Raw genomic sequence first — 72,089 nt, 5'->3', positions numbered from 1 at the left:
AGCCTGGAATGCCTGCGCCGTGCGCTTGCCCTGAATTATGGTGTGTACACCCTTCTGCGCAGAAGTAAGTACCTGGCCAAGCTACTTTTGAGTTCATGAGTATGTACTTAATACTTCCCTAATATTTGTTTCTAACAGGAGCCACCCTGGAACCTGAGGGCGCTTCATTTGTAGAGACCTAAAAGGATCAAGAGAAAAAAAGAGAAAGGTGAGTGCTGATGCTTACCCAGAGGTGTCCTGAAGGAATAATAAGCATATGTTCTCGTGTGTGTGTGTGTGTGTGTGTGTGTGTGTGTGTGTGTATGTGTGTGTTACTGGGGATGAAACCCAGGGGCTTTCTACCTCCAGAATACCCTCCCAGACCTATTTTATATTTTATTTGGAAACAGGGTCTCACTAAGTTGCCGAGAGTCTCACTAAGTAGCTGAGGCTGACTTTGAACCTGTGCGATCCTCCTGTCTCAGCCTCCCAAGCACAGGGATTACAAGCGTGCGCCACCACGCCCAGCTTACACATATGTTCTCTTACTGCCTTTATCCCTCAATTTTTAACAGTTATTGCTTCTTGGTCCTGAAATCTTATTCATTCTCAAACAACTAACTTAATGTTAGTTAGGGTCCCTAAATATTAATAAATAAAAGCCAGGAAAATGTTGGACTGAAGCTATGTGTATTTAATATTCATTTCATTGTTGAAATTCACCATTAATTATTTACTAAGGTTTCTGATATGTGTAATATTTCTTTTACATACTATTTCATTATATACACCTCAATTAGTGTGAAAACTAGAAAATATAGAATAATATACAGGAAAAAATAAAAATCATTTTAATCTTACTTACCTAAGAAATTTACCTTACTTACCTGCTGAAATTTTTATTACAATTTTCCAAAAATGTATTTTCCAAATGTCTTTAGGTATGTGTTTTCCAAAAAAGGAAACTGGGTGTGGTGGTGCTTCCCTGTGACTCCAGTACTTGGGAGGCTGAGACAGGAAGATTACAGGTTCCAGGCCAGCCTCAGCAACTTAGCAAAATCCTATTTCAAAATAAAAAATAAAAAGAACTGGGGTGTAGGTCAGAGGTAGACTGCCCCTGGTTTTAACGCCCAGTTCCAAAACAGCACAGGATAACCCAAGGAATCATTCTGTAAATACAATATGTAATCTCTCTCTGCATATAGACATATATGTATATATACACACATGCAACCATTATTTTGATTATTCTGTATGTCTTTAGATTTGATTCCCATAAATTATGTTACAATTATAACAAATGTGTGAATACCATTTAGTAATGATATGCCACTGAAATCCTGCTGTGAGAAAATTCAGGAAGTATGGTAATTTTAATTGCTGTGATTGTACTACATTGTGGATGCCATAATCAATGTTGATCCATAAATTAGGTGCAGACCAATGGTTGAGTCATTAGTAACTGACTCACAAGAGAAACCACGGAGCTGGGCACACGCTTGTAATCCCGGTACTTGGGAGGCTGAGACAGGAGGATTTCAAGACCAGCCTCAGCAACTTAGTGAGGCCCTCCACAATTTAGTGAGACCCTGTTTCAATTTATCTTTTAAATAAAATAGGGCTAGGGGTGTATCTTGGAGGTAAAATGCCCCTGGGTTCAACCCCCAGCACCAAAACACCCGCAAGCAAAAAATAAATACATCATGGGTCCTCATTTTAGAATAAGTGTTTCCACTTCTGAGAAGTGATTCAGTTATACTAATCTTATTCAGGTGAGTGAGGAGCTGCTGTGAGTTTGGATCCCTGGTGAGCTAACTTCTTTTTTTTTAAATTGGTGCATTATAGTCTTACATCATAATGTGGATCATATTGACAATGGCATGTATTCACATAGTACTTGGTACCCCCCCTCATTTCCCTCCCTCCCAAAGCCGAGTGTCCAGGTTAACAATGTTATATTCACATGTATACACATAGCCTCAGATAGCATTTCCATTAATAAACCTCCCCTACCCTTTCTCTCTGGCTCCACTGAAGATCTCCTCCATTATCTGGAGTCCCCCTAAGTATCCCAAATACTCCCTAACTCGAGCATATTAGGGAAAACATATGTCTCTTCTCATTCTGTGCTTGGCTAATCTCACTTAACATAATGTTCTTCAGGTCTTTCCATCTTCTTGTGAATGACGTGATTTTGTTCTTTATTGCTGAGTAGATTTCCATTGTGTACATTTCATATAATTTTGCAATCCATTCATCTGTTAATGGAGACCCTAGGTTGGTTCCATATTTTGGCTATTGTGAATTGTGCTGCTATGAACATGAGTATGCCTATGTTACTGTAGTTCTCTGATTTCAATTCCTTTGGGAAGATGCCCAGCGGTGGGAAAGGAGTGACTTTTCATGAGACTGCCTCCTTTCCTGTTCCTCCTTCGAAGGGAACTGCTGCCCTCTAGAGTAAAGTTAGGGCTCCTTTTGGCCACGGAAGTGCTTCTCTTCTTAATGGATGCATTTTCTTCTTTTCCTGTTCTTACAGGATTCCTCTGTTGTTTTGGTTTACCTAAGCATTTTCTAATTTCTTTTATCTGGCTGTGATTGTTGTCCCTGAAGACTCACAGTTATCCAGGAGGGTTTAGGACCCCAAAAGGGATTCCATCTTTTCTGAAACCTTCAGTTCCCGAAGAGCTGGGTAGAAACACCACAAATGACAGAGAATAGGAGCCATCCCTAGAAGAAGCCTTTGGAATGTATAGTGTAACTCACCCACTGGAGGAAAGTAGAAAATAAAGTGTCTTAACAACAATGGGCATTCTATAACTGGATTCAAAAGACCACTAAGATTCTTTTTTTTTTTTTCCTTTTAGAAAATATTTTATTTTTAGAGAAGTTTAGGCTCACAGTCAAATTGAGAAAAAGTTACAAAGATTTCCCACATACTACCACCCAACATATGCAGGGGTATATTGGCTACCATAGATGAACCCACACCGACACTCCATAACCAACCAAAGCCTGTCTCTACATTAGGATTCGCTCTTGGTGTTTCACATTTTACATGCTTGGATGAATAGAGGGACCACAGATGTTTTTAGGGCACTTAAAATATAATACTATAGCCAAGCATGGTGGCCCACGTTTGTAATCCCAATACTTGGGAGGCTGAGACAGGAGGATCACAGGTTGGCAGCCAGCCCTAGCTACCTAGTGAGGCCCTCCACAACTTACTGATATCATGTTTCAAAATAAAGAATAAAAAATAGGACTAGAGGTTTAGCTCAGAGGTAGAATGCCCCTGGGTTCAATCCCCAGTACCACAAAAAAATGAAAATATGATACTATAAAATATGATACTATAATGATAGTATTTTGCCATTTTGTCTTTTTGCCAAGCATCCTTTGTTTAGATGAGGATATGGAAGCTTACAATAAGACCACTAAGATTCTACGTGAATCGAAGAAAAACATCTTAAAGATTTTCAAGAAGCCAGGCATAGAGGCACATACCTGTAATCCCAATACTTGGGAGGCCAAGACAGGAGGATCGCAGATTTGAGGGCAGCCTTGGCAACATAGTGAGACTCTCAATAACCTAGAAAGACCTTGTTTCAAAACAAAATTTAAGAAATATTGTAGGATGTAGCTCAGAGGTAGATTGTCCCTGAGTTCAATCTCCAGTACCACAAAACAAACAGACAAACAAAACTGCACAGGCAAGAGAGAGAGAAGAGATTAGAAAGATTTTTCAAGAACATCAAGAACAAAGGAGCATTTCACCAGAATAGAAACTCTCTCACAGCTGAGAGAAGGCAAACACTCTTGCTGCCCCCTGTATGTAGGTGTCCAGCACCAAAATTACATTCTGTAACTTACAGAAATGTAGGAAGTAGGTTAAAGTTGGTCTGCAGAAGACTGAAGCTTATAAGAGGGTTTTAACTAGAAAGAAATTACTTCTATGTGGAAAAGTTTAAGGTTGTGTGTGTGTGTGTGTGTGTGTGTGTGTGTGTGTGTGTGTGGTGGTTCTGGGGGTGGAATACAGGGGCTTTTCTACCTCCAGGCTATACTCCCAGACCTATTTTATACTTTATTTGGAAACAGGGTCTCACTAAGTTGCGAGAGCCTCACTAAGTAGCTGAGGCTGGCTTCGAACCTGTGCGATCCTCTTGTCTCAGCCTCCCAAGCACGGGGATTACAAGCGTGCGCCACCACATGCAGCCCTCCCAGACCTATTTTATACTTTACTTTTGGAAACAGGGTCTCACTAAGTTGCTGACAGCCTCATTAAGCAGCTGAGGCCAGCTTTGAACACGTGCAGTCCTCTTATCTTAGCCTCCTAAACTCTGGGATTATAAGTGTGTGCCACCATGCCCAGCTGAAAAGTGAAAAGTTTAAGTTTTTTTTTTTTTTTTTTTTTTTTTTTTTTTTTTTTTCGGGTCTGGGGATGGAACCCAGAGGCATTTGACCTCCAAGCTACATCCTCTGCCCAATTTTTTTTATTCTTTATTTTGAAACAGGGTCCCAGTGAGTTGCGGAGTGCCTCACTGAGTAGCTGAGGCTGTCCGTGAACCTCAATCCTCCTGTCTCAGCCTCCCAAATGCTTGGATTACAAGCATGCGCCACCACACCCGGCTCCAAAACTATATTTGAAGCCCAGAGTGGTGGCTATGCTTGTAATCCCAGAGTTTGGGAGGCTGAGACAGGAGGATCGCGGTTTGTGGCCAACCTCAGCTACTTAATGAGACCCTTCACAACTTAGTGAGAACTTGTTTCAAAATAAAGAATAAAAAGCTAGGTATGGTGGTGCATGTTTGTAATCCCAGAGTTTGGGAGGCTGAGATAGGAGGATCGCACAGGTTCGAATCCAGCCTCAGCTACTTAGTGAGGCTCTCAGCAATTTAGTGAGGCCCTGTTTCCAAATAAAGTATTAAAATAGATCTAGAAGTACAGTCCGGAGGTAGAAAAGCCCCTGGATTCCAATCCCAGTACCACCAAAAAAAAAAAAAAAAAAAAAAAAGAATCAAGAACAGGGCTGGAAGTATAGCTCAGAGGTAGAATGTCGCTATAATCCTCCTGTCTCAGCCTCCCAAATACTGGGATTATAGGCATGTGCCACCAAGCCCAGCTGGGAATTTGCCTTTCTAACAAGTTCCCAGATAATGCATCCTCAGTACCCCCCAAAATAAACACTATATTTGACCAAAATAAAATTTAAAAAATATAAATTATTGCATGCTTGTAATTCCAATACTTGGGAGGCTGAGACAGGAAGATCACAGGTTCCAGGCCAATCTCAGCAATTTAGCAAGGATCTCAGCAACTTGATGAAATCTGGGGGTGTAGCTCAGAGGTAGAATATCCCTGGGTTCAACCCTTAGTAACACACACACACACACACACACACACACACCACTGGTTATACATCATTGATTTTGTATTTTTATTTTAACTTTTTGTCACAAATATTTTTGCAAATGCTCAAAATACCAGCTTGTTCTCTGGGAAAAAAAATGTGTTTTTTTTCCTCCAGTGCTGAGGATTGAACCCCAGAGTCTCACACATGCTAGGCAAATGCCATACCACGTACTATAGTCCCTGTCCTTTTTATCTTTTTTCATTTTGAGACAGGCTCCCCTAAATTGCCCAGGCTGGCCTTGAACATATGATCCTCCCCCCAAAATTGCTGAATTACAAGCATTTGCCACCATGCCTGGTTTCTGGTCATTTTTTGTCATATATGTGTACACTAAGGCAGACTGAGAGGCTTTATATTAGAACAAGTGGCCTGTTATGGGATTATGGGTTTGGTTTAAGGAACCCCTTAACTGATGGCCTAAGGGGGGAGTTTATCTGTCTTATTACTTGATCACAAAGTTCTGATAATCAAAAAATCTGAGTTATTCACTTAATGAAAATAAGGTGATTCCATTCCTAAGTCTATCATCAAAAGCAGTGGTTCTGAGCTGGGCGTGGTGGCGCACACTTGTAATCCCAGCATTTGAGAGGCTGAGACCAGAACATCGTGGTTCATGGACAGCTTCAGGTACTTAGTGAGGCCCTCCACAACTCAGTGAGACCCTGTTTCAAAATAAAGAGTAAAAATTGGGCAGGGGGTGTAGTTCAAAAGTCAAATGCCTCTGGGTTCCATCCCCAGACCCACACACAAAAAAAGAAAAAACAGTGGTTCTGAATGTGTGATCCTTAGATGAGAAGCCCAAAGCATTATTCTGCAAACTTGTTAGAAATGCAAATTCCCAATGAGCATGATGACACATGCCGATAATCCCAGTATTTGGGAGGTTGCAACAAGAGGATTGTAGGTTCCAGGACAGTTTCAGCAAATAGACTGTCATCAACCTACCAAAACCCTATTTCAAAATAAAGATAAAATAAAGTAGGGGCTGGGGGTGTAGCTTGGAGGAAGAGTGCCCTGGGTTCCATCCTCAGTACTGAAAAAAAAAAAAAGGAAATAAAAATAAAATAAGGCTGGGGTAGAGCTCAGAGGAAGAATGCCTCTGGTTTCGATCCCTAGTATCAAACAGTAGTAGTAGTAGTAGTAGTAGTAGTCATAATAATAATAATAATAATAATAATAATAATAATGATAATAATAATACTACAAATGCAAATTTTCAAGAATCTATGTTTTATCAAAAGTGGGTGATTCTGAAACCTGTTGTGATGACTAATGGGAGGTAGGAAGGAAGAGCAAGGAAGGGCTGGAGGCAGCTCAGTGGTAGACAATTTGCCCAGCATGTGCAAGGCCCTGGGTTTGACCCCAGCACCAATAGAGAAAAAAAACTCCTCAGTGGGATAATCAGCCTGCACATCTGCTGACTGGAAGGCCTTGTTTCAGAGCTTACTTGTTTCTTTAAAAAATTACACGGTAAACCGGGCATGGTGGTGCATACCTATAATTCCAGTACTTGGGAGGTTGAAATCGGAGGATCAGAGGTCAGCCTCAGCAAGTAGTGAGATTCCCATCAACCTATGGAGATTCTGTTTCAAAATAAAATAGGGTCGGGGGTGTAGCTCAGTGGTAGAATGTCCCTGGGTTCAATCGCCAGTACTACTACACACACACACACACACACACACACACACACACACACACACACAAATTAGGTGGTAGTTGTACACGGTAGCACATGCCTGTAATTTCAGTACTTGGGAAGCTGGGACAGGAGGATCGCAAGTTTCAGGCTAGATTCAGTAATTTAGTGAGACTCTCAGCAACTTAGGGAGACCCTGTTTCAAGGTAAAAGGGCTGGGTGTGTAGCTCAGTGGTAGTGCTTCCCTGAGTTCAACCCTCAGAGCCTCCCCACACACACAAATTAAATCCTTTGTTTCCCCCAAGCACCAGCTTGCCTTTGTGATGCATCAAGGTTTAGCCTCTGCACTTATGACCTTGAACTGGCTCCAAAGACAACAAACAATTAACATAGACCTACTACACTGACTTCTGCCAGAAACCAATTTGACAACTGTCTAGTTGGGAAATAATTACAGTATAAACAATCTTTTCTTTGCATGGTTCCAATATGCTCAAATTTCAGTTACCATGGTTGACTTAAATAAGAGCAGCTCCCCTCCCCCACGACATGATGCAAATGTCACTTACTATAGTCGATTTATCTAAGCACTTACAGAAAGGACAAGCTTCCCTGTCCTCAGATCACTACAGATAGAACCTGTGTGACATGATCAGTGACCAATGACAGCAGGTCTTTCTAAGTTGCTGCTTAGGCTGCACATTTGTTATTCAGTCCATGCACAGCCTAGCAAGAGATGTGGCTGTCTCTTTGTCAACCAGTAATGAACCCACATGACACTTTGTAAAATGGTCAGTCAAAAGAGGGAATGGGCCAGTGGAGATTAAAGTGCAGCAAAGAAAGGAAAAATAATACTGCTAGAAATAGACTAGTAATTAGAAGATTGTCCAACTGGGGGAAGGTTGATATTGCAGTCTTTCTTTTTCTTTCTTTCTTTCTTTCTTTCTTTCTTTCTTTCTTTCTTTCTTTCTTTCTTTCTTTTTATTTTGTGTGTGTGTGTGGTACTGGGGATGGAACCAGGGACATTCGGCCTTCGAGCTACATCCCGTACCCTATTTTTTATTCTTTGTTTTGAAACAGGGTCTGAGTTACAAAGGCCTCACTAAGTAGCTGAGGCTGTCGATGAACCACGCTCCTCCTGTCTCAGCCTCCTGAATGCTGGGATTACATGCGTGCGCCACCACGCCTGGCTGATGAGCAGCCAGGGTATTTTGTGCAGGCAGATTTGTCAACAGAAATGAGGAATGTGATTATGATACACAGGATGAAGTTGTCCTGGAGGAAGTAATACCTTCAGAAATTTCACATTAAAGGAAACCTTCAGCACCAAAAGCTAAAAACTAAAGAAACCCTCTGAGATAATTCATGACATTGAAAGCCACAAAAGATAAAATCCTATAGGCAAAAATAAGTTATCAAATTATAGTACCCTAGCAGAGTGCAGAGGCACATGCCTCTAATCCCAGTACTTGGGAGGCTGAGAAAGGAGGATCACTGTTCAAAAAAAAAAAAAAATTAAAAAGGAATGGGGGTGTAGTTCAAAGATAGAATGCCCCTGATTTCAATCCTTAGTACCAATATATATATAATAAATTATACTACCCCAAGAGCTGGATCCTATGTAAATGGATGGTCTGGCTTAGGAAATTGGGGATTGAAGAAGTTGTATATGAAGTTGGAAATAGGGTAGATTAGAGATTGTTGTGTCTCTGTAAGTTTCCATTATCCTCTAAAGTTTGATTCTTATTGGTTGTCATTGTGTGTGTGTGTGTGTGTGTGTGTGTGTGTGTGTGTGTGTGTGATACTGAGGATGGAATCCAGGGACAATTCTACCTCCAGACCTATTTTTTATTCTTTTTTTTGAAACAAGGTTTCACTAAGTTGCAGAGGGTCTCACTAAGTAGCTGAGGCAGAACCTCAAGCCTCCTGCCTCAGCCTCCCAAGTACCAGGATTACATAAAGTAAAGCTCTGACAAATAAGAGTGTATAGTCAGCCGGGCGAGGTGGCTCTCATTTGTAATCCCAGCATTTAAGAAATGAGATTGGAGGACTGCAGTTCATGGACAGCCTCAGCTACTCAGTGAGGCCCTCTGAAACTTAGTGAGAGCCTGTTTCAAAATAAAGAATACAAAATAGGGCAGGGGGTGTATCTTGGAGGTCAAATGCCCCTGGCTCCATCCCCAGCCCCCCCCCCAAAAAAAGGATCTATAGTCTTAGCTGCTGGGAAGCTGAGGCAGGAGGAGCATTTGAGCCCACAGGCTCAAGACCAGCCTGGGCAACATAGCAGGACCTTGTCTCTAAACAAAACAAAAGAAATAGCTAGTCTGGTAATAATATTTAAATTATTGTCCTTTTCCTTGAAAGATACAAATACTTGTGATTTTTCTGAATTTAGCCAGTAAGGAATTGTTCATATTTATGGTAGTTTTTAAAAAGGGAAAAGAGAAGAGAAAGTGGGAGAACAGAGAAGGGGGAACAAAGACTAAGGAGAGAAGAGGAGGAGTTCTGTTCTCCACCTACCCTCACTTTCACATTTTTCTTTTTTGTACAGTGTTATATTCTTTTCTTAGAGATCAAATTCATCTACATCTTAGTCATTTCGTTTTATTTTTTTACTTTTATTGATGCTTTTTTTTTTTTTTTTGGTGGTACTGGGGTTCCTGGAAACCCTTCTACCTCCAGTCTACACTCCCAGACACCTATTTTTTATATTTTTATTTGTAAACAGGTCTCTTAAGCCAGCACGGCTGGCTTCGAGCCTGCGCGATCCTCCTGTCGCCGCCTCCCAAGCGCGGGGATGACACGCGTGGCCACCACGCCGGCTATTGATGCATTTTAATTGTACATGACAGTGAGATTCATAATAACATATTCATAAATGCTGTCTTAGTGATTTTAAATGTTCTTGTTTCATGTTCTCTTTCAGGTACACTTTCTATTATCTGAAGCTTATCATCACTAAATCCTACTGTATGTATTTGGTACTGACTCTCATGAACAGTGGATTGTTTTTAGAAGCAAGCCCTGTTTGTTTTGGGTTTTTTTTTTTTTTTTTTTTTGAAGTACTGGGGATGGAACTCAGAAGCAGTCTACCTCTGAGCTATTTTTTTTTTTAAACAGGGGCTCACTAAGTTGCAAATGGCCTCACCAAGTTGCCAAGACTGTCCTCAAAACTGCAATCCTCCTGTCAGCCTCCCAAGTAATGAGATTACAACCATGCACCACCATGCCCAGCCTAGGCCTGTTTTTGTTTGTTGTTGTTGTTGTTGTTATTTATTTTTTTTTTCTGAGAGAATCCTTGTGCACTGGGTAAGAGAGAACCCCAAATTAAAGTTAGGCAGGAAGCCAGGCGTGGTGGCGCACGCTTATAATCCCAGCAATCGGGAGGCTGAGACTGGAGGAGGATCGCAGTTTGCGGACAGCTTCAGCTACTTAGTGAGGCCCTTTGCAACTCAATGTGACCCGGTTTCAAAATAAAAATAGGGCAGGGGGTGTAGCTCGGAGGTCAAATGCCCCTGGGTTCTATCTCCAGACCCGCAAAAAAAAAAAAAAAAAAAAAAAAAATTAGGCAGGAAAAACAGGAAGCTTCCCACAGAGGAGCCTAGAAGAATCTTCTGACTTGCCTTCTTTGGGCATGTTCTTTAACAGGGAGCATTTCTTTTGTTTCTGTAGGGATTTTGCTGACTGACTTCATCATGGTCCACCTGTCTAAGAATCAGGCTTTGAGGAGCATCCAGACTGAAATCTATCAAAAGCATCCTTTTAATTTATTTGCATGGCCAGCAAAAAGACACAGGAGAACCGGGTGTGGTGCACATGATTATAATCCTAATACTTGGGAGGCTGAGACAGGAGGATGACAGGTTCGAAGCCAGCCTCAGCTACTTAGTGAGGCCCTCTGCAATGTAGTGAGACCCTATTTCAAAATAAAAAATAAAATCGGGCTGAGGGTTTAGCTCAGAGGTAAAATGCCACTGTGTTCAATCCCCAGGGACACACACACACACACACACACATACACACACACACACACACACACACACACAAGACACAGGGGTCTGAGAATTTAACTGACTTATAAAAGACATGAAGGTATATAAAGATGTCATTAAGCCAGGAGTGGTGGCGCAGGCTTGTAATCTCAGCATTCAGGAGGCTAAGACAGGAGGATCGCGGTTTGTGGCCAGCCTCAGCTACTTAGTGAGGTCCTTTGCAACTCAGTGAGACCCTGTCTCAAAATAAAGAATAACAAAAAATAGGGCTGGGGTATAGCTCAGAGGTAGGATGCCCCAGTACCTAAAAAAAAAAAAAAAAAAAAAAAAAAGTCACTAAATTGAGACTATTATAAATTTGTTTGACAAGTTAAGCGAACAAATTCCATTTTCTACTGCAAACATGTTTTGAAAGAAACAGCAAAAATTTTATTTGTTGCAACAGTAGAGAGACTAAACGTGAATGAATAGGCCAAGGAAAACATGTTACGTATCCGTGGACATCTCAGGAAAAGTTTTGGTATTTTTTTTATTACATATAACAAGAGACAGAGACTTATTTACAATTAAATAAGACTTTATCAGAATTTTCTAACTACAATTATGACACATAGTCCAAGGAATATAATAACCCATTCCTACCTTTTAAAGATCCATTATGAGCCAGGCACGGTGGTGCATGCCTGTAATCCCAGTACTTGGGAAACCGAAACAGAAGGATCACAGATTCAAGATCAGCCTTAGTAACTTAATGAGACTCTCAACAACCTAGCAAGACCCTGTTTCAAAAAACAAACAATAACAAAAAGTTTAAAAAGGGCTGGGGGATGTAACTTAGAGGTAGAATGCTCCTGGTTTCAATAGCCAATGTCAAATAATAATAAAGATTTGTTGTACTGACTAAACCTTAGTTCAAATAGTGTCCCAGAAAAAAGATACTAGCTCCCTATCTGTCTGCTCTAGAGAGCCGCTGGTGGCTGGGCTCAGCCTGGCCATGTGCCCTCTCCTTTTACTTTACATTCTACATTAAGCTTCAGGAGCAGCAGGCCGAAAAGCCTGGGGTCAAGCATTTTGTTTGGGGGATTTAGGAGCCGGACCTTTAGAATAGTAATATCCCAATGAAGTACTAGGTATTATTTATGTACGAATGAGCATCTTTTTAAAAAACAATAATGAGCTTTCAGAAATATCTATTTTATAACTGCATGACTTAACCTGGTGACAAAAGCAGTCATTAAAAGTCTACCTTTTGCTGGGCATGTTGAAGCATGCTTGTAATCCCAGCATTTGGGAGGCTGAGACAAGAGGATCGCAGTTTGTGGACAACCTCAGCTACTTAGTGAGACCCTTTGCAACTCAGTGGAAACCCTATTTCAAAATAAAGAATAAAAAATAGAGCTGGAGGTGTAGCTTAGAGGTAGAATGTCCCTGGGTTCCATTCCCAGTAACACACACACACACACACACACACACACACACACACACACACACATCTACCTTTAATACTGTCACGCTTGGGAGGCTGTCTAGGAGGATCACAGGTTCACAGCCAGCCTCAACTATTTAGTGAGGCCATCTGCAACTTAGTGAGACCATGTTTCAAAATAAAAAATAAAAAAATAGGGTTGGAGTGTAGTTCGAAGGTAGAATACCCCTGGGTTCTATCCCCAGCATGAAAAAAAAAAAAAGTATACCTTTTCAAAAAAAAAAAAAAAAAAAAAAAGACTTTTCTCCATCAGTTTCATCTTTCTTCCTGATATCACCAAACTGTTGCATATTCTTGTCCCCTAACTTCTTAGTACACTGTAGAGGACAATGACTAGCCAAATACTTTGAAAATATGAAGTACTTGACATTATGGGTATCTTTTTTTTTTTTTTTTTTTTTTGGTGGTACTGGGGTTCCTGGAAGCCCTTCTACCTCTGGGCTACACTCCCAGACCTATTTTGTATACATTTTTAAAAATTTATTTGGAAACAGGGTCTCTTAAGCCAGTGCACGTGGCTGGCTTCAAACCTGCGTGATCCTCCTGTCTCTGCCTCCCAAGCGCGGGGATTACAAGCGTGCGCCACCACGCCCGGCTACATTATAGGTATCTAACAACCAAAACTTAATTGACATTGTAACTTACAGTTTTATTTAGATAAAGGCTAAATCCATTTTGGGGTTGTTTTTGGTACTAGGGATGGAACTCAGAAGCATTCTCCCTCCAAGTTATACCCCCAGCCCAATTTTATTTTTTATTTGGAAATAGTCTAAGTTGCAAAGGGCCTTGCTAGGTAGCCAAGGCTGGCTTCAAACCTGTGATCCTTATGTCTTGGCCTCCCAAATACTGGGATTATTCCCGGCCTCTAAATTCAAATTTTTAAAGTTTCTTTCTAAAAGGATTATAAAAGAAAAATGGTGGCACACATTTGTAATCCCAGCATTTGGGAGGCCGAGACAGGAGGATCGTGGTTCACAGATAGCCTCAACTACTTGGTGAAGCCATTTGCAACTCAGTGAGACTCTGTTTCAAAATAAAGAATAAAAAAAATAGGGCTGGGTCTGTAGCTCAGAGATAGAATACTCCTGTGTTCCACCCCCAGTACCTCAAAAAATTAAAAAAAATAAATGCAAGTTGTGGCCCATAGTTAGAATAATTTGCTAAGAAAAATTAGGTAGCTGAACAGTGGCACATACCTATAATCTCAGTACTTGGGAGGCTCAGACAGGAGGATCACAGTTCACAGCTAGCCTCAGCAATTTAGTGAGGCCCTCCACAACTTAGTGAAACCCTATTTCAAAATAAAAAAATAAGAGACAGGAGGATCGAAGGTTCAAGGCCAGCCTCAATAACTTAGTGAGACCATGTTTCAAAATAAAAAATAAATAAATTGGGCTAGAGATGTAGCTTGGGGGCAGAATGCCCCTGCTCCTCCAGCCAGTTTTTTTTTTTATTTTTTGTTTTCAAACAGGGTCTTGGTAGGTTGCTGAGTTACACTAAGATAATGAGGCTGGTCTTGAACCTGCAATCCTCCTGCCTCAGCTTCCCAAGCGCAGGAATTACAGGCGTGCTTCACCGTGTCCAGCTAGAATTGATTCTTTTTATTTTATTTAAACATTTTGTGGCATTGGGTGCCAAGACATCCTGCTGCCTCGGCATCTATGTGTTGAAGACCCCACTCCACATAGGCAATCTGGCAAGAACGCCCCGAGAAAGAGGTATCGTCTCTGGCAAAAAAATATCCCCCACTTTTAGATATCCTTCATAACTATTATTCTCTTGGTATTCTTTTAACTCTCTACACGAATTGCTCTGATGATGTGAGATCAGAAATTGAGTCCGTGGAAATAAACGTCCTTGGCTTTGCTCAATAGTAAGGAAAAAACTGGCCAGAACTCAGATGCTGTGATAAGCATTCCAGCTGCAGCAATTACAAAGGGTCTCTGACCCTCACTATCACTAACTTAGGTTAAGCTATTAACTCAGGTAAGGTAGTTCAGTTTAAGGAAACTTTGTTTACCCTTAAGATCCTGCCTAGAGACAGAAGAGATAAAAACCTTGTGTGTGACCTTAAAGCAATTTAGTTGATAAACAACTTAGTTGCCCAAATACAATAGACTCAAGGAAAAAGATTGGTGACTTTTACGCCCAGTGTAAATATTCCTGAAGACAGAGAGGCTGACCGCATGGTTAATGAATATGACTAAATAAAGGACAGACGTTCTAAATATATATGTATGAAGGAAAGGAAATACCGTAAGAGTAAGAAAAGCATTTTTGCATGAAGAAGAGCTTATCATAAGAAAGTCCCAACTGGGAAAGGAAGGAATTAGAAAGTTAGAAGCAGGTTGCAGAGGGTTTGTGACAGAGAAATGGATTATTAAAGATGAGTAGGCTTTTAATAGGCTTATTGTCTAAAGAAGAGTGTTCAGCAGTTAAGGACAATTAAAACCAAGAACTTTGTGGTGTTGTTTGTGGTATTTTGTCTGCAAAACTGTGTTGTGAGTATGCTTAAGCTTTCAGATTAAGAAGATAAGATGCCAACACCTGGAAAAACTCTATCACATCCACCTGAATCACCACATCTCCTCACACTTGCTATATGAACTGAGCCCAAAAGATGGAAAGTTCCAGGAAAGTTAAAGAAGATTCCCCGAGAAACCGCCAAGCCTTGGGCATGCCTGTTTGGAACTGCTTATCTGCAAAACCTGAGGAAGAATCCGAAGGGAGTTAATCTCTCGAAGATCAACAGCCAGCTGAAGGACTAGTTTTATTACCTTTGTTTACATGTCATTCATTATCATTTCACAGTGATTGCATTCACCCCCCTTTTCTCTTATTATTAACCTTACTGGTGAAGGGTATAAATTTCTTGGAGTTTTTGTAATAAAGTGTCATTGGCTCAAGAATCCTTTGTCCACCTCAGATTTCTTTCCCAAGTGTCGTACCCAAAAACTTAGGGAATTCATAGAGGGAAAGGAATCGCTGCAGACAGTTTCTGCAGGACATCACCTGCCTTTTGCCCCATCTTTCTGAGGATTTGACCGGGAGCTGACAATAACGACCCAACTGAGATTAGTCGGCAACAATTGGGGATTGAACCCAGGGGACTTCTACCTCCAAGGAACACCCCCAACCCTATTTTATTTTTGAAACAGGGTCTCACTAAGTTGCTGAGGCTGTCCTTGAACCTGAGATCCTCCTGTCTCAGCCTCCCAAGTACCGAGATTACAGGCGAGTGCAGCCACCTGGCTTAGACTGGATCCTTTCCTTTTCAGATCCCCTCACCCCCGTCCTTCTTGCCGCCTTCACACTGGGGATTAAAACTTGGGATGCTCTATCACTGAGCTACATCATCAGCCCTCTTTTCATTTTATTTTGAGAGAGGGTAAAAAATTGCTCAGGATAGTCAGGCGTGGTGGTGCATGTTTGTAATTCCAGTACTTGGGAGCCTGCGACTGGAGGATCACAGGCTCGCAGCCAGTCTCAGCTACTTAGTGAGGACTTCTGCAATTTAGTGAGACCCTGTTTTAAAATAAAGAATAATAATAGGGCTGGGGGTATAGCTCAGAGGTAGAATACCTCTGGGTTCAATCCCCAGAACCTCAAAATAATATTTTAAAAAAATAGGGCTTGAATAGCCGGGGGTGGTGGCGCATGCTTGTAATCCCTGTGCTTGGGAGGCAGAGGCAGGAGGATCGAGGCCAGCCGCGCTGGCTTAAGAGACCCTGTTTCAAAAATACAGAAAATAGGTCTGGGAGTGTACCCAGAGGTAGAAGGGCTTCCAGGAACCCCAGTACCGCCAAAATAAATAAATAAATAAATAAAAAATAAAATAAAATAAAAGTAAAAAATAGGACTTGAGGTATGTATCAGAGGTAAAATGCCCCTGGGTTCAATCCCTAGTTCGGCAAAAATAATAAAAAATAAAAGAATAAAATAGAGCTCGAGATGTAGCTTGGAGGTAGAATCCCCCTGGTTCCATCCCCAGAAAAGAGAAAGAAAATAGAAAAGAAAGAAAAGTAGGTAGATAGCTGGTACTCAGGTATAGAAAGTCATGAAGCCTGAATTAGTAGAGAATGAATGGGTTTGTACCAAGGAAATAAGGTCTACAGGTGCTGCATCACCTCTGTGTCTATTGCGCTCCAGCCCTGGATGAAGGCCTGGATCTAAGGAGCAGCATCACCCAGCCCATGATCCAGGCTTAGCTTCAAATTTGGTAAACTCACCGGGCGTGGTGGCGCATACTTGTAATCCCAGCATTCAGGAGGTTGAGACCAGAGGATCATGGTTTCCAGAAGCCCCAGCTACTTAGGCCCTCTGCAACTTAGTGAGACCCTGTTTCAAAATCAAGAATAAAAAATAGGGCTGAGGGTGTAGCTCGAATGCCCCTGGGTTCCATCCCCAGACCTCGAAAAAAAAAAAATTTGGTGTAAGTTCACCATAAAAATTCACCACATCTACAGAAGTAACGATAACAAAGCAACAGAAGAAGGAGTAAGAAGGAGCTGTTCTGCAACACTGTGCTTCACTCCCTAATGTACTAGGATTACAAGAAATGTTATCTTATTTTATTTTATTGATCCTGGGTATTGAACTCAGGGGTATTCTATCTCTGAGCTATGCCCCCAGCCCTTTTTATTTTGAAATAGGGTCTCAAAGAAGTTGTTGAGTGTCTCACTAAGTTGCCAAAGTTGGCCTAGAACCTGCAATCCTGCTTTCTCAGCCTTCCAAGTACTGGGATTACAGACCTGCGCTCTGTCATTGAAAAATATATGGAATGTGCTAACCAGAAAAGGAACTTCTCTTGTTCTTCCTCCCTGTACTCAGGTATGCCCAAGCTCTGCACCCAGCCCTGGACTCCTTGCCTACTTCCAGCTCTCTGTGCAGGTGCAATCAGCAGGAAAAGTTGGACGTTACGGCTTCCAGGGAGCCAGGCCCTGGGCTGCCCTTCATCTAGCACAGCCAGACCTCAGTGACTGTCAGCTGGCCTTTATTTAAACACCACACATGCTATGGTTGTGAGACCCCCCCTCTGCATACCCAGTCCCAGGCCAATAAGACCTACCAGACATCGAGAAAAAGAAAGGGGAGTATAACAGAGAGAGAGAGAGAGAGAGAGAGAGAGAGAGAGAGAGAGGAAGGAGAGATGGAGAGAGGAAGAGGAGTGCACAAGCAATAGTTTTTAATTTTGAAGATAAGTATAATTTATCATTTTTCTTATTTTTTATTTGTTTCAAGTGTGTTCATAATTGCTCATAAAAGTGTGTGTGTGTGTGTGTGTGTGTGTGTGTGTGTGTGTGTGTGTGGTCATGGCTGCTTTACAATTTGATCAGATAATTCTAATGTTCCTGTCATCTCTGTACTGGCCTATATTGTATATTGTCTTTTTCATCCAGGTTGAGATCTTCATGATTATTAGTATAAGCGATTTGCTATTAAATCCTGGATACTCTTATACTGTTATGTGACTCTAATCTTTTTAATTTTAGTATATTGCATTTTTTAAACAGTAAACTAAGAATCACATGTTAGGGCAGGTCTTCTTTATTTTTTTCTCACTGGGGATGGAACCCAGGGGCATTCTACCTCTGAGCTACCCTCCCAACCCTATTTTTATTCTTTTTTTATTTTATTTTTGTAGTACCAGGTACTGAACCCAGAGACATTATACCTACTAACCACACCCCCAGCCCATTTTTTTTATTCTTTATTTTAAAACAGGGTCTTGCTAAGTTTCAGAGAGCCTCACTAAGTAGCTAAGGTTAGAGCAAACCTGCGACCTTTGGTCTCAGCCTCCCAAGTACTGGGATTACAAGGGTGTGCCACCACGCTCAGCTACAAATCTTCATTCTAATAGATTATTTGTGGGGTTATTGGGGGAGGTACTGGGGATTGAACCCATAGGCATTCTATCACCAGACTACACCTACAGCCCAATTTTATATCGTATTTGAAAAAAGAGTCTCACTAGGTTGCTGAGAACCTTGCTAAACTGCTGAGGCTGGTGGTGAAACTGTGATCCTCCTGTCTCAATCTCCAAAGTACTGGAATTACAAGCAGGAGCCACCACACCTGGCTACTAATAGATTATTTGACTAGGACATTTAAAAATACTTTTTAGCAGGCCGTGGTGGCGCACGCTTGTAATCCTAGCATTTGGGAGGCTGAGACTGTAGGATAGAGGTTTGCAGACAGCCCCAGCTACTTAGTGAGGCCCTTTGCAACCTAGTGAGACCTGGTTTCAAAATAAAGAAGAAAAAAATAGGGTTGGGGATGTAGCTCAGAGGAAGACCCCTGGGTTCCATCCCCAGTAACACACACACACACACACACACACACACACACACACACACACACACACACACCTTTTATAAATCAGAGGTGGTGGCATAAGGTTGAAATCTCAGTACTTGAGAGATTGAGACAGGATAACAGGTTCCCCGCCAGCCTCAGCAACTGAGGTCCTCTGCAACTTAGTGAGACTATATATATATCTGAGGGTGTAGCTCAGAGGTAGATATCCCTGGGTTCAATCCCCAGTAAAACACACACACACACACACACACACACACACGCCAAGTACTGAGATTACAGGCTTTTTTTCTTTAAAATTTTCCCAGCATTTAATTCTTTTGAACATCTGTTCAAAAGTGGAATTAGTGTTTCATATGGTAGTTTTCTGTATAATATTTTGAGGAACTGCTATACCGTTTTCTACAGTGGCTATACCATTTTACACTCCCACCAACAATTGTTATTTTTTGTGTCCCCCCCCCCCCCGCCGTGCTGGGCAATGAACAAATGCTTCACAAGTGTTAGGTAAGTGCTTTACTACTGAGCTACATGCCCAGGTCCTTAAGATTTTTTTTCTAATAGCCTTCCTAAAGGGTGTGAAGTGGTACCTGATAATGCTTTTGATTTGCATTTCTCTAGTGATTAGCGATGCTGAGTATCTTTTCAAGCACTTACTAGGTCTTAAATCTGTTTCAGCTGGCCCTCTAACAAGGCTCTGACTTGCCCTTCACTTTGGGGGAGTTGCTCCTTGTTACTGCAGCTGGGGCTGTGGCCACATTGCCACTGAACGATGGCTCAAGTGCAGATTTCCCACCAGGCCTCCTCTGACCCCACCTCAGAGACATGGGAGGGAGCACCTTTTTTTTTTTTACTGCCAGCTGGCTTGTAATTATAGTCAGGCTTGCCTGCGGTCTCCTGCGACGATGTGGAGGTTGGTAGTTACAGTGGGGATGACAGGACACTTCATTACATCTTCCCAAAGGTGGAATCTGGGCCCCTGTTGGCCTTGGTGCTGTGGCTGTGGGCAGGAGGACCCACAGTGACTCTTTCCTAGCTGTTCAGATACAGACAGTGGACTTTTGACTTTTTTTGGATTTTTTCTTATCTGACCCTGTTAGCTTTTCTGGTTGCTAGCTTCTCCAGTTTCCATTCGGGATACGTAAAACAAGAAAAATCTCAAGGAGCTCTGCACCATTTCAGTCTCAAAAGTTCCTAGCCAGTCTGTCTTCTTTTTTCCACCTCTCAATACCTTTTTGTGTTTTCTTCATATATAGCATCCGATATCTTCAGGGATACTTAAGAGGGGTACTAGGAAAAAAATACGTCTGCTCTATTTCCTGGAAGCAGAAATGGGTGGCATTATTTTTAATGGCTAAGTAATATGCATGCTTACAAGTTGTTAATAAATGTCCTTTTGATATTTAGGTTGTTTCTTTGCTATTAAAATAATGAGGACCCGGGTATAGTTGTACATGCCCAGGACTCAGGAGGCTAAGGCAAGAGGATCAACTGAGTGTAGTTCAAGACTAGCCTAGGAAACATAGCAAGACCTGTCTCAAAACAACTAAATAAATAAATAAAATAAGTAAAATAAAATAAAAGAATGAGGAAAGGAATGGCCTTGTTAATTGTGGGGATGTTGGGGTACAGGGGCTGGATTCTCAAGTTAGAATATGCATAGTTTAAGATTCCTAACAGCATGGTGGCGTATGCCTACAGGCGTATCCCAGTACATGGAAGGCTGAGACAGAAGGATTCCTGGTCATAGGCCAGTCTCAGCAACTTAGTGAGATTCACAGCAACCTAGTGAGACTCGTTTCAAAACAAAAATTACAAAAATGGGGCTGGGGGTGTAGCTTGGAGATAGAATGCCTCTGGGTTTAATCCCAGTACTAAAAAGAAAGATTCCTAACTGGAATTGTTGGGTCAAGTGTTATTTGCAGAAACTGGGCTTGGTGGCACATGCTTGTAATCCCAGCACTGGGGAGGCTGAGACAGGAGGAATGTGGTTCGCGGACAGCCTCATCTACTTAGTGAGGCCCTTTGCAACTCCGTGAGACCCTGTTTCAAAATCAAGAATAAAAATAGGGCTGAGGGTGTAGCTCAGAGGCAGTTACATCCCCGGTACTTAAAAAAAAATGTGCATTTTAATTCTTCATATTGTCAAAATATCCTCTAAAATATTACATTAATTAAAACTCCCACCATAGATGAGAAGCATATCTGTTTTCCCACTGAGTCTTGACAAATTTTCTACTCTTTGACCATCTGTTTGACAAGTGTTCTCTTAAGTTGTTTGGATGTGTTTATTTTGCTTTCTCAGTTTGATTCCAGCTGAGAATTCTTTTATCTTGATGCCTGCAAGGACCCAGCACTATGCTATACACCTTAATGGTTGCTTGTTGATAGTCCTAGCAGTTCAAATAAAAGATTAGAAGTGACAATACAGATCTCTAACAAAGTTTCATGACTACAAATAAAACACAAAATTCTAAAAGGCTTACAGAAAGTCTTCTTTTTTTTTTTTTAAATGTCTATAGATTAACCAAATCACAGGAAATGGAAAATCTAAAATGTGCCTCTCCGTGAGATGGATTTAGGAACACCTTACGACCTATTTGTAGTATACTTGCCAAAAAACAGACATGGGATTTAATAATGAGGGAGCCATCAGAAAAATTCAAAGTGTGGGACATTCTTTTTTTTTTGGGGGGGGGGGTCTGGGAATGGAACCCAGGAGCATTCAACCTCCGAGCTATATCCCCTGCCCTATTTTTTATTCTTTAATTTGAAACAGGGCCTCACTAAGTTGCAGAGGGCCTCACTCAGTAGCTGAGGCTGTCCGCGAACCGTCAGTCTCAGCCTTCCAAATGCTGGCATTACAAGCGTGTGCCACCACGCCCGGATTGTATAATATTTATTAATTAACTAATTTATTTATTGTGGTACTGAGAATTGAATCCAGGGGCAATATGCCATTGAGCTACAACCCTAGACCTTATTATTTTGTATTTTGAGACGGTCTTATTAAGTTAACCAGCCTGCCCTTGAACTTGTGATTCTCCTGTCTCAGCCTCCCTAGTACTTAGGCTACAGGTGTGAACCACCATGCCCAGGAGCAGTGTACTTTTACTTCGGTCATTCTCTATAATGGTAGAAAAACATATGTATCTTGGTCACAATAGAGTTTAATAAATCTTGGAAATATGGTTCCAAGTCAGTTTATAAGGAGTTCAGTAGTCCCTTCCAAGGTTCTTTTCAGTTTTTATCTTTTTTCAACTCTATTATCTTTACTTATTTTCATGCAAATGATTTTTGAAAGTTATTGTGAAGAATGTGGCAAGGAGTGCTTTCTTACAAATTGCTTAAAGGGACACTGCCCATAGGTAAGCAGAATCTATCCTCTAATTTCCTCCAGCAACTGAAGAGTAAAATATAGGTGAGTGGCAGCACTAATCACCATTCCAGCTTCAGGTCATTCTTCTAAAACTCTTAAATTACAGATATAGGGACAGGAGGCATTATACAGTGTGCTTACTCAATAATAAAGAACACTAAAAAGTAATAATTAGATGCTGGCCACCAACCCAGCTCCTCCTGTCTCAGCCTCCCAAGTACGGAGATTACAAGTGTGCGCCACCATGTTCAGCTCAAAACACGTATCTTAATAAAATTTTATGTATCAATAAATTATCAAAGCTGGATGTGGTGGCACAGGTTTGTAATGCCTGTACCTGGGAGGCTGAGACAGGAGGATGACAGTTTGAAGGCCAGCCTCAGCAACTTATTGAGGCCCTCTGCAACTTAGTGAGTCTGTTTCAAAAAAATTAAAAAGAAAATAGGGCTGGAGGGGTAGCTCAGAGGTAGACTCTTCAGTACCATATAAATAATAAATAATATCAAGATGCTGTTTATTTATTTATTTATTTATTTATTTATTTTTTGCGGGTCTGGGGATGGAACCCAAGGGCATTCGACCTCCGAGCTACACCCCCTGTCCTATTTTTTATTCTTTACTTTGAAACTGGGTCACACCGAGTTGCAGAGGGCCTCACTAAGTAGCTGAGGCTGTCTGCGAACCACGATCCTCAGGTCTCAGCCTCCGGAATGCTGGGATTACAAGTGTGCGCCATCAATTCCGACTCAAGATGCTGTTTTAAATGTGCAGCTATTACTTAAAATCAACTGATGAACTTAACATAATGAAAGATGCACACAAATGCCTCCTGATTTATTTGGAAACAGGGTCTCACTAAGTTGCTGAGAGCCTCACTAAGTAGCTGAGGCTGGCTTCGAACCTGTGCGATCCTCCTGTCTCAGCCTCCCAAGTGCGGGGATTACAAGCGTGAGACACCACACCTGGCATTATTTATCTTAAATTCATTTATTTATTTATTTATTTATTTATTTATTTATTTTTTATGGTACTAGTGATGGAACCCAGGGGCTTTCTACCTCTGGGCTACACTCCTAGACCTATTTTATATTTTATTTGGAAACAGGGTCTCACTAAGTTGCCGAGAGCCTCACTAAGTAGCTGAGGCTGGCTTCGAACCTGTGCGATCCTCCTGTTACCGCCTCCCAAGCGCGGGGATTACAAGCGTGCGCCTCCACACCCGGCTTTCAGGTTTATATTTTATTTTAAAACAGGATCTCACTACATTGCTGAGGGTCTAAGTTGCTGAGGCTGGCTTCAAACTTGGTATCTTCCTGTCTCAGCGTTCCAAGTTCTGAGACTACAGGTGTGGCCCCATATCCAGCCATAATAGGGTTTTCTGACCACTGTCATTCTCCAGAAATGTCTGGCATCACCTCAAATGTGATGGGATGGATGAGGGGCAATATCACTAACCTAAGGACTAGGTCCATTTTGCCATCTTGGTATTAATTTTTGTCACAATTCCTGGCACAATAACAATTTTCAAGTAAATGATTTTTGCATAAAAGTGATATTTAGAGCCAACTATATCCATAATATTAAAAATTAAGAGTCAATTTGTCTGGTAGGCAGACTAACTTAGTCTTCTGAATTGATAAGAAAAGATTTTTTTTTGAATAGTCATAGTGATATATATATATATATATATATATATATTTTTTTTTTTTTTTTGCGGTACCAGGGAATGGAATCCAGGGGCATTGTACCTCTGCTCTACACCCTCAGCCCTATATTTTAGTCTTTTCATTTCTGAAACAGGGTCTCACTGAGTTGCAAAGGGCCTTGCTAAAGTAGCTGAGGCTGTCTGTGAACTACAGATCCTCTAATCTCTACCTCCCCCAATGCTGGGATACAAGAGTGTGCCACCATGCCCGGCCCATATCTTAGAGTAGGACTGTGTTTTAAAATTCAACGATTGAATTTATTTTTGTTTTTAGGAAAAGGTCTGTGTGTGGCTAACTGAAAAGCTTTGAGATTTAGGAATCCATGAAGTTTAAGAAGCAAATGTGGTATTGCTTTGAATTGCAACAAATCAACATTTCATTCCAATACACAGTTAAAACTCAAAAAAAAGGCCAAAACAAAATCTAGCTCCTTCCAAAGTGGCATAAAGCTGTATCTGGAGCCAGACATGGTGGGTGGTACACATCTGTAATACCAGTATTTAGGAGGCTGAGACCCTAGGAGAACATGTTCACCGCCAGCCTCAGCAATTTAGGGAATCCCTTTGCAACTTAATGAGACCTGAGACCGTTTCAAAATTTAAAAAATAGGTATAGGAGTGGTGGCACATGCCTGTAATCCCAGTACTTGGGAGGCTGAGGCAGAATGGTAGGTTCAAACCAGCCTCGGTGAGTTAGTGAGAGTGTCAGCAATTGAGACCCTGTTTCAAAATAAAAAATATAATAATAGGGCTGTGGGTGTAACTAGGAGGCAGCATGCCCTTGGGTTCAATATGTCATGGGCACTCATTTAACTTTTTAAAAATTTCTTTCTTTTTTGTGGTTCTGGGGATGAACCCAGGGGCCTTCTACCTCCATGCTACACCCTCAGACTTTTTTTTTTTTTTTTTTAATTTGGAACCAGGTTCTAGCTAGGTTACTGAGAGCCTCCCTAAAATTGCTGAGGCTAGCTTCAAATCTGCGATCTTTCTGATCCAGCCTTCCAAGTACAGGGATTACAAGAGCGCACCACCACGCCCAGCGTTATTTAACATTTAAATCCCTGCGTTAAAAGGAAAGCTATTTGGTCCTTAGTATCTATTCATTTGCAAAAGTTGACAAGGATTTTATCGCACCTATTAAGTTAAAATCATTAGCATTATTTTGAAGAGAGCGAGGGAAGACCAAAGGCAACAAGAGGGTAATAAACAGAGACATCCGTAAATGACACTCCAACATTTTCTCTCGCTCCGCAAAATGTACCCGCAAGCCATATTTTCTGGGACCCGCTGGGTGGCCGACATCTTCCCCAGCAGGGGTTTCACACTTTCAAGACGTGAATGGATGTGAACGGTGGGGCTAAAAGCCAGGCGGCTCCTTACTACCCTGAAATACAATCGCGGCGGGCGGAGGCGGAGGCGGAGGCGGAGGCGGAGTCAGGCGGCCCCTCCGCGGCCCGCGCCGCGCCCCGCGCCTCCTCCCGGCGCCGAGCCGCTCCCGGGCGCCTCTGCGCCGGGGACGGGAAACCCCGTAGGACAGGGCGGGCGTGACGCGAGCACCGCTGCCGCTGCAATATTCTTCCGCCCCAGAGAAAAGAGTCCCGGCCACGCTCGGGTTCCTGGGATTTTCTGCGACCCAGTAATTTCGGAAAATTGCGGAAAGGGTTTTTTCCTTATCCACTTGCTTAGGGTATTACCTGAGGTAAGGACCCTGGGATTACTATTTTGTGGCTGAACGGAGGGCGACCAGAAAATCCCTCCGCGAGAAACGGGTTCCGGCCACGAGCCTATAAAAAACGGGTGGCGCGGTGCGGCTGTCTTTTCAGTCGGGCGCTGAGCGGTTCTGCGGATCATGTCTGGTGGCTCTGCGGATTATAACAGGTATGGCGCCCTTTTGGGTAAGGTTCAGTAGTGAAGGTCACGCGGCGCCGGGGGCGGGCGTGGGTGGCTTGGGGCGTAGGCACCCCAGGCACAACTGCATTTATTTGGGATATTCTGCCGTTTGTCCTTCGAGAAGCTTCCATGATGGGTAGGGCCCGGGGCTGCGGGGAGACAGGGCGATGGCCCCGAAAGGGAGTGATTAAAGGGTCTTTACTCCCATAGACATTTTCAAGGCCTGGCCGCCTCTCTTTGTGCCGCACAAGGGAAACATTTAAAGCCTTGGCGCAGCCCGCACTAGGGACAGTAACCGCGTCCGAAGCCTTATTTGCGGCCAACGGACCGAGTCGGGGTCGCAGGCCTCGGCGGGCGGGGAGCGTGGCCGCTGCCCTCGCCGCGGACACCAGGGCCGGCGGCCGGCACCGCGAGCCAACGGCTCGGTCCTCGCCAGGCCCTTTCGCCCGCGTCAATCACCTCGGCTTGCGCAGAGTTAGGGGCGGAGCTCGGCGCGTGGAGCTCTCGCGAGACGCTCCGCTGCAGAAACGCGAGCTCTAGGCGCTCGGGCATGCGAGGAAGGGGCTGCGTGATCATGGGGCGTCCACAACTTCGTCTGGGGAAGGCGTCCGTAGGTACTTATTGTACCCAGCGGAACCCGCCTCTGTTCTTACGGGGAGTACACGTGTGGGCTTGGTAATGTTATGAAGAGGGCTGTAAAAGCCACCTCACTTTGAGGTGGCGTGGGAGAGGGATATCTCCTAACTTCGTTGTTCTTGTTGGCAGAGAACATGGCGGCCCAGAGGGAATGGACCCCGATGGTGTCATCGAGGTAAGAAACGGGTGTGGGTTTTGAAGGCTTGGAGAGAGAGAAGTGTTTGCATCTTCCTTAACTGTTACTTTTAATTTACAGAGCAACTGGAATGAGATTGTTGATAACTTTGATGATATGAATTTAAAGGAATCTCTTCTTCGGGGCATCTATGCTTATGGTTTTGAGAAGCCTTCAGCTATTCAGCAGAGAGCTATTATCCCTTGTATTAAAGGTAAAAGAAAGCATTGACACTTAAAATGAAATCATTGTTCTAGGTAAAAAACGGTAAAAGGGAAAGTGACCTGGGGGACTACTAGCACCTACTTGTATTCCTTAAAGTGAAATGATGGCAATCATCTTTCGGGACTGACCTGAAATGAAGAGAATACTCATGCTGATCACTTGAATATATGTCATAAATATGTTCCAACTGGGATACATGGTGTGAAGTAGAGGTTGACAATTTGATGTGGGATCGGTAAATATGTATCCTACTTTTTTTAGGGTATGATGTGATTGCTCAAGCTCAGTCAGGTACTGGCAAGACAGCCACATTTGCTATTTCCATCCTGCAACAGTTGGAGATTGAGTTCAAGGAGACCCAAGCACTAGTATTGGCCCCCACCAGAGAACTGGCTCAACAGGTATTGATAGTGTAGTTCAAAAAAACTGCTTGCGTGTTGCATAGGTTTCAGGTTTCACAACTGTGGAGAATTTAAAACTTAGTGTAAATTGGTCCCATCAGAGCCCTCTGTCCATGCATGCAGGGAGTTCTTAGTTAAGCAGGATCTGGGTGTATAGGTATGGTTTGTAGGGCATTATACCAACAGATTGAGAGTACAAGTTTCTCTTCAGGGTGGACTAGATCTGCACCCATTTTTAAAGTGAATGCAGTTGTGCAACATGAAAACTGCAGTGACATGTTATTTAACTGTCTCAGTAGTTTGTGATGCATCTGTTGCATGCTATGTTTTCAAAGCTCACTGCTATATTGGCTTTGAAGTAATCCTTTATAATAAAGCTGTAGGCTTTATTAATGTCAAGATTATAAGGCACAGTGCCCTATGGGAAAAACTATCAATATTTGCCTTAGAATTCCAAAACTTGCTTCTTCACTCTATACCTTTCTACACAGTGAAGAATAACCTAGGGAATGTAATTTAATTGCCTAGCTAAAAAGTAAAAGTGGGGCAACAGGGATCCCGAGTATAACAAGGCAGAAGACACTAAGAGAGTTTTGTATTGAAGCAGTTAGGCCAGTATGCATTTTAAGCTGGGAAATAGTTTTGTGCTATGCATGCATACAAGCTTTTGGCAGACCAGATTTTTGCCATTATGCTTTGGAAGTTAGACATAGAACTCATTCTATAGGACAATAACCAGATTTTGACTTTTTAGATCCAAAAGGTGATTCTGGCACTTGGAGACTATATGGGAGCAACTTGTCATGCCTGCATTGGTGGAACAAATGTTCGGAATGAAATGCAAAAACTGCAGGCTGAAGCACCACATATTGTTGTTGGTACACCAGGGAGAGTGTTTGATATGTTAAACAGAAGATATCTCTGTAAGTATTGTCCCTTGAGTACGAATTCTTAACTATCAGAATAAAAACCTCGCATAACTTAAAGATGATACAATATGGCCTCTTATTAACAGCTCCAAAATGGATCAAAATGTTTGTTTTGGATGAAGCAGATGAAATGTTGAGCCGAGGATTTAAGGATCAAATCTATGAGATTTTCCAAAAATTAAATACAAGTATTCAGGTAAGCTTTAACTGATTTAATTAAGCAGGCATAGTTACAATAGAACTGAAGTGTTTTATTGTCGTTCCCCCTGCTTAAAGTATTTGATACATTACTATCTCTGTCTAGTTCATACCATAATGAGACAGAGACGCTTGGTCTCAAACATTTTCCCTTGAGCATTAAAAGTTGTGCTTCCTACTGAGTGACACCATATTTTTGTTTTAGGTTGTGTTGCTTTCTGCCACAATGCCAACTGATGTGTTGGAGGTGACCAAAAAATTCATGAGAGATCCAATTCGAATTCTGGTGAAAAAGGAAGAATTGACCCTTGAAGGAATCAAGCAGTTCTACATTAATGTTGAAAGAGAGGTAATTAGTCTTAATTGCTAAAACATGAAAAAATGGCAGCCAGCTTTTTTAACCTTCTTGTATAAGCACTGTGCTAAAATTGCAGAAACTTGGATTCTATTCTGGTTTTTGTAATAATGATAGCAGAGTACACACAAGAAGAAAAGTAACTGCACTAGATCTTAAGGACTGGGGTGGACCTCTTTCTTAATGTCCAGTGTCCTGTGTCATCAGATTTGGTGCAATATGTCTTTAGAAAAGTTTCATGAGATTACTAATGAAAAGTTGAGAACCAGATTTGACTATTAATTCTGGATTGCTCTCTGAATTGTTCTAGGAATGGAAGTTGGACACACTTTGTGACTTGTATGAGACACTGACCATTACACAGGCTGTTATCTTTCTCAATACAAGGCGCAAGGTGGACTGGCTTACTGAGAAAATGCATGCCAGGGACTTTACAGTTTCTGCTCTGGTAAGAGTTTGTAATTAAGATGGGTAATAATTAAGATGGGTATCAATTCAAGCAGGATTCAGACTACAATATAGCTGTTAAGTGCTGTGTTGTCGTTCCCCCTGCACAAAATAAGGATGTTTCTTCACTATCTCTGTCTGCTATATTCCTGTGGCAGCCAGGGACGCTTGGTCTCATACATGCTGTTAAAATTAAATGTGGACCCCACCTGGTGATTCTTGAACTAAGATTTTTTTCATTTGCAGCATGGTGACATGGACCAGAAGGAGAGAGATGTTATCATGAGGGAATTCCGGTCAGGGTCAAGCCGTGTTTTGATCACTACTGACTTGTTGGTAAGACTTCACTTTTTAAATAATCTTACCAAAAGCTATTTTTTTAAGGGAAAGGTTTCTTTAATAACCTTTTACCAAACTGGACTCTTTGGGAGAGTAAAAGACCACGCTCCACAGTGGGCTATACCCCTAGTATAGTTCATTACTATTTTGTGGCCTACATTACATAGGTGTGTAGTTTGTTTTTTTAAGGTTCTGAAACATGCACCATTGTATTCTAGGCTCGTGGGATTGATGTGCAACAAGTGTCTTTGGTTATAAACTATGATCTACCTACCAATCGTGAAAATTATATTCACAGGTAAGAAAACAGTTAAACTAGTTAATTGTTGGTGAAAATCATGCATTGCTTTTACCATGATTTGTATGAAAGGTAATGTCAAATCAGGGAATAGATGATGAAGTAACAAGATGTAATTAGTAACTTAGATATATCTAAAATTACACTTTTGGGAAGACTGGTCAGGACAAAGTGGGAAAACTTGGCAAATGTTGGGCCAGCCCAGATTACACATACAGATAAGGTTGCTTTTAGATCTGTTGGTCTTAGCTTATGTTTGAGCTTTTTTAGTGATGCTCTTGTGTCTGCTTTGTCTTGGTGATTCTTCTATAGTTGGGATTTTTCTTGGTGTCGCCTGGTAGCAATTTTTTGAGTGGTCCCTGGTTTAGTTATAGTGGCTTTATCCCTAAATAAATTGAATTGTGCTTTTTTATATGATGTAAAAAAAGACTTTTTAAAAAATACAGGAGTCGATAGCAGCAGTTGATGACGAGATGGCGCTCAGAAACGGCGTTGACGTAATTTAGGACGTGGAATCATAAGCGAAACAGCACACTGTTTGAATAAAGAGCGAGTCGGTATTTATATTTGTTTTTCTTTTGTCATGATTATTTGATATTTTAAGTTGCTCCAGCCAAGGCTTTTTGTATTTTAGCATTTCTGTTAGGGAGCATTTAGGTGGTTTGTATTGTCTGGTTTCTGTAGGAAGGTAGAGCTGATTTTGGATGTAACACGTTTCTAGTAATTTTGAGTACAACGTGTGAAAATGAGCAAAAAGCAGTGATAAGTTTGGGTTACCATACCAAATTAGTTTTCCCACTGGAAAAAGTTGTTTTAGAAAATAGTTAACCTTGCAGCATTTGTATTTACAGTTTCAGTTCCAGAAGTGCGTCGAAATGGATTACATAACTGTTCTCTTTGTTTTATTCCTGGTGTTTTACATCTGTCCCAGGCTGACAACTGCTCTTGGCTGGCCCACTTTGGTATGGGCTTTAATTTCACTACCCCAAACACAGTACTGTCATCTGCTTTATAGTAATGCTCAAGATGCCTGATAAAATCTTTTTGCAGCCAGACAAGCCTTGAATCCTTTTGGCACTAACTGCAAAGGAAGATTTTCTTCTCTAGATATTGATTTAGCAGCTAGTGCTCCAATTAGAAGCGCGAACTATAACCTTGATAAGTAAACAGCAGCTGATGGTTAACAAGTGGATCCTCATGTTCAGTAGTTCATGAAAAGTATGTAGAGCAATTAACATTCTGATTGCTGGTTTCTTTTTCTTACACAGAATTGGCAGAGGGGGTCGATTTGGGAGGAAAGGTGTGGCTATAAACTTTGTTACTGAAGAAGACAAGAGGATTCTTCGTGACATTGAGACTTTCTACAATACTACAGTGGAGGAAATGCCCATGAATGTGGCTGACCTTATTTAATTCCTGGGATGCGATAGATTTGAATGCAGTGCTCGCTGTTGCTGAATAGGCGATCACAACGTGCATTGTGTGCTTCTTTGGGAGTATTTGAATCTTGTCTCAATGCTCATAACGGATCAGAAATACAGATTTTGATAGCAAAGCGACATTAGTCGTGAGCTCTTGTGAGGAAAGTCATTGGCTTTATCCTCTTTAGAGTTAGACTGTTGGGGTGGGTATAAAAGATGGGGTCTGTAAAATCTTTCTTTCTTAGAAATTTATTTCCTAGTTCTGTAGAAATGGTTGTATTAGATGTTCTCTATCATTTAATAATATACTTGTGGACTAAAAGATATAAGTGCTGTATAAAATCAGCCAATTATGTTAAACTAGCATATCTGCCTTTATTGTGTTTGTCATTAGCCTAAGTAGAAAGGCCTTTAAAATGATTTTTTAGAAAGCATTTGAATGCATTTTGTTTGGTATTTATTCAATAAAGTATTTAATTAGTGCTAAGTGTGAACTGGACCCTGTTGCTAAACCCCAGCAAGCAATCATCTTAGATAGGGTTAAACCCCCAGTAAAATTGCCATATTGCACATGTCTTAATGAAGTTTGAATGTTCAATAAATTGTATATTCACTTTAAAGGTGCTTTGGGTCACTTTATTTTCACTGATAAGACAGCCTGTATTTACAAAAACCAATATTCACTTAACAATTCTGAGTTAATTGCTGCATTAGAGTCGCACAAAGACTGATTAATTGCAGGTGTTCATCAGCGCCATCTGCTAAGCATTTATCAACTTCCTGCAAAACAAAAAGATATTTTAAAAATTATTTAATGATTCCAGGCTTACCCTAAAAATTTGATTCCTTCAAGTGCCTACTTACAGCAAGTTTTTCTGTAATAATGGATTTCTGTTTATCAGAAAGGTTATCATTTTCTACAACTGCATCATGAAGTTGATTTACAAGCTGAGTTGCTGCATGACCTTCATCTGTTAGGTCCTATAAGCAAAAGTATTGTGGCATGGTCAATTATTTCCTCCCCTCCCCCATGCTCAGTAAACTGACTTTACCTTTACCACAGCTTCCAATTTGTCAAAAGATCCACTCTGACATGCAGCAAATATTCCATCGATTGTCTCTGCTGGTATTACCTAAAAAAGATGTTTGGGCATTTTACTATATGGAAAAGGACAAGGTAGCCATTACTGTCTGGAAGCAATTAACTCTAATCAGCTAAATGATCTTTTGCCAAAAAATCAAGTAAAATAACAGCATACTTGGTTTAGATTATATCTCAGACAGTAAATATACAGATATTAAACCACTGAGTCACATCCATTCCTAGTCATTTAGTTTTATTAAGGATGGGGTATTCAACTTCTGAGCTATACTCCCTGAACATTTTTGAGATTTTGTTTTGAATATTATCAGTAAAATAAGACAGTCTTAGAAATATGTGGAAGCTAGGGAGGGAATAGGAAACAAAAGGGACTCCAAACAGGGACTGGAAAAAGGCTTGAAGGGAACAGGTTCAAATGTTCATATAGCATGTATGGGAAGGAAGAAATGGAGTAGGATGTGTAGAAAACTGTCAAATGATAAAAATATTTTTAATCTTGCCACAATGTATAATTACAATGCACCAATATGAGTATAAAAATGAAAAGTCTTGCCAAGATGCCTATAATCAACTACTTAGTCCCTTTGCAACTCAGATCTGTTTCAAAGAAAGGAATTAAAAAAATAGGGGTGGGGATGTGACAATGCCCCTGGGTTCCATCCCAGGTACCATGGGGTAGGGGGAGGGAATGTGTTTTATGTAACAATGTATTTTGTGGTACTGGGGATGGAACCCAGGAGCTTATACCTCTGAGCTGTCCTATTTTATTTTTTATTTGGAAATGGGTCTCATCTCACTAAACTCCTGAGGCTGGTCTCAAACCTGATTCTCCTGTCTTAGCCTCCTGTGTACTGAGGTTATAAGCATGTGTTACCATGCCTGTTTTTTTTTTTTTTTTTTTTTTTTGACATTGGATATTGAGCTCAAGAGGCGTTCTACCTGAGCTATACCCCCAGACCTTTTAATTTTTTGTTTTGAAACGGTCTCACTAGGTTCTGAGTATCACTACTTTGCTGAGGCTGTGCTTGAATCTGGGATCCTCCTGTCTCAGCCTTTCAATTACTGGGATTATAGGTATGAACCACGATGCCCTGCTTGATTTTTAACTGCCACAAATATGCCATTTTCTTCTTAGCCTGTAAGACTTAATTGTATTTATTTTTGTGATACTGGGGATTGAACCCAGAGGCATTCTACAGAACTCTGAGCTATACCCCTAGCCCCCCCCCCCCCTTTTTATTCTTAATTTTGAGACAGGGTCTCACTAAATAGCTGAGGCGGGTGCAAACCTGCAAACTCTGGTCTCAGCCTCCCAAGTACTGGGAGCCTGTAACAACTTAAGAGTGCCATTTTCTTTCCTGAGATGTCGATTATGTACTTGTGAAGTCAGTGTCATGTCCCTGAAGCACTTTACTCCCAGTTTATTCACTGAGTGCTACTAGTAAAGTACTTTGTACATAAGAAGCACTCTCTATTTGTTACATGGAAGTTTTCTAAAAGCCAACTTAAAAATTTCCGAGTATCTAGTGCTCTTACCCCAGCGATGTCTGTGATCATTTTTTCCATGATTTCCTTTCCACCTGTCAATCGAGTAGCACTTTGAAGAAATGTAATGGCTTTCCTTAAGTCTCCTTCTGACACTTTAACAAGATAAGCTATTCCCTGAAGAGAGAAGAGTTTTTTCAGCCAATAGCCAGCTAAAGCTTTTAAACTTAAGTGAAAATATACTGCTTTAGCCTAGAAATCATGAAATAAAGTTATATCTGTTTTGAGTGAATATTAGTCCTATAGTGGTGAAATTCATGAAGGTAGTATCTGTCTAGTAGAAAAAGAGGTCTCTTGCCTCTGAAAGAAATTTCAAATATTATCCCATTTTTATGGCTCACAAGCAAATTTCAAATTATGGTTCAGTTCTCATGAATAAAGATTCGATATTTTCTACCAACTGAAGTGGGAACTATTAGGAGACTAAACACTTGTCATGTAGAGATTTGTTGTAGAATTTGCCTTATCTCTATGACCTCCATTTTGGGTCTTGGAAAGAAACTTAAAAACTTGAAAAAGTAACAACAGTTAAAACTTGTAATTTATAGATATTCCAACTGTTCCACACTTAATTTTCCCTGAAAAACATCAGGACTGAAGCAGTATGTTTAACTCTTTCCAAATCACTTCATGTGTGTTCATGAAAACAATTAGTAATTACCTCATTGCTAATTTTGACATTTTCCTTCTCAGCAATGTCTAGTAATCGCTGCTGTTGAATTTTATCTGAAAGAGGCTTGAAGCGGAATTTTGAACATCTAGAGGTCAGGGGTTCAATTATCCTATAAAAGATTGGTAAAAAAAAACGATGCTGGTGTCAAATAAATTTCCTAGAAAACTCATTATCAAGAACAAACAGATTTAATGGAGAAAGCCTGCTTTAAAAAAATATTTTTTCTTCCCCTAAATAGAGCTATCAAAATAAGGCTGCCTCACAACAGTTAGTTAAATATTTCAAAATAGCTAGGAAAGCAGATTTAAATGTTGTCAATACAAATAAAATCATATCTGAGGTGATAGATGTACCAATTACCCTGATCATTACACACTTGTATACATATCACATGGTTTCCTAAAGGAATGTAAATTACTATGTGTTAGGTTTTTTCAAAAGGCTGCCTAGTGTCTGTATTTGAGGCAATATACATACCTACTGACATAGTTACAGATGAGACAGAAGCGGGTGGTTTTAGACTCTTTCTCCATGGTACGTCTTAAAGCTGCCTGAGCAGCTGAGGTCATAGAATCGGCTTCATCCAGAATTACAATCTTAAAAGGAGGACATGGTTTGCCACTAATGAAAAATACATTGGTGTTGAACATTAATACATACTGCTTTTAATAGCTTTGCTTAGATATAATTTTGGTAGTCTCCTCCACTTATTCATAAGGGGCTACGTTCCAGGAACCCCAGTGGATGTCTGAAACCAGAGTACTGAACTCAGTAAGTACTGTTTTTTCCTATACATATTATGTGAAATTTAATTTATAAATTAGTATAAGAGATTAGCAATACTAAATAAAATCAAACAATTATAATAAACTGCAAGCATCACTACTCTTATTTGGGGGCTAAGTAAAACAAGAGTTACTTGAACACAAAATGGTGACACTGCAATAGTCCATCTGATAATAGATGGCTATTAAGTTACTAATGGGTGGATTGCATACATAGTACGGACATGCCCACAAAGGGATGATCTATATTTTTGGTAGGAGAAAGAGATTTCATCATGCTACTCAATGGTGTGCAATTTAAAACTTAACAAGTTACTCCTGCAATTTTCCACTTAATATTTCAGACCACAGTTCACCATATGCAACTGAAACCATGGAAAGTGAAATAGCAGGTAAGAAGGTACTACCAAATTCAAGAACTGTGTAACCTCTAAGCGTGGTTGCACATGCTTGTAATCCCAGCACTCGGGAGGCGGAGACTGGAGGATTGTAGTTCACAGGCAGCCTCAGCTACTTAGGCCCTTTGCAACTCAGTGAGACACAGTTTCAACAATAGTTATTTTCTGCCTTTTTGTTTTAACCATGTCATAAGGTGTTCCGTAGTATCTCATCATGGTTTATCATTTTCCTAATGTCTAATGACATTGATGAACATATTTTCCTGGGCTTTTAGGACACTTGTATGATTTTTCTTTTTTCTTTTTTCTTTTTTTTTCAGGTACCGGAGATGGAACCCGGGGCATTCTCCCTCGGAGCCACACCCCCAGCCCTTTTTTTTATTGTTTATTTTGAAACAGGGTCTCATTGATTTGCAAAGGGCCTCACTAAATAGCTGAAGCTGTCTGTGAACCTCGATCCTCCTGTCTCAGCCTCCCAAATGCTGGGATTACTTGCATGGGCCACCATTCCTGGTTCTATTTTTTATTTTTAAGAAATGTTTAGCTGGACGTGGTGGTGCATGCTTGTAATCCCAGCACTTGGGAGGCTAAGACAGGAAGGAGGATCGCATTGGTTCAAAGGCAACCTCAGCTACTTAGGCTCTCAGCAACTCAGTGAGACCTTGTTTCCAAATAAAATATAAAATAGGTCTGGTAGTATAGCCCAGAGGTAGAAAAGCCCCTGGGTTACACCCCCAGCTCTACACACACACACACACACAAACACACACACAGTTTATTCAGATCCTTTGCCCATTTTTTATTTGGGTTACTACTGAATTTTAAGAGATATATATATATATATATATATTCCAAATATATGCTTTACAAATGTTTTCTCCCCATTTTGTGGGATTTTATTTTATGTACATTAAATTTTGGTAATCTTTAAAATTTTCTCCTTGTGGCAAAGGCATTGACAAAATTGGATGAAAACTATATCAAGAAAATATTTCACATAAGAAGAAGCTAGTTGCTATAGAGGTTGTGAGTGCATTATCAATTTGAGGTGGTTATCCAAAATTAGTCATTCGCATTCTACAAATTTTACAGTGTGCTCTGCTATAAAATTTAAAAGTATATCCAGGTGCCAAAAATTTAATCTTGGTACTCTGTCACTTAAGGAGTATAAATAGTTAACTAAAGCCCTGTTTTCCTCAGGCATGGAAGTCCCATTTTAACTATTAATACCTCTTTTCACTCTAAAACTATCCCAGTCTGGACAAGAATTTATGGAGTAACCCAAACTATGAATACACATAAAAGTATAAAATATTTGATGGAAAGAGAAAGTAACTTTGTTAACACAACTGCAAAAATCAAAATACTTATTAGTGTAACACACCATCAAGCTATCAATTAGGAAATACCCAGATAAAACATCACCAAAAACCTTTGACAACTAAACAACTTAAAATTCCTTATAATAACAGGTCATGTCTGGGCTTAAATTTAGATAAATATATAATCTAACACAAAAAAAGGGGTTGAAAATTTGGCAGAAACATGTATTATCATAGTCCATTTTGTGTGCGAAAATAGAAGACCCGAGACTCGGTTATTACAAAGTAAACATATTTTTCACAGTTCTAGATGCTAGAAAGTACACAACTAAGCCTGTTTAACTGGTGAGGGCCTTGTCACAATATGGTAGAACACAGGGTGAGTGTGCTACCTTGCAGGACTACACCTCCAGCCCTATTTTCTTTTCTTTTTTTTTGGGGGGGGGTGGTCTGGGGATGGAACCCAGGGGCATTCGACCTCCGAGCTACACCCCCCTGCCCTATTTTTTATTATTTATTTTGAAACCGGGTCTCACTGAGGTGCAAAGGGCCTCACTAAGTAGCTGAGGCTGTCTGTGAACTGAGATCCTCTGGTCTCAGCCTCCCAAATGCTGGGATTACAAATGTGCGCTACCACATCCGGCTTATTTTCTATTTTGAAACAGGGCCTCACTAGGTTGCGGAGGCTGGCTTCGAACCTGCAATTCTTCTGTCTCAGCCTCCTAAGTACTAGGATTACTGGCATGTGCCACCATACCCAGCTCTGTTGTCCTCTCTTTATGAAGCTACTTTGCCACCATGGGGTCCTATTTTCATGTTCTCTTCTAACCCTAATTAGCTTCCCAAAGGCTGTACCTTGAAATACTATTAACATATGAGATTGGGGGTTACATTTCCAACACATACACTTTGGAGGGGAACTTAGGTAAACCCAAGCCTATGTTTATTTTTTGTGGTATTAGGGGCTGAACCCAGAGGCTATTCTACCTCTAAGCTACACCCCCAGCCCTATTTTATTTGCATTTTAAAACAGAGTCTCACTACTTGTTAAGACTGTCCTTAAACCTGTGATCCTCCTGTCTCAGCCTCCCAAGCACTGGGATTACAAGCATGCACTACTATGCCTGGCCCTGGAGCTTATGTTCAAAACAAATATAATGGAGAAAGGAGGGCAAGTTTACTTACTCTGAACGACTTCCTGACACAGTTAATTGAGCAAAATTTTTCACTTTTTCTCGAACTACTTGTATTCCACGCTCATCGGATGCATTTAACTCAAGAACTCTTAATCGAAACAGTTCAGGCCTATTTTAAAATGAAACAAATACAAAACATCACAGTGCATATAAGTAACCCAGACAAATCATACTTAATCATTTGAAAAATAGAATATATAATTTATTTATTTTGTGTGTATGAAATAGAAATACTGGGGATTGAACCCAGGAGCATTCTACTTCTTAGCTATATCCCCAGCCCTATTTTATTTTTATTTTGAAATGGGATCTAAGCTATTGTGTACTGCTGGCCTTGATCCTATGATCCTCCAGTCTCATTTCCTAAGTCCTGGGATTTTATAGGCATGAGCCACCCCACCTCATCCAAGTATAACTTTTGACACTTCAAAAACCTAACTACTAATAGGTGCTATCAACCTGAAGTTTCAGAGATAACAGTTAACATATTTATGTATTGTATATGGTAAACAAAAAATATGTGAGAACTGCAAGGGCTTACTTTTTACTGAGATATAACATTTATTGGGGAGGAAAATGATTTAATCATCTCCAGGGAGATGATTAACATCACATGGTGTTTAAGCTGGTATTTAAAACTTTGAACTCATTGCAGTAGCAACAGGGACTACTTTCTTTTGTGTGTGGTACTAGGGATTGAACTCAGGGGCATTCTAACTCCAAGTTACTCCCCCGCCCTATTTTTTTATTTTGATTTTGAAACAGGGACCTGCTAGGTTAACAAGAGTCTCAGTTACTGAGGCTGTCCTTGAACATATAGTCCTCCAGGCTCTGCCTCCCAAGTACTGAGATTACAAGCATGTGCCACCACACCTGGCTGCAAGAGGAATTAATGGCTAAGAAATTACAACAGTATTATAGTATGTACTATAATGCAGTTATGATTTAATATGGCATCTTTACACTTGTTTCTTTTCTCGACTGTGAACATCATCATATGTTTGTGTTCTTATGTCTTGATACTCTTTTTATAAGAGATTTGTATATATTTTTGGGTCCGAGTGATAAGACTTATCTACATATATTTTATGTATTTATGGCATACATTTTTCTTAAGTTTTTTAGTATTTCTAGGCTATGTTATTCTCCAATTTTTTCAAACTGTTGCAGATTTCACAAACACAAACATCTAAGTTTAAATCCATATTTGTTCAAGTATCAGCTGCATATATTTTAACTGTAGGTAAAGGCTTCTCTAGAATAGTGGTGATGCTAAGTTAGACAGTCAATTAAGAAGGAAGATCAAAGGGAGATTTTTCTGCCCTACCTGGAACCATACTCCATCAATTACCACTCACTGCACTTATACTCAGGAGACCGGAGAAGGAACTGGCCTGGCCACTAAAGGCAACGTCAGGAAGTCCACAGCAGAGGAATTTCAAGAAGGGGTGGTATAAACAGTATCAGATACAGGAGATTTAATCATTAAGGCACAGATGTGAATCATTAAGAGGGTGATGAAACTACAGCATGACTCCCCAGGACAGGCTGGGCCTTCTAAGTTCCAAAATCTTAACTAAATTTTAGTTAAAGTGATGAAAAATATTATGAGCTCCCTGTGTTGCTACTTATTCAAACATGTGATTAAGTTTCAGAATGAATGTTACAAAAGATGTAGGAAGCTAATCTTCTGGGGAGGGGATGAAATGGGCCCATGGGATTAGTTAATACCGAGAAATAAAAATAAACACAACTCCGCAGAAAAACCAAATGCAAATTTTTAGAGAAAAACAAGTAATACCAAAGATTGTTGGTGTCGACTCTTTAAAAAGAGAATGACTGAACTCAACTTACCCAAAGAGTTCTCTAGCTGCTGCCAAAATAGTGGATGTTTTCCCAGTTCCAGGTGGCCCATAAAACAAGAGATTAGGGAGCTGTAGAAATTCAATTTTAGTTTTTACAAATTGTATTCCAGCACAAAATGACAAATGATGACTGTGAATGTTTGTGCAGTGACTTCCCTAACAGAGAAGGTACATATGTCTAAACCTATGGGTGTTCTATCTCAGAGCTGCAAGGCCCTATTTTATTTTTTATTTTGAAGCAGGGTCTCACTAAGTCACTGAGGGTCTAACCTATGATCCTCCTGTCTCAGTCTCCCAAGTATTGGGATTACAAGGATGTGCCACTACACCCAGCTTATGAGTTCTTAATATACGGTATCATAATATAATTCTAAATACTGTTATTTCACATATTATCTTTTTCCCCAAATGACTTTCTAATCTCTTAAACTGAATCAATATTTATGTTTGTTCTATAGATGATCTACTTAGGTGAAACTTTCTTTACTTTTTCATGTTACTGGGGATTGAATCCAGGGGCATTCTACCTCCAAACAACACCCCCAGACCTATTTTATTTTTTATTTTGAAACAAAGTCTCACTAAGTTGTGAAGGGCCTCATTAAATTTCTAAAGCTGTCCTCGAACCGGCGATCTTCCTACCTTAGCCTCCCACATACTGGGATTATAAGTGTGTACCACCATACCTGGCTTAGGTGAAATTTTCAAAGTTGCAATTAGAAACTTCTTATTTCTGTTCAAGATTAGCTGAGACTTTATAGAGATATCAGTTGTTTCAAAGGAGAAAGGAAAATGAAAGGGATTTGCTCCAAACTAAGGAAAAAGAACCGAAAAAGACATTGAAGGTTTTTTTTTTTTTTTTTTTTTTTGCAGTACTGGGGACGCAACCCAGGAGCATTCTACCTCCAAGCTACACGCCCAGCCCTACTTTTTATTATTTATTTTGAAACAGGGTCTCATTGAGTTGCAAAGGGCCTCACTAAGTAGTAACTGAGGCTGTCCTCGAATCGTGATCCTCCTGTCTCAGCCTCCCAAATGCTGGGATTACAAGCGTGCGCCACCATGCCCAGCACATTGAAGGTTTTGAATCAGCTGATGTTCTAAAAACAGAAATGTAAAAGACAAACAAACCCAAACATCTATAAAGTACTAGGCACTGTAACGCATCATGATTACGTAGGGATGCCTGCAAGTATTAGGGAGAATTTATTAGAAGGATAAGATTAAATAACTAGCCACCTTACTTTATCTAGCTAGCTTAGCTCCTGTACAGCAGGCAAATGATCTATGGTGCAGATTAATAAAGATATTAAATTCTAATGAGTGCTATTATGAAACTGTACATTATTCAGTCCATCCTTTCAGGTAGGGGAATGGTTCCATAAAGAACACTAGATGATAAGAATTTGCTTCATTCTTGCCTGACCAACCTCTTCCTATCCATTAATCCTTCACCAAATCAGATACTGCAGTGCTTGCTACTTAAAACTTACCGCTAGCTTCATGCTCTATTTAGAAAAGCAAAAACAAACACAAGCTGCGTAACATGCCCTGTAAGGACTTCCACGGCCTATCCATCACCTCTTTCACTTTCTGGGCTCCTGCTTACAATGGCCTCCTACATAAGCACTTTCTGGCCTGAACATATATTGTTTCCATGATCTGAAAACTGACTCCATTTTCTGCCTAGCCAAATCCTAATGTATTTCAAGTATAAAGCTTTCCCCAACCAATCTGTTTTCTCTTATTTGCTCATTAGTTTTTGTTGTATTTGTTTCAATTTGTATTTATTTATTATTATTCATTTTACCTTTGGGTTTAATTATAAAATACCTGCCTAACACATGGAAAGGCTTGGTTAGAAAAGCCAAGAATCTTATTTATTCCATTCACAACTGTATCTTCAGCATCTACTGCAGTACTTGGTATTTGCCAAATAAAACAACATATAAATACATTAATTAGAATACTATTACTGTTAAATTTGTAAGATACAGCTTAAAATACAATCTATGAGACTCTACTTAAAAATAAAAACCAGCCGGATGTGGTGGCGTACACTTGTAATCCCCGTGCTTGGGAGGTGAAGACAGGAGGATAGCGCAGGTTCGAAGCCAGTCGTGTTGGCTTAAGAGACCCTGTTTCCAAATAAAAAAGTATAAAATAAGTCTGGGAGTGTAGTCCTGAGGTAGAAGGGTTTCCAGGAACCCCAGTACCACAAAAATAAATAAAAAAAAAAAATAAAAAAATAAAAACCATTTTTTAAAAACCTAGGTTTAGCCAGGTGTGGTGCCCATACTTGTAATCCCAGCATTTGGGAGGCGAAGACGAGGATGGCGGTTTGCAGAGAGCCACAGCTATTTAGTGAGGCCCTTCGCAACTCAGTGACACCGTTTCAAAAATTTAAAGACTAAAAATTAGGGCTGGGGGTGTGGCTCGGAGGGACAATGCCCCTGGGTTCCATCCCTAGCAGCGCAAAAATAAATAAATAACCTAGTTTTTAAAGTTATAACTATTTTTTTATCTGTACATACCTCAACATTTGTAGTGATTCATCCATGTGAAAATTACAATGATTTTTTAATTATTTAAAACAGGGTAAAATTATTAAACGTGCATTAGATAATGTATGGTGTATGTGGTAATATTTTTCTTTTCTTTTTGTAGTACTAGAGACGAAACCAAGGGGCATTCTACCTCTGAGCTATACCTCCAGCCCTACTTTAATGAATTCTGTATTTAGACTTGGGTCTCACTCTCAAGATTTCTTATTATTTTTCTGGCAAGTATTCCAAAATCTGAAATCCCAAATTCAAACACTTTTGATTCCAAGTGTTTCAGATAAGGGATATGAAACCTAGTAGTATAGTTATATAAAGAGAATAGGGGTAAAACAAAAAAAGCTCTAATTAAAAGTTACTAGGTTTAAGCTGGGCATGGTGGCACACGCTTGTAATCCCAGCATTTGGGAGGCTGAGACCGGAGGATCATGGTTCACGGACAGCCTCAGATACTTAGTGAGGCCCTCTGCAACTCAGTGAGACTCAGTTTCAAAATAACAGAATAAAAATTAGGGCAGGGGTTGTAGCTCGGAGGTTGAATGACCCTGGGTTCCATCCCCAGACCCACAAAAAAGACCAGGATGGGGATAGAGATCAGAGATAAAATGACCTTACTTTCAATCCCCAGCACCACAAAAATAAATAAATAAATGATTAATGAATTTTTACCCCAGTCTTAGGGATTAAACCTAGTAGCACTTTACCATTAAGCTACATCCTTAGCCGTTTTAAATTTTGAGACAGGGTATTGCCACACTGCCCAGGCTGTCTTCAAATTTGAGATCCTCCTGCCTCAGCATCCTATAGCACTGTGTAGCTGGGATTACTGATGTGTATCAAGCTTCAGTGATTCTTTTATACTGTAGTTCAACCCAAATTCTCAAGTGAGCAACTATATTAAAAAAAAAACCTGATTCTTCCTTATAACACACATCATTATCTTTAGCTATTTTATTTGATTGGTTTATTACCTCTCCTCACCAAGACAAAAGCTCATGTAAAAATGGACCTAGTCTGCCTCAGTGGTTTTTTTCTTGAAAACTCTAGAACAATGCAACATGGAATTAAACAGAAGATGCTGTTATGGTTTTTTATTTTTCCCCAATAATGGGATTTAACCCAGGGGCATTCTACCTCTGAGCTAAACCTCTAACCTGATTTCTTATTCCTTATTTTGAAACAGGGTCTCACTAAGTAGCTGAGGCTGACTGCAAACCTACAATCCTCCTGTTTCAGCCTCCCAAGGACTGGGATTACAAGCATGTGCCACCATGCCCAACCCCATTATGGTTTAGATCTTAAACATCCCCAAAGGTCATGTGTTAGCTTGGGTGCCAGTCTGTGGCACGACTGGGAGGTAGAGACCCTTTGGAGGTGGGGCCTAGTGAGAGGAAGTTAGGTCTTTATGGGCATGCCCTGGCAGGGGGTACAGAGGCCCTGGCCCCTTTCTGACCACTATGAGGTGAGCTGCCTCCTCTAAGATATGCTTCCACCATGATGTACTGTGTCCATAGGCCCACAGCAAACATGGTCAGGTAATCAAAGGCTGAACTTTCTGAACTGCAAACCAAAACTAACCTTACCTCCTTTAAGTTGTTTACCTTAGGTTTTTGTTAACAGCAGCAGAAACTGCCTAAAACAAATGCTTAATAAGTATTTAGTGCAGCCAGGCTTGGTGGTGCATGCTTGTAATCCCAGTACTTGGAGGCTGAGACAGGAGGATCAAAGGCTTGTGGCCAGCCTCAGCAAGTAGTGAGATTCTGAAACAGGTTTCTAGTGAAACGCTGTTTCCAAATAAATAGTAAAAAATAGGGCTGGGGGTGTGATTGGAAGTAGAATGCCCCTGCGTTCAATGCCCAGTGCCACACACACACAAAAAGTATTTATTGCCGGGTGTGGTGGCGCACGCTTGTAATCCCCGTGCTTGGGAGGCAGAGACAAGAGGATCATGCAGGTTCGAAGCCACCCTTGCTGGCTTAAGAGACCCTGTTTCCAAATAAAAATATAAAAAATAGGTGTCTGAGAGTGTAGCCCGGAAGTAGAAGGGTTTCCAGGAACCCCAGTACCACCAAAAAAAAAAAAAAAAAAAGTATTTATTAAACTAACTAGTATAAATAGTTACCAAGGAGTTGCCTGATAGTTAATGGGGTCAAAGTTTATAAATAAGAGGGTAAATAAAATCTTAAATCTCCCAATGATATCAAAAAAGCTATCTGTTACTCACATCAGCTCCTTCTAAAGATTTTTTCAACACTGCAACGACTTCTTCTTGGAAAGCAACTTCATCCACACATTTTGGGCGACTGCAAGGATGGAGGGAAAAGAGGTTATTTAGTATATTACGGTAGCCACAGAAAAGTCTCAAGTGTTCCTTTTTTTAAAACACCAATGACAATTCTCAATTGGTAATTAAATGTGAAACTGTCACACACACACGCACAGCCAAAGAAAAAAAAATCTAGATTTCTTTCTCTTCTCTCTTTTTTTCTTCTTCTGTGTGTATGTGGTGCTGGGGATGGAACCCGGGGGCATTCTACATCTGAGCTACATCCCCAGCTCTATTTTATTCTTTTATGTTGAAGCAAGGTCTCACTAAGTTGTCGATGGTCTCACTAAGTAGTTGAGGCTAGCTGTGAACCTGCAATCTTTCTGTCTCAGCCTCCAAAGTACTGGGATTACAAGTGTGCACCACCATGCCTGGCTAAAAATCTATATTTCTATAAGCTTTATTGGTACCAAACAAAACACGAGAGCCTTACTTGGCCTATAAATAATCTGCAAACACTTGGTAATAATCAAAGCTATGTCCACCAAACAGTTACAATGACTTCTTGTAAAATCACCTAGCTGAGACAATTTAGGTGACACTTCAAGTGTCATTTTTGCCAAAACTGGATAAAAAAAAAAAAAAACTGTTTCCATCTATTAGTTATAAAGTGGAACAGATTAAGCTGGGCGTGGTGGCTCATGCTTGTAATCCCAGTACTTGGGAGGCTGAGACAGGATTACAGGTTCGTGGCCAGCCTCAGATTCTTAGTGAGGCTTTCCACAGCTTAGTGAGACCCTCTTTCAAAATAAAATAGAGCTGGGGGGTATATATTTTTTATTTTATTTTTTTTTTGGTGGTACTGGGGTTTCTGGAAGCCCTTCTACCTCTGGGCTACACTCCCAGATCTATCTTATTTTTTATTTGGAAACAGGGTCTCTTAAGCCAGCGCAGCTGGCTTCGAACCTGCGTGATCCTCCTGTCTCCGCCTCCCAAACGCGGGGATTACAAGCGTGCACCACCACGCCCGACTGAGCTGGGGGTATGTATCAGAGGTAGAATGCCCCTGGGTTCAGTTCCCAGTACCGGGGTTGGGGGGGGCAAGGAGGAGGCAGATTATTTGTATTTATTTTTATGGTATTAGGGATGGAATCTAGGAGCATTCTACCTCCGAGCTACACCCTCAACACAATTTTATTCTTTTACTTTGAAACAGGGCCTCACTAAGTTGCAGAGGGCCTCACTAAGTTGCTGAGGCTGGCTGCAATTTTGCATCTCAGGTTCCCAAGTATTAAGATGACAAGTGTGCGCAGCCACACCTGCCTTATTTGTATTTACATAAAACTCCTGACCAAGTGATAACTAGTTTACAGAAACTATGTTCTCTTCATTTCTACATCTCAGCACTAAAACTATAGGTTTTAGTTAGCAAGATCTTGGTTCATCTACAAAATATGGGAATTCAACTATATCACTCTATCAGTTCCAAGGCCTATGCCTTAACATATTGGGTGATTTTCAAGAAAAGCATCTAAATAAAGAGAAATCAGTCACTCCCACATTAAAAAAAAGTGATCAAAACTGATTAGAGAGGTCATTTATTAGTTATACAAAACCATAAGTTCTTACTATTTTTCCACCCATGGAACATGTTTGATTTTCTTGTTCTCTCCACTGCTTCCTGCAGCGGCAGCCACTCCTCGATCCTTGGTCACTGGTGGTTTAGTACTGATAGATGCTCCTTTTAGAAATGCCTGCATGGTTCCTTCACCCTGACCAGGTGCAAGACAAAAAGAGAAAAGCTTTTTTTGAAACTATTATGAGGAAGTTCAGCCTGAAACACACTTATCCTTGTGCAAAGGCAAGTACAATATTACTTAACAAAGGACATCTCCATATAACCTATGATACTGTACATCCATTGTACTGAGGGCTCTAGGGAAATGAAAAAGGCCGAAGTCCTTAAGGATCTTAGAATCTATTTACAGTAGAGTTATAAAACAAAGAATAATCATATGCCAGAAGAATTTAAGAGTTTCAAACACTTTGTCAAACATGTCACTAATGGCTAAACTGTACATGGTTCTGTAGTTTCTTCCATTTCAGTCATGGGTCTAGCTCAGACTTTGGACTTAGCAATTAGGATGCTGGGACCACAAAGGATTACCTCCACTCCTTTTCTTGGGCCTAGAGCTCCGGTGGAGGGGGAGATTGTTTGCCAGTGATGGGGTAAGATGGGTGGGAGGCTCTTGTTAAAATGAAACTAGATGTTTATCTGGCAACATGTTCAATTGAGAAACTCTTTAAAAATCATACAAAATCCCACACAGAAGATAGTTATATTAACATTGAGATGATCATTCTTCCAAGCTCTTTTTTATTCTTTATTTTGAAAGAGTGTCTAAGTTGCAGAGGGTCTCACTAAGTAGCTAAGGCTTGCTGGGAACCAGGATCCTCCTGTCTCAACCACCCAAGTACTGGGATTCCAAGTGTGCACCACCATGTTCGGCCATCTTCCAGGCTCTTTTCAGAGGTAAAAAAGAAAAGCCTGAAAATCCCTAGCATTCTTCTTGGCAATTGGTTTTTTTCCATTATCATATGCCCCAGTACTAAGAATAGTACTAGCATATGGTAGGTGTTCCATAACACGTGGTGAATGAATTACCACCCAAGAGATGGAGTTTTGGGGTTCTTTTTATTAACTATCTGTGTGTGTGGTACTGGGGATTGAATCCAGGGACGTTTTACTACCAAGCTATATCCCAGCCTTATTTTATTTTGAAACAGGATCTCACTACTTGCTGAGGCTGTCCTAGAAACTCTGGATCCTCCTGTCTCAGCCTCCAACCTACAGGGATCACAGGCGTGCACCACCAGCCCAGCTTAAGATTTGACGTAATTTATGGTGTGTGTGTGATGCTGGGGGTCTTTTTTTTGTTGTTGTTTCTTCCTGCAAAAGAAGCTAAGGGAGGTCTATTCCATGACAACCGAGTTAAATAAGAGACTGCAAACACTAGCTCTGTGCTTGGATATGTACCCAATAAAATAAAACGCATTGTTAGATTCTGAAAACAGCCGAAGTTTTCTACGTTACTGAATTACCCCCTCTCTGCCACGGGCTGCTAAGCAGTAAGTAATGCATCCCTAAGCAGGGCTCTGCAACATGCGGTACTGAAACATCTCACCACGGAGTGCGGGGCGGGTATGAGGGTGCTAGCCTGAAGCTACGATGGAGGTGGAAGGCCTCGCAGGGGCTACAAGGGCTAAAGCAGGGAAGGCGAACGCAAACTGCAGAATTAATTGTCCCGCTGGCCCCTGCAAACTCGGTTCCCGCGCAGGCGCCGCACAGCCTGGGCTTTTTAGCTTCGTCACCAGGGCTAGCGGGCCTCCAGCTCGTTCTTGGGACTTGCGGGATGGGGAGAGGACGGGGTGGCAGCGAAGTCTCAGCTGTGTCTCCCAGCCGGAGACTAACGGGCCCAGGTGACTTACGGTGGCCGCCGTCCCACAGTCGTCTCGCTTCCCGCCACGGGCCGGCGCGCAGGGCAGGGCGGGAGGACGCGGCGCGTCGGCGTCAACGTCACTTCCGGCGGCGCTCACGGCGCGAAGAGAGCGGCCGGCTCCGTTCAGGCCTCAAGGGAACCCGTGGGTATCCGCGGGGACTTTAGAAATGTGGAACTGGGATGCCCGGGCAGGTGCATGTAAGGTTCTACCTGAGCCGTGCATGGCGGTGCACGTCTGTAATTCCAGTACTTGGGAGGCTGAGCCTGGAGGATCGCAGGTTTGAGATCAGCCTCAGCAACTTAGCGAGAGCCTGTTTAAAAATAAAAAATAAAATCAAACAGGGCTGGAAGTGTAGCTCGCAGGTGGAACGCCCCTGGGTCAATCCCCAGTACCCACAGAGCCCTATCCAGGTGCATTGCGCCTGCTGCAGACGCAGGGCAAGGACACTTAAGCGCGACCCTCCCGGACGTAGCGGGGCCAGCCAGCAAGGTGCTCGGGCCACTCGCCGAGCTCGGGGGTCCCGTGGGCCACTGAACGTCTCAGGGTTCCACTCTCTTTAGGCACAGGTCAGCACAGTGAACCTCCTTTGTAGAAATGCAGCGTCTCCTGGGCGTTCGGACTTGTAGCCTGCGCAGTCTACTTTTCGCCGGGAGAGGGCACTCTGTGGATCGCTCTCGGTTACTTGCTGGCCGAGAGCAAACCCTGTGCCTTAAGGGCAGAAGCTGAATAAGATGCCTGTAATTGTTCTTTTGAGGGTTTCATATCTCCAGCAGTGTCTGCCTGTTAGGTAGAGGGAGCATCCTCTGTGCAGCTATGAACATCTAATTCCCGAATCCCGTCCAGAAGTCTCTTGGTGCTGGCACTCAATAAAAGCAAAAGAATTGCCTGGCTGGTGGCATGGATCGAAGTTCTCAGGAAACCTTTGCAGGTAGCCAGAAGTTTAGCAACCTGTTTCAGAATAAAAATAAAATAGGGCTGAAGGTGTAACTCGGGTGTTGAATGCCCCACGTTTGAATCGCCAATATAACCACCAAAAAGCCAAAAAAAAAAAAAAAAAAGGGATTGATAATGTTTGACCCCACAACGGTTCATGCGCTGTGGCCTCTAGACAAGTGTCCAAGGGAACCACTTTTATCTTGCCCCCGTACTTGGTTTAGCTCTGAATTTTTCCTTAATCCGTTTGAAATCTAGTCCTTCTCAAATGCTACCATCTTCACAGAACTTTACTAACCCATATGGCTGATTAGGATCTTCTTTAAGTGAATGCCTGTAAATTTTGTGTGGCACAAATTAAGTATGATATTCCTTGTTTGTTTGTTTGCGGGTCTGGGGGTGGAACCCAGGGGCATTCAACCTCCAAGCCACACCCCCTGCCTTATTTTTTTTTTTATTCTTTATCTTGAAACAGGGTCTCACTAAGTTACAGAGGGCCTCACTAAGTAGCTGAGGCTGTCCACAAACCATGATCATCCGGTCTCAGCCTTCTGAATGCTGGGATTACACGTGTGCAACACCATGTCCAGTTCTGCTTAAACATTTTATTGCATGAAAATTATATCCCAATAAAGTTGAAAAAGATCTGTGAAGCTGGTGATGGTGGTGCACACTTGTAATCCTAGCCCTAAATTCTTAATTCGTAGTTACTTAATTGTGTGTGTGTGTGTGTGTGTGTGTGTGTGTGTGGTACTGGGGGTGGAACCCCGAGGCTTTCTACCTCTGGGCTATACTCCCAGATCCATTTTATATTTTATTTGGAAACAGGGTCTCACTAAGTAGCTGAGGCTGGCTTCGAACCTGCATGATACTCCTGTCTCAGCCTCCCAAGCACAGGGATTACAAACCTGCGCCACCACGCCCGGAATTATTTTGTAGTTACTTAAAAGTGGAAGTGAGACAAGTCTCTTTGTGAGGATTAAAGGAGATGGAGCTGTAAATATAGCACCTGGTTTAAGGTGACCTTTTCCTTATGTGAGCACAAAGTGGTCATCCAGTGTCCTCCAAAGGGTCTAGATAATTCCTGGGTTCAGGTCTCGAGGCAGGAAGCAATTTTCTTTAAGGAAGCTCCAGCTCTTCCTGTCAAAATGAACCTGTTATGTGATAGAAGTGGTTCTAAAATATATACCTAATAGTTATTTTTCTTTTCCTTTAGACGAGAAAAAAATCTAGAAGGAACCAAACAAAAATATCTAACTGAGCTGGGTATGGTGGCGCATGCTTGTAATCCCAGCACTTGGGAGGCTGAGACAGGAGAACAGCACTTGGGAGGCTGAGACAGGAGAACTGCACAAGGTTCTAAGCCAGCCTCAGCTACTTAATGAGGCTCTCAGCAACTTAGTGAGACCTTGTTTCCAAATAAAATATAAAATAGGTCTGGGAGTATAGCCCGGAGGTAGTAAAGCCCCTGGGTTCCACCCCCAGTAACACACACACACACACACACACACACACACACACACAAATACCTGATTCATATCTCTTGGGGAAAGAGCCTCTGTCTCACCAGGGATACCTAGAGTGGTTACAGTCTGCCACTTAGTATTAAGGGAAAAATCAGGTTTACAGAAAAATTAATTTTGCCATGATTTTGTTGTCAGTGTCTGTAATTTACCAAGAAATTATTTTCAATTAATATAAGTTAAACTCCCCACCAAGGTCACTTATTAATAGATTCACTTAATGTTTTGTATACTGGGGATTGAACCTAGGAGCATCCTACCTCAGCTACACCCCCAGCCTTTTTTATTTTTATTTTGAAGCAGGGTCTCACTAAGTTGCTGAGGCTGGCCTCAAACTTGTGATCTTTTTGTTTCAGCCTCCCAATGACCAGGATTATAGGAATGTACCACCATGCTCTGCTAGACTCATTTAACTTTGTAAAGAAAACAACAGCCCTCTGCAACTCAGTAAGACCCGGTTTCAAAATAAAGAATAAAAAATAGGGCATGGGGTGTAGCTCAGAGGTATTTGAATGCCCCTGGTTTCCATCCTCAGACCCGGAAAAAAAAAAAAAAAGAACAACAGCCCAGTATTCTAAACATGAAACGTTAAAATAAAATTTTCCAAGACTATGTATTTGCAAAGTATAAATTTCAAAGGTTGTTTGTGGATGTAAACATGAAACGCTAAAACAAAATTTCTCAAGATGTTGTATTTGCAAATTATAAATTTCAAAGGTAGTTTGTGGGGGAGAGAGAGAATACTCTCAAATTCTCATCATTATGAGCTTCCCACAGATATCCATCTACACGCAGCACTATTCATGCTTATTTGGGCGTATAGACTGGAGTTAGGCCAGAGTCTTTGAGGCTGATGCCATCCTCCCCAACACTAGGTTAAATAAGTGAGGGAATAAAAGTATTCTATTCACTTTTCAAAAATGTAAAAAAACAGTTTTGAAATGTAAAATGTAAAAATGTAAAATGTTGATGTAAACAAGATGAGTATTTGCTAAGGTCTATGTACTTGCATTATTATTATGGTTATGATTGATTTATTTGTTGCTGGTGTATGTATGCATTTGTTTCCTCTGTTTTTGATTTCTAAGAGAATTCCCTTGGTGTCCATTAGGATTTCCATTTTGTCTAGGATGAAGAAGACATTGGCAGCCAAATTTTCCCGCAAAGCTATTAATAATAGTATATTGAAGTGGCTAGTGATGTTCTGAAACTGTTACTCTTAATACCAGTAATAATAATAATAGAAGGTGGTGCTAATTATTAAGCTTCTATGATGTGCCAGGCCCTGTTCTTGTTTTTTCACATTTTTCTAATCCTCCTACTAATTCTCCAAAATAGACACAGTTGTCTTCAATTTAGAAACAAAAATGATTGCTAGTGTCTCCACGAGCAAATCTCAACTGTGCTCAGAACCTGGTGGTGAATAATCATTGACCGGCTGGCTGACCCCTGTGACTCAGTGTCCTTCCCTGCAAAATGAGAATGATTTTTTTCTTCTTTATTATTATTATTTTTTGGTGGTACTGGGGTTCCTGGAAACCCTTCTACCTCTGGGCTACACTCTCAGACCTTTTTTAAAATACTTTTTTATTTGGAAACAGGGTCTCTTAAGCCAGCATGGCTGGCTTCGAACCTGCGCGATCCTCCTGTCTCCGCCTCCCAAGCATGGGGATTGCAAGCGTGCGCCACCACGTTCGGCAATGAGAATGATTTTTGATTGACAGATGTTCTGCAAGGTTTTGTGATTCTAAGAATTCCTCTGCCGGATGAGAAGATGTTATCCCTTCCACCAAGTCACCCAGGGTCCAAAGGAAAAGACTGAGCTAAAGGTACAGAGCCTTAAGATGTGTAGGTGAGGTCTACGTCAGAGGAACATCATGGCAGGCATGTGTGTGACCTGCCACCACCTCCCACAAACACCTCTCTCCACTCGGTCCTCTCTTTGCGCTGTTCTCCCTTTCCCTTGCTCTCTTCATTTCTCTCTTGCTTGTCTTACTTTTCTTTCTTCCTATGTTGCCCCTAAGATGGCACTTTTCTAGATGTGATTTATGTAACACACTAGCCAGTCATAAAATCAATTCAGTGATTTAGATAATTTTAAAAACAAAATAACAGAATATGAAATATTAACAGACATCACTCATACTCAAAGTAATAATGTTGTATAAGACTTGTTTCAATGCAGGCATACCTTGTTTGTGATTTTTTTTTTTTAATGCTAGGGATTGAATCCATGTCCTCAAGCATGCTAAGCACAAGCTGTATCGCTGAGCTACTCCTCCAGGCCAGCACACATCATTTTATTGTGCTTTACAGAGACTGCATCTTTTAAAACAGGTTGAAGGCTCGTGGCACTCTGTATCAAACAAGTCTATTGGCACTGTTTTTTCAACTACACATGCTCACTTCATGTCTCTGTGTCACATTTTGGTAATTCTTACACTATTTAAGGCTTTTAAAATTATTATTAAAGCCAGGCATGAAGATACACACCTGTAATCCCAGGACTTGGGAGGCTGAGTCAGGAAGATTGCAGATTCCAGGCCATCTTCAGTAGCCTAATGAGACCCTATTTCAAAATAAAAAATAAAAATAAAAAACAGGCCTGCAGGTGTAGCTCAGAGGTAGAATGGCCATGGTATACCCAGTCCCCCCCCCCCCCACGCACAGAATTATCATTGGGCTTATGGTGATCTGTGACCAGTGATCTTTGGTGTTACTACTCTAACTGTTTTGGGGCACCATGAATTGTGCCCCTGTAAGATAAACGTTGGGGGTGTTCTTATTGCTACATTTATTAGCCATTTCTCTGACTCTTTCTCTTTCCGTGGGACTCCTTATTCCCTATTCAGTATTTTCATGATATTTAATTAGGCCAAATAACCCTACAATGGGTCTCTAAGTATTCATGTGAATGGAAGAGAGGCACATCTCTCACTTTAAATCAAAAGCTAGAAATTTAAGCTCAGTGAGGAAACACATACTCTCCTTGTACTAACCACCCAAGTTGTGAATGCAAAGGAGGAGTTCTGGAAGGAAATCAAAGTGAACATGCAAATGATTTAAAATGACACAGCCTTACTGCTGTTATGGAGAATGCGTTAGTGGACTGAACAGAAGATCAACCCACCGTATGAGCCAAAGCATAATTCAGACAAGGCCCTAACTATTGAAATCGATGAGGCCTCGAAGAGGTGAGAAGCTGCAGGAGAAAGTTTTGCAGCTAGCAGAGGCTGATTCATGATATTTAAGGAAATAAGCCAGGTTCCTGACATAAAAGTTTGAGGCAAAGCAGTGGCTGCTGATGTAGAAGCTGCAACAAATTACCCAGAAGATCTAGCTGAGATTATTGATGAAAGTGGCTACACTAGCCAACACATTTCCAGGATAGGCAAAACAGCTTTTTATTGGAAGATACTATGTAGAACTTTCCTAGTTAGAGAGAAGTCAATGCTTGGGTTTAAAGCTTCAAAGGACAGGCTGACTCTTGTTAGGGGCTAATCCAGCTGGTGAATTGAAGTTGAAGCCAATGCTAATTCACCATTTTGAAAATTCTGGAATCTTAAAAAAGATAACTATATCTACTCTACCTGTTCTCTACAAATGGAGTAATAAAGCCTGGATGACAGCAGATCTTGTAAACCCAAGATGGCTTATGGAATATTTTAAACCCTCCGTTGAGACCCACAGCTAAGAAATGAAGATTCCTTTCAAAATATTAATTGTTCATTGATAATGTACCTGGTCACCCAAGAACTTTAATGACAGTGTACATGATTTCACACATACTAACACACTTTCCATTCCACAGCCCATAGATCAAGGAGTAATTTTGACTTTTTTGTGGTACTTGGGATTGAACCCAGGGACACTGTACCTCCGAGTCACACACCACACTTTTTTTTTTTTTTTTTTTTTTGTGGTACTGGGGTTCCTGGAAGCCCTTCTACCTCCGGGCTACACTTCCAGATCTATTGTATACTTTTTAAAACTTGGAAACAGGGTCTCTTAAGCCAGCGAGGCTGGCTTCGAACCTGCGAGATCATCTTGTTTCCGCCTCCCAAGTGGAGGGATTACAATTGTGCGCCACCACGCCCAGCCCCCCACTCTTTTATTTGTACTTTTGAGACAAGGTCTTACTAGGTTAATGAGACTCTCACTACTTGCTGAGGTTATCCTCAAACCTGCAATCCTTCTGTTTCAGCCTCCCAAGTACTGGGATTACAGGTGTGCATTACCATACCTGGCTTAATTTTGACTTTCAAATCATAATATTTAAGAAATACAAGCCGGTCCTGGTGGAGCACACTTTTAATCCCAGCATTTGGGAGGCTGAGATAGGAGGATCACGGTTCTTGGACAGCCTCAGCAACTTAGTGAGGCCCTCTGCAACTCAGTGAGACCCTGTTTCAAAATAAAGAATAAAAAAATAGGGCTGGGGGTGTAACTCAGAGGTAGAATGCCCCTGGGTTCAAGAAAAAAAACAAAAAACATTTCAGCCATATGTGGTGGTGCACGCTTGGGAGGCTGAGAGAAGAGGATTGTTGCAGGCTCAAGGACAACTTCAGCAAATAGCGAATAGTGAGACCCTCATTAACATATCAAGACCTGGTTTCAAAATAAAAATAAAATAGGCCTGGAGGTCTAGCTCAGAGGTAGACCCTGCCTTCAACCCCCAGTGCCAAAATAATAAAAATAAAAGAAACACATTTCATAAGACAGTGATTCTTCTGATGGGTATGGGAAAAGTAAACTAGAAACCTTCTGGACAAGTTGCTTCTTATAGATGAACAAAATCAAAACAAGAGCCAGGCATGGTGGTGCACTCTTGTAATCCCAGCATTTGGGAGGCTGAGAAAGGAGGATCGTGGTTTGTGGACAGTCTCAGATACTTAGGCCCTTTGCAACTCAGTGACACCCTGTTTCAAAAATAAAGAATTAAAAATAGAGGCAGGGGGTGTAGCTCAAAGATAGAATATCCTTGGGTTCTATCCCCAGTACCCCAAAAACAAACAAACAAACAAACAAAAACAAGGCCAGGTGTGGTGGTGCACGCTTGTAATCCTCGCGCTTGGGAGGCTGAGACAGGAGGATTGCACAAGTTTGAAGCCAGCCTCAGCTACTTAGAGGCTCTCAGCAACTTAGTGAGACCCTGTTTCCAAGTAAAGTATAAAATTAGGTCTGGGAGTATAGCCCAGAGGTAGAAAGCCCCTGGGTTCACCCCCAGTACCACCAAAAAAAAAAAAAAAAAAGGATAAAAACACTTCTGAAAGAGTGGTTTCTTGAGATGGAATCTATCTTCTGAAGATTCTGTGAATATTATTAAAATGTCAACAAAGGATTTAGAATATTACATAAACTTGGTCTGGGTGTGATGACACATGCCTGTTATCCTAGTACTTGGGAAGCTGAGATAGGAGGATTGTGGGTTTGAGGCCACCTTCAGCAACATAGTGAGATGGTATTTTAAAATAAAGTAGGAGGCCAGGCGTGGTGGTGCACGCTTGTAATCCTCGCATTTGGGAGGCTGACACTGGAGGATCTTGGTTCGTGGACAGCCTCATATACTTAGCGAGGCCCTGCACAATTTAGTGAGACCCTGTTTCAAATTAAGGGAAAAAAAATAGGGCTGAGAGTGTAGCTCAGAGGTCGAATGCCCTGAGTTCCATCCCAGACCTCCACAAAAAATAAATAAAATAGGGCTGAACTGGGGGGTGTATCCTAGAGATAGAATGCCCCTTTGTTAAAAACCCAGTACATAAATAAATAAATAAATAAATAAACAAACAAATAGTGCATCATGAATACAAATAACAGTGGGATTTGTTTTTATATATTCATACATGTATATATCTAATTTGAAATTTCATAAATTTAATTTTCCAGTACCTCCCTTTTCCTCCTCTTCCTCTACTCTACTGGTTTTCCTCCTAGGAATATGAGTCTTGATGACACTTGGAGAATTCTTTCCTTCAGGCTCAGGAAAATCCTTGCTGGAGGCAGGGAATGGCCTAGATGGCCCCTGGAATAGTTGAGTCAGGATCTGAGAGCTCCTGTATCCTCTGCCCTGCATCCCCTCGCCCTTCCCTGCAGGGTTCAGGGGGAGAGCAGGACAGCACCCAGCTCCAGCCAAGTGTCAGCCGCCCTGCAGAGTGCTGGAAGGGGTCAGGACTTTCAGTCCCTGCGCTGCCTCCCAGCCTACCCCTGCAGGGCGGCAGGGAAGACCTCAGAGCCCAGACTGGCCACTACCTTCCACCTCCCAGCAGGGGGCTCTGTGGCCTCTTCAGGGTCAGCATTGTCTGGGGCACTGAAGCCATGGGCCCTGGAGACACCGCCTGCAGTGAGCACAGGAAGGGATGAGAATGTGTCTCTCTCCATCCCTCCACGTGGTCCTTACAGACATTTCAGCAAGACTGTACTCCCCTCTTTTCACTCATTGCTCCTGAAATAAGGGAAACCTAGAACTGGAGGATTTCCTGCAGAATTACACCTGGAGAATGGGGATGCACATCCCTGGACCCTCCCCTTCTGCTTTCCACCCCTCAGCCCTGCCACCTCCTGGAATTAAGATTTAAACTGGGATATGCTTCCATCTTTGAGGACTGTGTCCAGTTGCTCTTGGAGCCCTCTGCCTTGGGGGGTGGGGTTTAGAATGCTTCCAGGAGGTTCTACCCTTCTGTGCCTCAAATTGCTTGCACAGCTCCGCTAGAACTTCTCTGGGGAGGGCTTGGGCCAGAGGTCTCACAAGCTGTGCTCTGGGGCCAGGCCCTCACTTCTGGGACCTCAGGGGAGTGGGCAGAAGCTGCCCCATGCTCAGCAAAGCAATGGCAGGTTCCTTCTGCCCACAACCCTTTCCTTGAGGTCCTGCCTACCCTTCAAGGTCTGCGCAAACCCTCCCTTGGCTTCTCACCTTAACAGAAACTCTCCTGCACTCCTATTCCTCACAGATCAGTATTCTGCTGACCCTGGAGTCTGGCACTGCCGGTGTTGGGATATTTAGGTAGCCGCTCAGCTCCTTGACCTGACTTCTGAGCTCTGGGGAACAGAGACCACTCTTTTTTTTTTTTTTTTTTTTTTTTTGGTTGGAATAAATTTATTTAATCTGTCTGTAAACAAGGTGTTTAATAGTTATGGCATTTTTAAAAATGCATATTAAATCAGATGAGTTAGACTGTATCCCAGAGGTAACAAAGTGCAGGGAAAGAAATGGACAAATCAGCAACAAGATTTGTTTTAAATCTGTACATTATCCACAAGGCCCAAACAATAGAAACAAATACTAGAATGTCCCTAAAGTAGTGCCATTCGAAAGAAAACCTTATTAGGTCAGTTAAAATCCATCTCACAGTAGTAACAATTCATTTTAACAATCGTATGGCACAGAATACATATGAAAAAAATTCATGACAAGACAGCCAAATCCACAATAATGCAACTTCTTATAAAAACTCAAGCTGCAAATAAAAATTGGTCCTATGAAGAACAAACTGGACACACTCCAGATGGTTATGTGGGATACCTAATGTCCATAATGGCAGCCTTTACAAATTTACTAAAGAGTAGAGCTGGTGTGCAAAGGAAAAGACTGAACAAATATCTGAGCTATTGCAGTGATGGAATACCCCTGGGGACTCACTCAGTATGGTTACTCCAGGTCACGGGAGGAAGTGCCTTTGCTTTTGTTTTGCAGCTGCACTCTTCATATGTCCTCGAGACGCTATGAGAAAAGGTCTGACTCTACTCCAGTGCAACCACAATACTAAAAGCAAACTACTGCAGCTCTCAACAGCTCGTTGACAAAAGGGATATAAGGTTAAATAAACCAGGCACTGCACAGGAGGATGGTAGCAAACCAAATGCCTTGTGTGCAAAGGGTGGGGATGAGAAAAGAGGAGTAAAGGAAAGATGCATATACTTTTTCCTCCCAACCATGCGCTACAAAAAGGAAGACTAAATGAACCAAGTAAATACTTAAAGTGCTGAAAAGACATTGATCAAATTAGATTGTACAACCGGCACCTTGCTTAATATTATTTTAGTAATCAATATCACACTAATTGCTAAGACAAAGTGATGCCCAACTTGGCATGCTCCTCCCCCCAATTTCAAGGTATCATGCAAATCATTTTTGTGCTGCAATTATGTTGCCAGATAAGAGTTGGTTACATACAGTGGTTAGCATACAAATGATCCATTGGACAAACAGGAATCATGACATTAGAAAATAGGTAAAGAAAAACTAGCTACCGGCTATACAGTCTGGTAGTGTGAGACCATAATTGGGGTGTTGATGAAGACAGTTGCTAGGTAGATGGGGAGAGGCTGCTTACACATCAGACCTCCTCAGGTATAAAGCGAGTTCATATGCTTTCTTGTTAAGTGTGCCTCCGTGGACACCTTCCTTTCTCATGACTATATCCAATGCTCTACCAGCTCTCCCGACAGACATTGTATGTTGGCTCCCCACCTTGACTCTTTGTTCATATGTCCATTGTGCAGTCACCATCAATGTATAGACTATCTCTGATCACTGAACACTTCTTTGCACCAAGAGTCAAACCGTTGGTAAAGAAACCTTCCCAGTCTTTTCCTACAATCATATATATTTCTACTGGCATGATGCACTGGAAGATGCCCCCGGCCGTGGCTGCCCAGATGTATTTGGCATCTCAGTAGCTGACAATGGCGGCCTCCTGGCAGCAGCCATCGCACATCAGGTTATCCACGCAGCTCTGCCACCCGGCCATCTTGGAGCCCTTTGCACTGCAGCGGGGACCACTCTTTTTAAAGTGGGTTGAGAATCCAGCTGCAGAACTCAGCCAAGTGACTACTGCTATCTTATCGCAGTGTTCCCAGTTGTAAATCTCCCACATGGAAGAGCATTGACACTTGGCAGAGGTTGCAAGGAAATGGAAAAATGAACACTAATTAGAGGAGGGAATGGAGGCGAGGAAGGGAGTGTGGGAAGGAGAGAAGGGAGTAAGGAGGGAGGGTGAGAAGGTTGTCAAGCACGAAAACGGTGGTTTTCTTCGAGGGGCAGGGAGGTAAAACTAGGAACTCCATGTGGACGTTTCTCAGCCACAGCATTTCAGAGCTGCAGAGGTAACCTGGAGATTACAGACACCCCCACGTCCACCCCCAAGCCTGGGTGAGCAGTAGAGGGCCTGAGGAGCAGGATTTAGAGATGGGGAAGAGTCCAGAGAGGCTGCAGCCTGCTCTTGGCAGAGGGACTGTCCTCAGCCCCTGCCCCTTCCTTTCCCAGGGTGCTCCATCAGAGAGTTTATCTGCACCGAAGAAGCCTCTGTAGGTGGCCAAGGTGCAGAGGACATGGAAAAGGACAGCAGTGTTCTGAGTGTAAATGCCCCCCACCCCACGCCCAGGCCTGGCCTGCACCCCTCGGGCTGTTCATGGCGCTCCTCCCTCACCCTCTCCCTCCTCGGGAGTCTCTCCCAGAGGCCTGGCCCAACCGTCCCAACCTGGGAGCCCAGGTCCTGGGCCCGCAGTGGCCCGGGCCTCGCAGCCCTGCATGCCTGGTGTCTGTCATAGCTGGGGCTCCGCGGGGAAGCCCAGCAGTCGGTGGGCCTGGCCGGGCGCGCTGCCCACGGTGACCGCGGCTGCTCTGTTCACACTCCAGCTCTCGGGACTTTTTCCAGTCGGAGGACAGTTCTGAAACCTGTTCCCTGGAGAGAGTGAAGCTCCGCGGGAGGGAGAAATTGCTAGTTCACCTTCTCCTCGACTTGCAGGGCACCAGGTAGCACCTGGCAGCTGGCGAGCCCACACCCCAGAGAGGCAGCTTCCACAGAGGCCAGCTCCTACTCCCTCATCCGCTGGCCCCTGCAGAGTGGCAGGACAGCCACCACCAAGGGTCAGGGGGCTCAAGTGAATTTAGATTTACGTTTAGATGCGTTGGTTTAAATCCTAGTTTTAGTTTGATGCAATCCCACTTGTTAATTCTTGCTTTAATTTCCTGCGCTTTGGAAGTCTTGTTGAGAAAGTTACTCCTGTACCTATATGTTGAAGTGTAGATCCTATGCCTTTCTCTAATGACTTCACAGTCTCTGGTCTAATTTCTAAGTCTTTGATCCATCTGGAGTTGATCCCTGTGCATGTGAGAAGTAAGGATTCAGATCCATCTTTCTACAAAGGGATAGCCAGTTCTCCCAGCACCATTTGTTGAAAAGGCTGTCTTTTCTCCAGCTTATGAGTTTGGCCCCTTTGTCAAAGATCAGTTGACTATAGGTGTGTGGGTTTGTTTCTGTATCTTCTATTCTGTTCCACTAGTCAGTCTGCCTATTGTGCCAATACCATGCTGTTTTTACTACTATTGCTCTATAGTATAATTTGAAGTCCGGGATTGTGATGCCTCCTGCCTGGTTCTTCTTCCTGAGAATTGCTTTGGCTATTCTGGGTCTTTTCTTTCTCCATACAAAATTCATAACTGATTATTCCAGGTCTATGAGAAATGTTGTTAATGTTTTAATGGAAATTGCATTGAATCTATAGATCACTTTTGGCAGAATGGCCATTTTGATGATATTTATTCTGCCTATCCATGAGCAAGGGAGATCTTTCCATCTTCCAAGGTCTTCTTCAATTTCTTTCTTTAATGTTTTGTAGTTTTCTCTATAGGGGTCTTTTACATCTTTGGTTAGGTTTATTCCTAGGTATTTTATTGAGTTAGAGGCTATAGTGAATGGAATAGTTTTCTTTATTTCTTTTGTTGTGGATTCATTATTGGCATAAAGAAAAGCAACTGATTTCTTTAGATTGATTTTGTATCCTGCAACTTTGCTGAATTTGTCAATCATCTCCAGAAGTCTTTTGGTTGAGTTCATTGGATCTCCTAGATAAAGAATCATATCATCTGCAAATAAGGATAGGTTTAATTCCTCTTTTCCTATTTGAATTCCTTTGATTTCCTTCTCTTGTCTTATTGCTATGGCCAGAGTCTCAAGGACTATGTTTCAAAGGAGTGGTGATAGTGGGCATCCTTGTCTTGTTCCTGACTTTAAAGGGAATTCTTGCAGTTTTTCCCCATTCAATATGATGTTGTCTTTGGGTTTATTGTATATTGCCTTAATGATGTTGAAATACATTCCTTCTATTCCAATTTTCTGCAGTGACCATCAAGAACCTAAAGAGGAAACCTACAGAATGGGAGAAGATCTTTACCAGCCACCACTCTGATAGGGGGCTAATATCCAGAATATACAAAGAGCTCAAAAGACTCTACATGAGGAAAAACAAACAACCCAATCAAGAAATGGGCAACTGAAATGAATAGACACTTCACAAAAGAAGAGATACAAATGGCCACTAGATAAATTAAAAGATGTTCAACATCACTTGCCATCAGGGACATGCAAATCAAAACTATGCTGAGATTACATCTAACCCCAATCAGAATGACAAACATAAAGAAATCAAACAACAATTGCTGGTGAGGATGTGGGGAAAGAGGAACTCTTACACTGTTGGTGGGAGAGCAAAGTAGTTCAGCCATTATGGAGATCAGTGTGGAGATTCCTTAGAAAATTGGGAATAGATCCACGATTTGATCTGGCTGTACCACTCCTGGGTATCTTTCCAAAGGGCTTGAAATCAGAGAACTACAGTAACATATGCATACCTATGTTCATAACAGCACAGTTTGTAATGGCCAAAATATGAAACCAACCTAGATCTCTATCAACAGATGAATGGATTGCAAAATTATGAGAAACACACACAATGGAATTCTATTCAGCTATAAAGAAGAATAAAATAATAGCATTTTCAAGAAGATGGAAGGAACTGGAGAACATTATGTTAAGTGAGATTAGTCACACACAGAAAGAGAAGGGACATATGTTTCCTCTAATATGCCCAAGCAAGGGAGTAGTGGTAATACCAGAGGGACTCCAGATGATGGAGGGGAAATCTCAGCAAAGCTAGAATGGAAGGATAGGAGAGGAAGAAAGCTGAGGTTGTTCAATGGAGGAACTACAGACGAATATGTGTAATAGTATAAATATAGCATGGTTAACCTGGACACTCTTTATTGGGAGGGGGATAGGGGAAGGAGGGAGAGGGCACAAAGCACAATCTAAATGTACACCATTTTCAATGTGTTCCACATATAAATAAAATATGGAGAAAAAATTTTAAAAATGCCAATTATAGAAAAAAGTTCTCATTAAATGTGTACATTAGAGACAAAAAATAAAAAATCTTAGTTTTAAGGCTCCTTTTATTTACTTTTAAATTTGTATTATTTTCATTTATGTCTGGCAATTTAAATTTTTCATTTACTTTGTTTATTTATTTATTTATTTATTTATTTTTGCAGTACTGGGGATGGAATCCAGGGGCATTCTACCTCCGAGCTACACCCCCAGCCCTATTTTTTAGACCTTATTTTGAAACAGTCTCACTAAGTTGCAAAGGGCCTCACTAAGTAGTTGAGGCTGTCCTTGAACCACGATCCTCCTGTTTTAGCCTCCCAAATGCTGGGATTACAAGCATGTGCCACCACGCGGTTCTCCATTTACTTACTTTGGTAGCCTTCATGAATGTATTTTATTTTGGTTTTGGTGTTGGGGATAAAACACTGGCATTCTGCCTCCGAGCTATACCCCCAGACCTTGTTTATATTATTTATTTATTTATTTATTGTGGTCCTGGGGTTGGAACCCAGGGGCATTTTTACTTCTGGGCTATACTCCCAGACTATTTTATATATTACCTGGAAACAGGATTTTACTAAATTGCTGAGATCCTCACTAAGTAGTTGAGGCTGGCTTCGAACCTGTGCCATCCTCCTGTCTCAGCCTCCCAAGTGCTGGGATTACAAGCCTGCACCACCACACCTGGTGTTATATTTTATTTTGAAACAGGGCCACGCTAAATTGCTGAGGGTCTTGATAACTTGTGGAGGCTGGCCTTGAATCTGTGATCCTCCAGTATTAGCCTCCCAAGTACTGGGATTACTTATAGGTGTGCACCACCTCACCAGGCTGTTACTTTAAAGTTACTTTTTCAAGTTTTTCAGTTACTTATATTCAGTTACTTGTAGTTATTTCGGTTTGAGGATTACATACTTGTGAATTAAACAACTTCAGAATGGTTTATTTAAAATCATTTATTGTTAGACTTGGCATTTTAATTATTTATTTTTAGTTATTGTAAATTTGAGTTAATTTCTGGTTTTATTTTTGCTTGCTTTTATTAAGAGTTATTTTCAGTGTGCTTTTTTTTTTTTTTTTTTTTGGTGGTGCTGGGGTTCCTGCGCAATCCTCCTGTCTCCGCCTCCCAAGCGCGGGGATTACAAGCGTGCGCCACCACGCCCGGCTCAGTGTGCTTTCCTTTGTGTTATTGTAGTTTTTTCTTGTTTTACATTTCCTTAGGTTTTTTTTTTTTTTTTGGTGGTACTGGGGTTCCTAGAAGCCCTTCTACCTCCGGGCTACACTCCCAGACCTATTTTATACTTTTTTTTTTTTAATTTGGAAACAGGGTCTCTTAAGCCAGCAAGGCTGGCTTCAAACCTGCGCGATCATCTTGTCTCCACCTCCCAATCGCAGGGATTACAAGCGTGCGCCACCACGCCCGGCTCAGTGTGCTTTCCTTTGTGTTATTGTAGTTTTTTCTTGTTTTACATTTCCTTAGGTTTTTTTTTTTTTTTTTTTTTTTTTGGTGGTACTGGGGTTCCTAGAAGCCCTTCTACCTCCGGGCTACACTCCCAGACCTATTTTATACTTTTTTTTTTTTTTAAATTTGGAAACAGGGTCTCTTAAGCCAGCAAGGCTGGCTTCAAACCTGCGCGATCATCTTGTCTCCACCTCCCAATCGCAGGGATTACAAGCGTGTGCTACCACGCCCAGTCCCCTACTCTTTTATTTGTACTTTGAGACAAGGTCTTACTAGGTTAATGAGAGTCTCACTACTTGCTGAGGTTGTCCTCAAACCTGCAATTCTTCTGTTTCAACCTCCCAAGTACTGGGATTACAGGTGTGCATTACCATATCTGGCTTAATTTTGACTTTCAAATCATAATATTTAAGGAATACAAGCCAGGCCTGGTGGTGCACACTTTTAATCCCAGCTTTTGGGAGGCTGAGATAGGAGGATCACGATTATTGGACAGCCTCAGCTACTTAGTGAGGCCCTCTGCAACTCAGTGAGACCCTGTTTCAAAATAAAGAATAAAAAAATAGGGCTGGGGGTGTAACTCAGAGGTAGAATGCCCCTGGTACTAGAATTACAGGTCTGTGCCAATATGCCCACCCAGACAAAATTTAAAAATACATATATGTGTGTGTGTGTGTGTGTGTGTGTGTGTGTGTGTGTGTATTTTTTTTTCTTTCTTTTTTTTTTTCTATTTATAGTTGTTTGATTCCTCAAGTGCAGAACCAATGGATATAGAGAGCCAGCTATACTAGCAGTCAGGGCCAATCACTAACAGAGACATAATCCTGATTATTTTACCCAGCTATTGGAAACTAAAAAGGCAAGAAGATGATGTTGAGGTATCTGGCAGATTTCAATTATAAGAAGCAGCTATCATCCTAAGACCTAAGAGAAAAAGGACAGAGGGTGGACTTATCAGAATTCAGAGGCGTGGAGGTGTCCCCATGGTTGGGTTTTCTCCAAGGAGGAGTTGCTGTCCATGGCACAGATGGCTCAGGGACTTGAGGTCTGGGGACTGGGGACTGGTTGCAGGGCTGTGAGGAGGGGCACAGCCAGTGAATGCATGTGTTAAGAAGGGGCGCTATGGGCTAGTTATGGGGGTGTTGGGAAAGTGTGAACTGGACCCACTGCTGCCTCCAGGTCATAGTGGGGCCTGCAGGTGGGGGCTGCTGCTAGGGGGAGGCTGGCAGGACCCAGGAAAGGCACATCTCCTTCCCCTCCTCCAGCCTCTAAAGCAGCGAATAGAAACCTGGACTGAAGCTGAGAAGTCCTGGCTTGCAACCAGCACTCTTAGCTCTGGAGTTACTTAGTTTTAGAGTTGGTTTGTTTTGGAATCACTAGGAATGATCTGATTTTTAGTTTTCCCTGGACGTGGGATCTGGCTGAGTCTTCAGTTGCCTTACTGTTTCTGGAATTGAGTGGCCAACAAATCCCTGAGAGCAGTCTCTATTTCTTGAGACTCAAGAAAACCATGTCAGGACTCAAGAAAACAACAATGATGTGTTCACTTTGTTCATAAAGAAGCCCTTTGACGAGGTGGCCAGAAAAGAGAAGTGGTGATTTAGGAACAGACTGTTAGGGAAGACGCCTTGGAACATGTTGACCAACAGTGCGTTTGTGTTCAAAACATTTCAGAACGTGAAGCTATGTTGTGGGTTCACCCTTGCCCACACCCCTACCTTTTTTTTTTTTAACAATGAACTGTCTTTCAGGATGGATACAGAGCATTTGTGTGTGTATGTGTGTGTGTGTGTGTGTGTGTGTGTGTGTGTGTGGTACTGAGGGTGGAACCCAGGGGCTTTTCTACCTCCAGGCTATACTCCCAGACCTATACTCCCAGACCTATTTTATAATTTATTTGGAAACAGGGTCTGAATAAGTTGCTGAGAGCCTCACTAAGTAGCTGAGGCTGGCTTCCAACCTGTGCGATCCTCCTGTCTCATCCTCCCAAATGCTGGGATTACAAACATGTACCACCATGCCCAGCTACAGAACATATTTTAAAAATTCAGAAAACTGATGTTTTGTGGCTGCTTTTCAGAGGGAGGACAGGCCTCCCTACTCCCTAAAATTAGTTATGATGTCCAGACCAAGGATGTCACACTCAAATAAAAAATATTTATACTCAAGGAATGAGGTTTTCTGGAGGTATGGGATATAGGGTGGGTATCCAAGCTAGCCTGAAGTTGTCTGAGTAAAGGGGAAACAAAGGGTTTCAGCTCTGGTTTTTATTGTGGTCAACAGTGAGCCAACATAGGTGAGGATTTGTGTGGTTTGAAAATGTCCCCTTTGGTGTCAGGGGAGTAGGAGTACATTCTTTGCAGTTTGTCAAGGTATGGTGCACAAGGGGATCAGCAAAGTAGAGCTTGAAAATCATCAGTGACCACAGATAAAAATTGGAGCTTACGCCGGGCATGGTGACACAAGCCTGTAATTCCAGTTCTTGGGAGGCTGAGACTGGAGAGCACAGCCTTGAGGAGATGCCTCAGCAAGTAGTGAGACTCTCATAAGCCAACGAGACCTTGATTACAAAATAAAATAAAATAGGGTTGGGGGGTAGCTCGAAGGTAGAATGTCCCTGAGTCCAATCTCTAGTAACACACACACACACACACACACACACACACACACACACACACACACACACAGAGCCACCTGAGTGTGGTGGCATGTGCCTGTAGTCCAGGCTGGGGATGGGGGCTAAGGTGGAAGGATCCTGTTAGGCAAGCCTAGGCAATATAATGAGACCCCCTTCCCCAAATGGGGACTCCTTAACAGTTATTAAATGTGTCAAAATGCCAGCCAGACTCTTTTTATTGTGGGACTATCAGAATGACAAAATATCTTCCCTGGTAAAGTATGTTCAAATCTATAGTTTGAACACTCAGTAGTTATTATTTGTACAATAAAGCAATTGAACATTCAATAGTTATTATTTGTACAATAAAACAAGTTCTCATCAAATCTACAGCAAATATGTCCTTTTACCTGCATTACATTTTTTTCTTCATGAATTATTTTTCAATCCACATTATTCCAATTTTAGCATGATAATGTTAATGCACGTTTTTTTCACTGATTTCCTGAGAATTTCCACATCGTAATGAGGTAGGTTCTGGCACCAGGTGAGCCCAGGGAGGTGTGAAGTTGGGCGAGAAGCTCTCAGCCCAGTGGGGGAGACAGGCATGGTAACAGATAATCACAACAGAGTATAGATACTCTGGGGCTTTGAACACTGTTGCTGACTCTTCCTGATGTTGTCAGGGAAGGGGCCACATCTCACTGGGCATTATGAAACCAACTTCAGACACCAGCCACTTCCTGTGCTCTGCACTTCGGCCCCTTCCTCCCTGTAGATGGCAGGAAGCAGCTTTGAGCACCCAGGGCTCTCCCTGCTCCTGTGTTTTAAGCATGGGGATGTTTCTGGGACTCTTCCTGGCTCTATCCTCCTCCCACTGTTTTCACTTGTCCATTGGCGGTGAGTCTCTCCATCCTTCACTTCTTGATCCTGCTTCTTGCACTATCTGTAGGGAAGGAGGAGGCTGGAGACCAGCCAGCTGTGGGGTGCAGATGACATCAGCTGCAGAGGAGGCAGGGAGAAGAGGGCCAGGGGACCGCTGTGGGGATCTGCTGTGGGGATCTGTGAGCTCTGGGCAGAACCACTCAGGACCTCTAGCTGCATTCAGCAACCACAAGTGCAGAGGGGCTGCAGGAATGCCGTTCCCAAAGGGGGAACATGCTTTAGGTCTAACCCAGCTTGTGAACTGGGATTTTTAAAAAGCATGCAGAAGCTGGGTGTGGTGGTGCACACTTGTAATCCAGCATTTGGGAGGCTGAGACAGGACAGGAAGATCACAGTTTACCACCAGCCTCAGCCACTTGTGAGGCCCTCTGTAACTTAGTGAGACGGTTTCAAATTAAGAATAAAATAGGGCCGGGGGTTTAGCTTAGAGGTAAAATGTCCCTGAGTTAGCTGGGCGTGGTGGCACATGCTTGTAACCCCAGCATCTGGGAGGCTGAGACAGGAGGATCACAGTTCACAAACAGCCTTAACTACTTAGTGAGGCCCTCTGCAACTTAGCGAGACCCTGTTTCAAAATAAAAAATAAAAAATAGAGCAGGAGGTGTAGTTTGGTGGTTGAATGCCCCTGGGTTCCATCCCCAGACCCGCAAAACAAAACAAAACAAAATGCCCCTGAGTTCAATTTTCAGTATTAAAAAAAAAAATGCAGCCGGGTGTGGTGGTGCAAGCTTGTAATCCCCACGCTTGGGAGGCGGAGACAGGAGGATCGCTAAGGTTTGAAGCCAGCCGCGCAGCACTGGCTTAAGAGACCCTGTTTCCAAATTAAAAAAAAAAAGTATAAAAATAGGTCTAAGAGTGTAACCTGGAGGTAGAAGGGTTTCCAGGAACCCCAGTACCACCAAAACACACACACACACACACACACACACACACACACACACACATATATATATATATATATATATATATATATATATATATATATATATATGTCTGGGAGTGTAGCCCGGAGGTAGAAGGGTTTCCAGGAACCCAAAACACACACACACACACACACACACATATATATATATATATATGTCTGGGAGTGTAGCCCGGAGGTAGAAGGGTTTCCAGGAACCATAGTACCACCAAAAACAATTAAAAAACAAAAAGCAAGCATGCAGAGCCCTTTGCTGTGTTCCCAACAATAGACATGCCACCAAATCAAAAGAAGTGGAGTCCCATGGTATCAATAAGGGCCCATAATACACAGCTATACATTCATTCTGGATGTGTGTGTGTGTGTGTGTGTGTGTGTGTGTGTGTGAGAGAGAGAGAGAGAGAGAGAGAGAGAGAGAGAGAGAGAGAGAGAGAGAGAGAGAGATATTTTGGAATACATTTAAATAGTTTTTCAGTTGACTTCTCTGCTATGGTCTGAAATTTTTTGTCTTCCTAAAATTCATAGACTGAAATTCCCAGGGTGATGGTATTAGGAGGTGAAGCTTTGGGGATGGGAATAGTGCCCTTATAAAAGAGACCCAAGAACCCCCCTTGCCCTTTCCGTGACGTGAGGACACAGTGAGAAGGAAGGTGTCTGGTGGAAGCCCACCTGTGAACCAGGAAGTGGGCTTCCACCAGACACCTGGATCTTGGACTTCTCAGCCTCCAGAACTGTGAGGAATACATTTCTGTTGTTTATAAACCACTTGGTTGATGGTATTTTGTTATAGCCACCCAAGTGGATTCAGAAAGCCTCTTTAATTATCCTATCAATCACAATATGTCCATTTCTCTATGAGAATATGCCAGTACTCTAGAAGATTTTGCATCTTAACTGAACAGAAGAATCTAAGGTTTCTGTGTACTTGCTTCAGGAAACATGCCTGACTATTGAATAGCCAGGCATTCACTATCAAAACAGCCCATGCTGTCATCAGTCCTCTTGGTTTGACTTTTTTTTTGGTACTGGGGATCAAATCCAGTAGCATTCTACCTACGAGCTACACCTCAGCCCCCTTTTAATTTTTTATTTTAAAACAGGGTCTCCCTAAGTTGCTGAGTGTCTTGCTAAATTGCTAAGGCTGGCCTTGAGATTCTTCTGTCTCAGCGTCCTTAGTACCAAAATTGTAGATGTGTACCACCACACTCAACTCTGATCCTTTTCTGATCTATGAGCATGTCCGTGCTTGATGGTGCTGGCAGAGGACAAAGGACCTGAACCTCCCAGACCTCTGGGTGGGGGAGCCTGCCTGGAAGTCACACATCACAGGTGGGTGACCCGCAGACATCCTTGCCAAGTACCAGTCACTGCCAGATATCCCCATGTGCTGCCACCAGGTGCTCAGAGGCACAGCTTCTCTGCCCTCCTACTTCAGCCCAGTGTATCATCTTCTCCAAAGCCTTACCCATAGTAGCTACCCAGAAAACGATTGTTGATTGAATTGTGGTTGTGATACATTCTGTTTTGTTTTGTTTTGTTTTGTTTTGTGGTACTGGAGATGGAACCCAGAGGCATTCTACCTCTGAGCTACACTCCCCATCCTATTATTTTTTTATTCTTTATTTTGAAATAGGGTCTCACTGAGTTGCAAAAGGCCTCACTGAGTAGCTGAGGCTGTCTGCGAGTCATGATCCTCCAGTCTCAGCCTTCCAAATGCTGCTATTACAAGTGAGAGCCACCACGCCCGGCTAATATATTCTTAAAGTCCTTTGAAAGTAAGAAAAGAAGAGATAACTCTTCTGTGGGTAAAACTATTGTCGTCTTTCCATTTGTTTCAATAAGGAAAATGTGGAGAAATGAGATGAAAGTTTCCTAGAACTTTGGAAGAATTGTTCATATTCTCCATGGGTTTATAATATTGCCCAATGTTCCCTGAGGAACATTAGAGGAACTCAGATAATATGCTTTGGCTGAAGCAGTTAGATGAAAGGAAGCTCTGATTCTGTACAATTTGGTGTTCCAAATGCATGCTAATCACTAACCATGAATTGTGCAATATTTAGGGAAAATAAAAATCATCCACATCAGCGCTTTCAGAATGCTTTTCAGAACCAGTAAGAGAATACAAGAGATCAGCAATTTTCTCCTTTAAGTTGTTCTAAAGCAAAAAACCCAAACAACAACAGAAACTATCTAGGCTCACAGAAATTCGATAGGAGATAAACCTGCATACTTTTTTTCTCTTTTTTCTACCTTTCCTTATTATTATTCGTGTGGGGGGGGGGTTGGGGATTGAACGTAGGACCTCCCACATGTTAGGCAAAAACTTTACCACTGAGTTACACTATACGCTCATACTTAAAAAAAAAAAACAACATGATTTCCCAAACTTATTAATTGTGGAACTCTTTACTCATGAAATGCCACCTTCTCTGAGTATACTAGGCTACTATAACAAAAGACCCAATGACATAATGACTTAGTAAGTTTATTTCTATTTCATGTGACATTCATGGTGTGTGGGAAGACTGCTTCCAACATTTATTCACAATTCTCAGGCTTCTTCATTGGGGTTCTTCATCATCTCTTAAAAAATTGTCTTTTTTTTTTCTTCATAGTGTTGGGGATTGAATTCAGGGGCATTCTACCTCCAAGCTACACCCCCAGCCTGATTTTTATTCTTTTTTTTTTGTGTGTGTGTGTGTGTGGCACTAGGGATGGAACCCAGGGGCATTCTATCTCTGAGCTATACTCCCAGCCCTATTTTTTATTCTTCATTTTGAAACAAGGTCTCACTGAGTTCCAAAGGGCCTCACTAAGTAGTAGCTGAGGCTGTCTACAAATTACAATCCTCCTGTCTCAGCCTCCCAAGTTCTGGGATCACAAGCGTGCACACCCAGCTGACAATAAATTGTCTTTATTTACATGATTTAGGCGGGGTCACAGGTGTCTATATTCACAGCTAGGGAAAACAGATTAAAGAACCCAATGTGAAATACATTAAGACTCAACCTGGATATGGCACCCTTCACTTTCTCTCACATTCATTGGCAAAATCTCAGTCACATGTTCACTCCTAGCTTCAATGAGGAG

General features: G+C 41.7%; 2 protein-coding genes and 1 pseudogene across 3 annotated transcripts; 1 reads left to right on the top strand and 2 right to left on the bottom strand.

The window, feature by feature from the left end:
- Nucleotides 1-25,751: 25,751 nt before the first annotated feature.
- EIF4A2 (eukaryotic translation initiation factor 4A2) lies at nt 25,752-31,208 on the top strand (the record flags this gene model as incomplete). The annotated part of the gene is made up of 11 exons (XM_080695532.1): nt 25,752-25,780; nt 26,558-26,603; nt 26,685-26,817; nt 27,090-27,229; nt 27,984-28,152; nt 28,245-28,354; nt 28,562-28,705; nt 29,022-29,159; nt 29,405-29,494; nt 29,716-29,795; nt 31,064-31,208. 11 exons carry the CDS (start codon nt 25,752-25,754, stop codon nt 31,206-31,208), a joined length of 1,224 nt encoding a protein of 407 aa, XP_080551658.1.
- A 692-nt stretch (nt 31,209-31,900) lies between these two features.
- RFC4 (replication factor C subunit 4) lies at nt 31,901-46,689 on the bottom strand (the record flags this gene model as incomplete). The annotated part of the gene is made up of 10 exons (XM_080696876.1): nt 31,901-31,996; nt 32,081-32,197; nt 32,269-32,349; nt 33,855-33,980; nt 34,525-34,645; nt 35,014-35,157; nt 38,227-38,346; nt 40,092-40,171; nt 44,888-44,966; nt 46,559-46,689. The coding sequence occupies 10 exons, from the start codon at nt 46,687-46,689 to the stop codon at nt 31,901-31,903; spliced, it is 1,095 nt and encodes a 364-aa protein (XP_080553002.1).
- A 12,523-nt stretch (nt 46,690-59,212) lies between these two features.
- LOC308263176 (profilin-2-like) lies at nt 59,213-59,633 on the bottom strand (annotated as a pseudogene). The gene has a single exon. The product of its transcript is annotated as a profilin-2-like (transcript).
- Nucleotides 59,634-72,089: the final 12,456 nt, after the last annotated feature.

Source organism: Muscardinus avellanarius (genome assembly GCF_963383645.1).
Source record: "Muscardinus avellanarius genome assembly, chromosome: 5".
In the NCBI taxonomy this organism is placed as follows: domain Eukaryota; kingdom Metazoa; phylum Chordata; class Mammalia; order Rodentia; family Gliridae; genus Muscardinus; species Muscardinus avellanarius.
This window is presented reverse-complemented; position numbering and strand designations above follow the sequence as displayed.